At 38.1% G+C, this 64,816-nt stretch overlaps 1 protein-coding gene across 1 annotated transcript; it reads right to left on the bottom strand.

Annotated features, from left to right (window-relative positions):
- Nucleotides 1-15,803: 15,803 nt before the first annotated feature.
- Nucleotides 15,804-55,689, bottom strand: CLCA2 (chloride channel accessory 2). The gene is given in 15 exon segments (XM_033114308.1): nt 15,804-16,234; nt 16,236-16,641; nt 22,013-22,246; nt 25,346-25,516; nt 28,441-28,711; nt 31,011-31,235; nt 32,519-32,625; nt 33,595-33,772; nt 34,834-35,064; nt 38,759-38,986; nt 40,931-41,090; nt 42,162-42,270; nt 44,906-45,056; nt 54,017-54,154; nt 55,056-55,689. Coding segments are annotated over 15 exon segments (2,829 nt in total). The 5' UTR covers nt 55,242-55,689; the 3' UTR covers nt 15,804-16,200.
- Nucleotides 55,690-64,816: the final 9,127 nt, after the last annotated feature.

The raw sequence follows: 64,816 nt of genomic DNA, 5'->3' as shown, positions 1-64,816 counted from the left end.
TTTATATCTCATTGTGCAAAACAAACTCCTTCAATTTTCCTCATTAGACCTCTATTTCTCTTTTCCATAGCTCTTACTGCTCAATAAAATTCAAATTAACAACATTACATTATTTTACTGAAATTAAATATCTCTCAGAACGTGAATTATGAACTGCCAGCTACTGAATAGATTCTTTTAAATAGGTTCTTTTCATCTGCCAAACCTCCAATGAAAACTCAAAGTGGTCCACCACTTTCCTATATTCAAGTTACTTAGCATATCTCTTCATCCCGTGGTGGAAAGCATCAGTTTCCTCTTGTTTCTTCCTTTTCTTTGACATTGGCTCATAAAAATTAAATTAATACTTGCTGCTAATAATTAGTTCTTATTGCATAAGTATATAATGTTTAAACAATCAAAAGTGAAGCATTGAAATAGAGTAGAAGTACTCCATTATAAAGTGGTTGTCCGGATAATCCAAATAATTTATCTAAAAATAATTTATTCAGTGCTTATTGAATAAATGTATACATTTATTACATACCATAAAAATTTTAGATTCTTAAATACCTCAAACCCCCAGCAGTATCTGTTTTTCCTGGGTTCCCTAGAAAACGGAGCCCCAGGCAAGCTTATGAGCTAATGACTTGAGAGTTTAACCTCAGGGCAGGGAGAATAAGGGACAAGGGAAATGAATCAGGGAAGCCTGGAAAGCAGTGAAAAATGCAGTGTTACTAAGGTGGCTACTTTGGTCCAACGAAGAGACTCAGCACGTCACCCTGCTGGTACACCTGCCCTGCCATCTTGGATGTCTTCTAACAGGCTATACAAAGAAACCACGCCTCAGCACAATCCACTGGAGGGAGGAAGGGAAAGTGTTTGACTCTTTCTCCTTTCCTACAGGTGACCAACAACCCTGAACTTCCTGGCTGTGTCATCCAGCCCCTTCAACAGCTCTTAGAAAGAGAGATCCGATGCCCCGTGGTATAGGAGGAGCCAAGGATTTCAAGTGGTGCCTGGTTAACCTTTGGCAGTAGAGCCACTCAGGCCTACAAGGAGTGGGTGGTGACCAAGGGTCCAATAGATTAGATGGAGCCAAGAAATGTAGGGAGGTTCAATAAGATGAGTCCAAGACAACTCACTGCTTGAACTGCTCAGATCCACTCATGTCCTTTCATCATATCTAGCTCCAATACTATAACGTAGAGTTTGCTTTTTTTTTGGTAAGCACTGTCTCACTTTTTTTCCTGAGAGAAAGTACAGATCCAATTATTCATAGAATCTCCTTCAACATAAGTAGTGGCCAGTTGCAATCTTCTGGATTATCTAAAACAAAAGGGTTATTGAAATAAATTGCAGTGCCTGCTGCTGCAACTGGTCTCAAGGCTTTTATAGATATTTATTATCTCTTTCCTTAATCACCAATTTCCCTCCCTTTAGCTGGCATTTTTGCTAATCTGTGTTGTTTTTTTGCCTGTTGCTGTAACCCAACCCTTCAATCCTGAGGGCGCTGAACCCTTGTAGGGTTGTGGCTGCTGCAGTTGCCTATGGCAGGGGTCACCTGCCATGGCGGATCCAGTTTAGGTGCCTCCGCAGCTTTGCTTGGCCTTCCCTGCTGGCTGGGTCTTGGCTGCTTGCTCAATGGAGAATCCTTGCTGCTGCCACTGTTGCCTCATCTCTTAACACCACTGACTCCTCTCTGCTTCCCGGAGAGAGGTCCTAGTTTGGCATGGGCAGGCTGTGGTGGCAGCGCCACTCTCTCTGGTACCCACGTCCAGCCTAAACAGATTCCCAGAGGCTTTGGTTCGCATAAAGCATTGCATGATGGTACCTGGGTTCTGGCTTTGTCAGAGACAGCCCAGATGGACCAGGTGACACAAACTTGAAGTGCAGGAGTTAATACCCTGAGAAACAAACATTTACTGAAGCCTTAGAATATTTCCAACATCCCAGAAGTCTCTTTTGTGTTCCCTTCTAGTCAACCCAAGTGGTAATTACTGTTCTGACCTGCATTGCCACATAAATTAATTTCACCTGTTTTTGTACTTACTATAAACAGAAATATATGGTATGACCTCTTGTGTCTGGCTATTTTCACATAACATTTTCCACATGAAATTCAGCCATGTTGTTTCATGTAGCAGCAATGTGTTCTTTTTCCATTGTATTTCATTGTAAAAATAAACCACAATTTACTTACCAACTGCTACTGATGAACATTTGTGTTATTGCCTGTTTGGGGGCTATTGTAAATAAAACTGCCATGAATATAAGCATTGATTTCAGTTGGGTATAAACCCAGGTTGAATTGCTAGGTCACAGTATATATTTTATATATATAGATATAGATATAGATATAGATATATAATTTTTATAATTTCAGCCACTCTGGTGGGAGTGTAATCATATTATACTGTGGTTTTAATTTGCATTTTCCCTGATGATTAATGTTGTTAAATATCTTTTCATATACTTATTGGTCATTTGGATAGCCTCTGTTGTGACGTGTCTGTTCAAGTCTTTTTGCCCAGTTTTTAGTCAGTGTGGGGAAAGAGCCCCAAAAAGCAGTTTCCAGGCTCTCGGCCTCACATAGAAGGGTGCTGGCTCAGGTAGTAAATGGCCATCGACTGTGATCAAATGGCCAGCAGCTGTGGCTAGTTGGCCGTCAGCTGTAACCAGTGAGCCATTAGCCATGAATATAACTGCCGTGGCTAGGCTAGGAGAAGAGGCTAGCAAAGAAAAGAAGAGAAAGAGGGGAGCTAGCAAGAAGAATTGTGTTGCTCCTGTTTCCTGTGTCTCCAACCCAGCCGCCAGCGAGAGTATAGTGGTGTGACTCCCCTACCTATGGCTCCGTGGGTGTTCCTTTTTGGCCTAGCCATGTCCTGCGTTCTTGTGTGGGGGGCGGGACCGGAGACCCCGCCGGACGCCCCGCACGACACTTGGCGAAGTCGGCAGGATCTCCTGCACTACACATGGCGCAGCGAGCAGGGTATGGTGCCGGCCAAAGCTCTCCGAAGGGCAGTGGAGCAGTTTGTGCGTGAGTCTGAGGAAGACCAGGAGGAGCAGCTGCTGGAGAGCTGGATCCCCGTGGAGGGGTGGGAAGACGTGGACGGTTCCCCAACCAGCAGAGGCCGGAGAAAGCGAAGGTTGTTGCGGCCCCGTGGGCTGGGAAGTGCTTGCTGAGACAGCCCGGATGCAGGACTTGTGGTCCCAGGGGGAAACACTTGCTGAGTCCTCCGTGGGAGCTGAGGGTGAGGTCAAGGTTGTCCCTCACCCCCAGGACAGCCCTGGTGAATGACTATGGACTATGGGGAATTGCCTTCCATCCCTAATTTAATGGACAGCTTGACTGTTTGGGAACATAAATGGACAGCTTGACTGTTTGGGAACATACCACCATGTAGTGGAACTGGGGGATGTTTGCTTTTGTGTCTTGACCAGCCACCATTGAGAATCCAGTATGGTACCCTGAGAGGCCCTCGTGTGCCCAGAGAGAGTGGCAGTGCCCTGAGAGGCCCTGGCTGTGTCCAGGAAGCCGGGCTGTGCCCAGAGAGAGTGGCGGTGCCCTGAGAGGCCCTGGCTGTGTCCAGGAAGCCGGGCTGTGCCCAGAGAGAGAGTGGCGGTGCCCTGAGAGGCCCTCGTGTGCCCGGGTAGACTAGTGGTACCCTAAGAAGTCCAGGAAGTCTGGCTGTGCCCAGGAGTACTGGTGGTGCCCTGAGAAACCCTGGCTGTGCCCGGGGAGACTAGTGGTACCCTAAGAAGTCCAGGAAGTCTGGCTGTGCCCAGGAGTACTGGTGGTGCCCTGAGAAACCCTGGCTGTGTCCGGGGAGACTAGTGGTACCCTAAGAAGTCCAGGAAGTCTGGCTGTGCCCAGGAGTACTGGTGGTGCCCTGAGAAACCCTGGCTGTGCCCGGGGAGACTAGTGGTACCCTAAGAAGTCCAGGAAGTCTGGCTGTGCCCAGGAGTACTGGTGGTGCCCTGAGAAACCCTGGCTGTGCCCGGGGAGACTAGTGGTACCCTAAGAAGTCCAGGAAGTCTGGCTGTGCCCAGGAGTACTGGTGGTGCCCTGAGAAACCCTGGCTGTGCCCGGGGAGACTAGTGGTACCCTAAGAAGTCCAGGAAGTCTGGCTGTGCCCAGGAGTACTGGTGGTGCCCTGAGAAACCCTGACTGTGACCAGAGAGCTTGGCTGTGTCCAGGAAATAGCATTCACCTCCAGGTTCCTCGCACAGGGCCCCTCGCGGAAGACGCTTGTCGCGTAGATTGTGAGGCGAGAGCCTGTAGGGGTGGAGTGTGGGGAAAGAGCCCCAAAAAGCAGTTTCCAGGCTCTCGGCCTCACATAGAAGGGTGCTGGCTCAGGTAGTAAATGGCCATCGACTGTGATCAAATGGCCAGCAGCTGTGGCTAGTTGGCCGTCAGCTGTAACCAGTGAGCCATTAGCCATGAATATAACTGCCGTGGCTAGGCTAGGAGAAGAGGCTAGCAAAGAAAAGAAGAGAAAGAGGGGAGCTAGCAAGAAGAATTGTGTTGCTCCTGTTTCCTGTGTCTCCAACCCAGCCGCCAGCGAGAGTATAGTGGTGTGACTCCCCTACCTATGGCTCCGTGGGTGTTCCTTTTTGGCCTCACCATGTCCTGCGTTCTTGTGTGGGGGGCGGGACCGGAGACCCCGCCGGACGCCCCGCACGACACTTGGCGAAGTCGGCAGGATCTCCTGCACTACAGTCAGGTTGTCTTTTTCTTACTGATTTATAGGAGTTCTTTGTATGTTCTGGGTATTGAGTCATTTATTGGGTATACATATTGCAAATACTTTTTTCAACTTGGTGGCTTTCCAACTTTGTTTTCCTCTATGGATAGCAGTAGGCCCACTTCATTTATTGAAAATATCATACTTTCCCCCACTGAATTGCAGTTATGCTTTTGTTGTGAATGAAGTGACTGCAAACATTCAGGTCTGTTTCTGTTCTCTCTACTCTGTTCTATTGGTCTATGTGACAATCCTTACCTCAGTATCATATTGTCTGATTATTGCTACTTTGTTAAGTCTTGATATCTGGCAAACACTCCAGATTTGCTTTTCTTCAGGATAATTTTGGCTCTTTTAGATCCTCATTTCAATATAAAATTTAGGATCAGTAAATTCCACCAAAAAAAAAAATCTGCTGGGTTGGATAGGATTTCACTGAATCAGTTTGGGGAGAATTGACATCTTTATAATACTGAGTCTTTCAATCTATGGGCAAGGCATATCTTTTCATTTTAAGTTTTATTTAATTGATCTCAACCGTGTTCTATAGTTTTCAGAGTAGAGGTCTTGTACATCTTTCATTAGATTTGGTTTTGGGTGTTTTTTTTTTTTTTTTGGTGCTTTTGTAAGTGGTATTTTAAAAAATTTTTATTTTTTAATTGTTTATTGCTGGTATATAGAAATATAATAGATTTTTATGTATTGACCTTATATTTAGTGAGTGTGCTAAATTCACTTATTTCTAGTACATACTTTGTAGATTCTTTTGGATTTTATGTTATAATTATGTCCTTTGTGAGTAATAACGTGCTTACTTCTTCCTTTCCAATCTTATGACTTTTATTTTGTTTCCTTTCTTTGTCACACTAGCTCTTACCTCCTGAAAATGTTGAATACATGTGGAGAAACTGATATCTTTTTTTGTTTTCAAGACCAGTTGGAAAAACATTTTGTATTTCACTATTAAATATGTTATTATCTAGAGATATTTTGTAGATACCTTTATCAGATTAAGAAAGTATTTTTCTATTCCTAGTTTGCGAAGAGGTTCCTTCTTTTTAAATCATGAATAGTGTTGAATTTTATCAAATGCTTCTCGTGCATCCATTGAGATTATCACGTGGTTTTTCTTCTTTATTCTGGTATGTGGTGACTTACTTTACTAAATCAAGCTTTCACTCCTAGAATAAATTCTACCTCATCATGATGTAATATCTTTTTCAATTTGATAATATTTTGTTTAGAATTTTTGTACCTATGTTCATGAGAGAGATTAGTCTTACTTTTCTTTTCTTGTAATGTCTTTGCCAGGTATTATAACCAGATTATCTGGCCTCATAAAATGAGTTGGGAAGTGTTTCCTCTTTTTGTATTTTCTGGAACAGTTTGTTTAAAACTGATATTTTTTTCTTCCTTTAATTCTGACTATTGCTTTAACTTCATCATATAAGTTTTAATATGCCATATTTTAATTGTCATTTAGTTCCACATATTTTCTGACTCGATTTTGAGTTCTTTTTTTAACATATGGACTATGCAGAGTGTGATGCTTAATTTCCAAAAATTTGGGGATTCTCTAGTTAATCTATTATTGATTTCTAGTTTAATTCCACTATAGTCAGAAAACATACTCTAAGATTTAAATATTTTGGAATTCATTGAGATTTACTTTTTGCCTCAGCTTATGGTTTGTTTTGGTAAAATGTTCCATGTGCTTATGAGAAAAATGTATATTCTGTATTTGTTGGGTACAAGTTCGTTAATTATGTGATTCAAATCTCTATTCTTCCCATTTCTTGTCTGCTTATTCTTTCATTTACTGAGAGAGGTGTGTTAAAATCGCTACTTAAGATTGTGAATTTGTCTATTGCTTTTTCTTTTTTTAGTTCTATCGAATTTTGCTTTATATATTTTGAAGCTATATTTTTGGTACCTGCAAATTTAAGATTGTTATATAATTATCATTACTAAATGTCTTTTCTATCTCTAACAAGACCACTTGTATCAAATCTACTTTTTAGGATATTAACTTTGGTATACTGGTATTTTGAAGATTGAAAAATTAAAACAAAACAAATACAGCACAACTAACAATGCCTGGTGCATAGAATCCATTCGGTAAACAAAATATCTTTACATTTTTCCTTCCCTCCCACTTACCCAAAACTTAACCTTGGAGGGAGAGATAGTAGAGGAGCCAACAAGATGGAGAAAGCTGGGGCTTTACATTAAATGGCATCAAGTAAGAATGACCAAGGTGGATGTCAAGGACATTGATGTTTAAAAGTCAATTTTAAGCCGTTTGCCACACAGCATCTCAATAAGACTCCTGCTTCTACCCCCAGTTCACTACCTCCTTTGGTAATAGTAATATGGCCATGAGGAAACAAGGATTCACATATTATTGATGATAGAAAAATTGGTACAAATGTTTTGGAGGGAAATATTCATCCAAGTTTAAGCGTGTATATCTTTTGACATAGTCAATTCCACTCCTAGGAATATACCGTACAGATACACTCACACAGGTGCACCAGATTACATATACAAGGGGCAAACTCACACAGGTATATATAATTATATATACAAGGGTAATACAATTTGCCCCTCAAAGTCTCCTTTATAATAGCAAGAAACTGAACTACCCAAATGTCTACTAATAAAGAAATAAATAAGTGAGATTATTCATTTAGTATCTATTTTGTCACATCTTACTTCAACATCTGTATTTTTTATAATAGCATTATTACTTTTGTAACTGAAGTAAATTTATACATAAAAGTAAATATATTGGACTAAAGACCATCATTTTGAAATCCTAACATATCAACATAAGAGTGGTAGTCCTGCCTTCTCTTTTAATTTCTAATCTTTTTTGTCTTTACTTTTCCATTTCAATCTCTTCTTCTTTTTTTTTTTTTTATTAAATTAGTTTCAGTTGTACAAAACAATTCAATAGTTAGACATTTCACCCCTCACAAAGTGATACTCCCCCCTCCTCTCAATTTTTCCCTCTCTTCTTTTCCTTTTATCTGCTTCAGGCTCTTGCTTCTCCTTTCCTATATTGGTATGAAGTAAGGTTGTGCTCATTTTAAGAAATGTTTCATTTGGATGTTTGTTCATTTACATTGCATCTGTTCTACATGGCCAGGGAGGTGGAAAACAATTGCCCACTGTCCTGGATAGCTTCCTCCTTCTTGTGCCGTTGAAGCCATTTGTCCTCAGAAAACAGCTTTTTGATAAGACTCAACAGCCTGTAGCTGAGAGGAGTGGGGAATGAAATTGGCCACCATCTGGGCCACTCCGCACCCATTCCTAGGATCCTGTTGCTGATAAAAGACAGGCATCCTAAGTGCAGGAGGGTTTATGGAGGGAATCATTCCTTTTGACCTTTAGGGACAAACTGTAATTATCTCCATGGATATGAGCATCTGTTTCTGTGTCCTTCAGTGCTTCTTACTCCACCTTCATGTTCTCTATAATCTGTATCCCTTTCATATCTTCTTCTTTTTTTCTCTTTGTGCCTTATCTGTGCTTTTTCTACTTCCTATGATACATGCACAATAAATCACATTCACATTTCTTCAGAGACCACGACTCATCAGACTTCCCCTCTACTTCTATTCCCTGTTTCCCTGTATTTTACACTCACAGATTGTAACACAGATCTTAATACATAATGCAGCACCCACCCAACTTTATATCCATTCCCCTTCTTTATTTTTTCGTCAGTTGGGATTTCTACCAGCCTTATGAATCCAGTTCTCTAATATGGATCATCTTCATTTCATTTAAAATATTTTTTTTCTTCTTTCTTGTCTTCATTTAAATCAGACACACTTTTGTGCCCCCCTTTTCCCTTCACTAAGGCCACTTTTTCTTATATTCATGTATCCGATATGAATGACCCCTTTTTCTTCCTCCCTGTAAAGCAAGGTTTCTCAGTCTTGGTACTATTGACATTTTGGGCTGAGTAATTCTTTGTTAGGGCTGTCCTGTGTATTGTAGGATGTTTATCAGCATCGTTAGCCTCTACCCACTAGATAACCACCCCTAGCTGTGATAACCAAAAATATCTGCAGACATTGCCAAATGTCCCCTTAGGAGGTAAAGTCACTCCTGGCTGAGAATCATTGCTATAATACTTGTTAACGGGTAAGGATACAATAAATTTGTTCATATTAAGTTTCTCCTGGGATGAAATTTATATACAATAAAATGCACCAATCAAGTGCACACAGATAAATTAATTTTGACAGATGTATCACCCATGTAACCACCGTCCCAATCAATCCATAGAACATTTTCATTGTTCCTTTGTGCCCTTCCAGTCAATGTTCACATTTTTGCCTTGAGATAACCATTGTTATGATTTTTGTATCCAGAGATTACTAGTGTTCTTGAACTTCTTATAAATGGAGTCATACAGTATGTGCTCTTTTGAGTCTGACTTCTTTAACTTAACATAATGCTTTTGAGATTCACGTATGTTGTTGCAACTGTTGAACAATCAGTTGTTTGTTCCTTTTTGTTACTGAGTGGTATTCCATTGTGAATTCATCTAAACAGCAACATTTATTTTATCCATTCTGTAAATAAAAACATGGTTGTTTCCAGTTTAGGACTATTATGAATAAAGTAGCCATAAGAATTCCTAAGCAAGGCTTTTGGTGGACATATCTTTTCATCTCTGTTAAGTGGAATGCTGGGTCAAGGGTTAGACATATGCATAACTTTTAAGAAATTGCCAAGCAGTATTCCAAAGTGGTTGCACGCTCACCAGTGTAGCACAGTTCCAGATGTTCCAGATTCTTGCTCCCATTTCTTACTGTCAGGCTTCATAATTTAGCTGTTCTTGTGGGAATGAAGCAACATTTCACAATAGTTATCATTTTCTGTTTGTTGACAACTGATGGTGTTGCTAGCCTTCATCTATGTTTATTGACCATTTGTATCAAGTGTCTGTTCGAGTCTATTGCCCATTTTTATTGGGTTCTTTGTCTTTTTATTACTGATTTATAATGTTTTTATATATTCTAGATATGACTTCTTTGTCAGATATATGTGTTGTGAATATTTTCTTCCACTCTGTAGCTTGCCTTTTTTTGTTATTAATGGTGCCCTTTGATGAGCACAAATATTTAGTTTTAATGCAATCCAACTTAGTTTTTTCTTTGATATTCCTTTATGTTTCTTTCATGTTTCCTCTGTTCTAAGAAATGTTTCTACACTGTAGCTGTGAAGATATTATCTTATATTTTTTAGAAATTTATATCTTAATGTACACAGGAGGTGACAAAAATGTATTATATACACATTTTAAGAAAGGAAGAAACTATTAAAATTGGAATACTCAATCTATACCGATAACAAAAGATGAATACAAGTCATGTTTGACTTCTGCAATTGCAAGAGGTGCTCAAAGTGGTTACCATCAGTGTCCAGACACTTTTGATTACGGCGAACTACTGCTTGTGCAACATTGACCAAAGTGTCCACTTGTATACATTTTTTGGCACCTCTGGTATTTGTATGTATGATCCATCATGACATCATATTTTATTAAGGTAGGAGTAAAATTGTTTTTCCAAATATGTCTAGTTGTTCCAATATTATTTATTGAAAAGAATCCCTTTGCCCATTGAGTTGCCTTCCCCCATTGACTTGCACATGTCTTTGTAGAAAATCGTTTGACTATACGTGTGTAGATCTATTTCTGGATTCTATATTCTGGCCTAGCACATGATCCATTTTGGTCAATGTTACATAAGTACTTAAAAAGAATGTATATTCTGCAGTAGTTGATTGTAGTATTTTATAATGTCAAGGTCAAGTTGGTTAATACTGTTAAAATAGTCTCCATTCTTACTGAGTTTTTCTGTCCAGATGTTCTACAGTTATTGACAACGGGAGATTTAAATCTCTTAAGTTTGATTGTTGATTTGTCAATTTCTGGCATTTTTAAAGATTTCTGTTATTTTGAAACTCTATTAATAGGTACATGCACATTTAGGATTGTTGTATCCTCTTATTTTTTTATCATTAAGGAATGACCCTCTTTTTCTCTCCTTTCTCAAGGTCTATTTTGTCTTATCATAATGTACTAACATCAGCATCCTTATGCTTAGTGTTTGCATGATATACCATTTCCCTTTTTACACTTTTAACTTCTATGTGTTTATATGTAAAATGTATCTGTTGTAAATTCCATATAGTTGAGTGTTGCTTTTGTTTTTAATTAAAGTTTATTGGGGTGACAATTGTTAGTAAAGTTACACAGATTTCAGGTGTACAATTCTGTATTACATCATCTATAAATCCCATTGTGTGTTCACCACCCAGAGTCAGTTCTCCTTCCATCACCATATATTTGATCCCCTTTACCCTCATCTACCTCCCCTGTCCCCCCTTACCCTCTGGTAACCACTAAACTATTGTCTGTGTCTATGAGTTTTTGTTTCTCATGTGTTTGTCCTGTTCTTTTGTTGTTTTTGGTTTATATACCACATATCAGTGAAATCATATGGTTCTCTGCTTTTTCTGTCTGACTTATTTCGCTTAACATTATAATCTCAAGATCCATCCATGTTGTCACAAATGGTCCTATTTCATCTTTTCTTACCACTAAATACTATTCCATTGTGTATATATACCACAACTTCTTTATGCATTCATCTATCGAAGGACATTTTGGTTGTTTCCATGTCTTGGCCACCGTAAATAAAGCTGCAATGGAAGGCAGTGTGGAGGTTCCTCAAAAAATTACGAATAGAATTACCATATGACCCAGCAATCCCTCTCCTGGGTATCTACCCAAAAAATCTGAAAACATTTATCCATAAAGACATGAATGTTGCTTTTTTACCAAGTCTGAATATCTCCACTTTTTAGTTGAAGTGTTTAGTCCATTTATGTTGAACATAATTACCGACTTAGCTGGCTTTAATCTACCGTCTTGCTATTTGATTTGTTCTTCCCCTCTATTCTTTGTTTCTTTACTGCTCTTTACCTGTCTCTTTTGTGTTGATTAGGTAGTTTTGGGGTAGATAAATGTTTATCACATTTATTAGCTTCTCAGATACGCTTCTTTATTATTGAGTGCCAAAAGGATCGCAATATAGACCTTTAATTTCTCCTAGTCTACCTTGAATTAATATTATAGCACTTTATATATAATGTAAGTAACTTTCAACAGTATAATTCCATTTGTCACATTTCTCTCCATTCTGTTCTTATTGCCATATCTTCTTTATGTTATTAATACCACAATACATTGTTTTTATTTTTGCTTTAAACAGTTAATTGTCATTTAAGAGAACTGAGTAAAGAAAACCAACAATTTATTATATTTACCTACCTGTTTACCATTTCCAATGATCTTCCTTCCATACTGTAGATCTGTATTTCCACCAGACATCATTTCTTTCAGCTTAAAGAAATTCCTTTGGTATTTCTTGCTAATGAAAATTATTTCAGATTTTATTTATCTGCCTTCATTTTAAAAGATACTTTTGCTCAATATAGAATTCTGTGTCGACATAATTTTCTTTTAGTACTCTAAGATGTGATTTTTGTTGTCTTCTGGTCTCAATTGTTTTTGATGAGTAGTCAGTCATCATTCCTGTAATATACCTAGGTGTTATTTTCTTTATATGGATCCTATTTTAGGTTAACGGAGTATTTTAGACCTGTAGGTTGCTCATTTAAATCAATTTTCATCAGTAACTTTTGAATATTTTTATGCCCAATTCTTCATTCTTCTACTTCTGGGATTCACTTACATGTACACTAGACAGCTTGATAATGTCCCACGGGTCATTCTGGCTTTTCCATTTTTTAAAATGAAATGCTTCAGTTTGGATGCTTTCTATTTCCCTGTCTTCAAGTTAGCTGATCTTTTCTTCTTTAGAACCAGTCTGTTGTGACTCCATTACAAATTTTTTTTCATATATTGTATTTTTCAATTTTAATAGTTTCATTTGCTTCTTTTTAAAGAATTTTCACATCTTTCCTTAATTTCCTCTTCTATTAATCACTTATACTTATTTTTTTCTATAATATCTTTATCATATTTATAATAGTATTATAAACTCATTGCTAATTTCAAATCTGGATAATTTTTGGATCTTCTATTGAGAAATTTTTATTCTTATTAATTATAGGACACATTTCCTGCTTGTTGGTATGTCTATTAATTTTTTATTATAAAATGGATGATATGTTATAGAGGCTGTATTATGTTATCTTCCTCTGAGTTACATTATAGCAGTAGTTAAATTACTGGTGAATCATCTTGATTCTGTGGAACTGTGGTTTTAGGCTTTGTTAGAGCAGATCTATTTCAGTTTTGCCCTTGGTTTTAGCATATAACTCAGTCTGGGGACATGGTCCTTACCCCTAATGTGGCCCTCCTGGAGTTTTAATGGAAACATAAGGTGCTTACAAGTTCTCTAGCTTGGATGGGTTGAAACCTTAAACTTTTTCTCCCCAGAACTGGGCAGTTGCTGAAATCTCAATTCAGCAATTTTAGCCTCCAATCTCTTGTTTTCCATTAGATTCCTTTGTGACTTAGGACTTACCCAAGGATTGAGAGGATACAGATCGAGAAGATATAGTTTCCCTCTTGGCGGTTGCTTCCTTTCTGGGATTTTCTCCCTCAATTTCCAAGTGTTTTGGCACACCAGAACTCTTGTCAATGCAGTAAGACTGCTGTGTTCTGTTTTGAGCTCTAACCAGATGCTCTAAGCAAACTGGGAATGCCTTTGGGGGAAAACTGATTAAATTTGGATCTCCCCTTTTTTCAAAGGTCATATCTCCTCCAGTTTCTCGTACCTGCTTTTGTTGGTGTTCAGTGCCTTCAAAGAGTGTGTTTTATATTTTTTTCCAAGAATTATAACTGTTATCAGCAAAAGGATTAGTTTGATTTATGAGCAAGTCTGCCATTAGTGCAATTGGATTTGTCACATTAAGTTTTAAATGAATGATATATTCAGGGATCAACTCTTCTAAGAAAAATTACATTATAGCAGAAGGCAGTCAAAAGCAAATAAAATAATTTTTTGCTAGACTTACTGGTACTAACATGCAGGTGGAAATGTACTTTTGGAGCTGTCAACAGTGCATGTATAAACAGCAGTCTGCTCAGTGTATAGACTATATCAACTTACCCCCTAAAAATCTCCTATCTTCCTCCCATTGAAATTAACCTTCTTTTTCTCTAAACCAATATCTTCCCACATTTACCATATAATTCTTCTGCTGTCTGATGCTTCACTTCCTCACTACTAAGTATTGTTTACCCAATGCATTCGATGAGATCACCCTTTCTACCCTGCTTTGATATATTTCAATTTGTCACGTAGCATTCTCTATCTTAGTTTGCCTCATCCAGTTCACTGATTCTTAGACATAAGTCCATTTTTTCAATCCTGCACCTACAAGATGGCGGGGGCGGGGGGGTGTTGCAGGAAACCCAGTTCCTTAAAGCTAGTTCTATTCTCCCGCTAATTGATCTTGAAAGAGTTAAATATTTCTAGAAATATTTCTAGGCATAATCCCTGGCGTCTTCCTGCACCTTCTTAGGCAGGAGTGAAGGAGCAGTATGAGTACCTGGCTGTACTCCTATGTAATAGCTCTGTCATTAACCAACACAGTGCTTTGGATTACTCAGGACTCCATTTTCCTATTTGTACAATGAGGAGAACATTTGAGAACTTAAAACCTACAAAACCCCATTTCACTAATTTACCAGCCTATTGAAACTACAGAGAAGAAAACCCCAGGTTAGCAGGTGTAATGGCTTTAGAGGGAGGAGAGACTGCTTGGCAAGTGGGTACTTGAAACCCCCATCTGTGAAAATTTAGGCACTATGGGACTTGGAAGGTAATAAGCCAGACCTGAGATGTAGTATGAACTGCAAGGAGGCAGCCTTGGTAGAGAGATTTGCTGGTTGTTTTTCTCCCCAGTATTTCTCTGAGTCTCTTCCTCAAGGCTTCACCCTGTCTCTCTTTTTCTTATTGTCCCAATTCCTCACAACTGCCTCCTCACCTCCCCAAAACTTAATCTAATTTTCACTCTTAATCGGTTCTGGTTGTAAAGTGGATCTATTCCACATTATTGTTTGTATTTACCCAATAAAGTTTTAAGTTCATCAGTATACAAAGCTAATGATTCTATTGCTCAATAACCTTTTTTTTTAAGAGAAAAAAATTAGATGAAAGATGATTTTTATTTCCTTGTGACCTATGTTTCCCCACCCCTGTAGGTAAATAATCCTTGATTGAGAAAGGAGTCCTAGAGTTTTATTTAAACAAAAACAGAATCAATTAATCATTTCCCAAAGTCACTCTCTACCCCATGACCTCTTCTTTGGTTGAAATTGAATGAAACTATATAGCCTATATATGTATGATTAATAAAATAAGTTTAGAACTATGTCTTTCATTCTTACCGCCTTATGAGAGCTATAACCATTTCACTGAATAACACCCAAGACAATAACTTGGAAAACTGCTTTGATGAAAGTAGAAACTTATAAATAATAAATTCAATAGACCTCTGTTACAAAACTTGCGTCAGGGGACAAGGATAATACTTGAGTTTTAAGGTTAACTTTTACAGTGAACAAAGATCTCTTTGAGCAATAGCAGTGGGCTTTGATCTGTAGTATCTTTAACAAAACAGCTAGAGGTAAAGAATTTTAAATAGGGGCTTCATATATAAAATGCAGCTTGATCTTTAGTCATAAACAAGCATTCTGAACATATAAGGAGAATGAAAACTTAATCAAAATAACTGAACAATTGCTTCAGATGGACAGTTATACTGTCATGTTTTCCCGAAAATAAGACCTAGATGAACAATCAGTTCTAATGTGTCTTTTGGAGCAAAAATTAATATAAGATCCGGTCTTATTTTACTATAATACAAGACCGGGTGTTATAACATAACATAACATAACATAACATAACATAACATAACATAACATACATAACATAACACCAGGTCTTATATAACATAATATAATATAAGACCGGGTCTTATATTAATTTTTGCTCCACAAGTCGCATTAGAGCTTAATGTCCGGCTAGGTCTTGTTTTGGGGGAAACACGGTATATCATTGAGACATAACCTCCTTTTCTCTCCTTGGGACTATTTTTGCCCTGCATTAAACAAACTTTTCTTGACTCTTTGATTCAACTTTGACCTTGCCTTTTTTGCCTTTAAAGACATTACTCTGGAGAATAATTTTTATTATTTTGTTCATAGCCTGAGCTTAAGGGTTTCCTACTTTCCCCCCAAAATGAGTGTTACAAAAGAATTTTTGTCTTTTTACCATGTAAAAATCTGATTTGCAAAAATTCAAAGCATTTTTAACAGTTTTGATGTTAATTTGTGTTTATTGGTATGTTTTTGTAAAGTGCACAGGGTATGGGTATTGTATCTAAGGAGGAAGGTGCTCTCTGCTTTTATTCATAGTAATTTTGTTCCATTCTGTTTTCTGTCTTCTCTTTTTCCTGTTTAAAATACAATGTGTTACAACTATAATGAGGCAAATCATTCCTATCAAACCCATTGCTGTTAAAACTCCTTTCAATATAACATAATCTCTGGCAAACACAGGCGCAGAATTATGGGGAATCAACAGCGATGCCTGGGCAATGTTTGATACTGCAGATTTTAAGGAGTTCTTATCCATGGCTCGTATTGCCACATAAATTCTGTGGCTTTCCTGTGTCTCTGCATCAGGTTGATGTTCACGTCCGTTTATGAAAAGCTTTGGTGAGAATGTAAATGTCTCCTTGGTGCCAGCTTGTTGAGGATTTAGCTGTGATGTATTCACTAAAATGGCACTGTTAAAGTCCTTTTGAATATTCTGTAGATTTTTACTTATTCTGATTTCATAGCTGTTAGCTGAAATAAAAAATATATATATAAATGGGAAGGTTAAGTCACTTTGAGTAAGTTTTCTAATTTATTATAATAAGAATAGCAACAAAAAATATCTAGGAATAAACCTAACGAGAAATATGCACATGAACAAAACTTTAATAACACTGTGTAAGAACTCATATTAAAACCTAAGCAAAAAGAAAGACTTTATGTTTTTTTGAAGAATAAAATTCAGCATAGTAAAGCTGTTTCCCCCTTATTTTGTTAATTTTATCTGATTCTATTAAAAGTGCCTCTAGTTTCTATTTTAACAAGCTTATTGTAAAGTTTAAATGGTAAATAAATAATTAATATTGCCCATATAAAATCTACAAAATAGCATTGTAGACAGACTCACTCTATCAGATATAAAAACACTGTAATGCTTTAATAACTAAAAAACAGTAGTACTAGTACATGAATAGACATGTCAAAAAATAGGCGAAAATTCATTTAGGAATTTAGTATGTAATAGGGATTGAATTCAAACTAATAGAGGAAAATACAAATTTCTTGATAATGGTGTTTTGACATTTAGGTTAAAAGGATAAACTCCGAAGTGGTCGAAAAGTTTAATGTAAAAAATAAAAATATTAAGTATTTAGTAGGAGACAATAAATGAATTCCAGTATAATCTCAAAATGGGAAAGGTTCTTCTAATTAAGACTCAAAATTCAGAAGCCATAACAAAAAATTGATAAATTTATAAAACTTCTACATGGGAACAAAACCTCCTCAGCAAAATATAAACATAAATGTTAAGTGGCAAAAATATTTGTAACTTATATCAAAGCAAAGTTTAGTTCTGGTAATAACTGAGTGGCTTCTATTGAACTAACTTTCCAGCAGACAACATGTATAAACGCTGAAGAAAGAAAGGAAGGAAGGAAGGAGGGAGGGAGGGAGGGAGGGAGGGAGGGAGGGAGGGAGGGAAGGAAGGAAGGAAGGAAGGAAGGACAAACAAAAAACCCAAAAAACTATTGAAGCACTGGACTCAAATAAAAAATAGACAGAAACCAGAGGAGATACAACCCTTACAAGAAGGGAACCAGACTGGGAATGATTTATATTTATATAGCTTTTCTTCTGAGGGCACTTACCACTCCAGTACACATAGCTGGCACTGATACAAAAACCTACTATCTTATTGATCTGAAAAGTCAGAGAACTTCTGATTTCTGTGGGTTTCCCACAGTGGTTGAAAGTGGAAGGAGCCGGTGAGAGACAGGCCCAAAATATGTGTATTAACTTCTCTCAAATCATTTGAAGACCTCTGAGTTATGCATGTTTGGGTGAAACATTGGGTTCAAGGGAAAAACAACAGCTACATGGCTAAAAACTGAACAGTTTTATGCTAATGCCCTCCACAGGGGAGAGATAGATTTTGGAGTATGAATCTTGCCAAGAGGAGGTTGATAAATACCTTAAGATGTCCATTGAAACACTAGAAAATCCACATCTTAGGAAAAAGATTGTGTCCCAGAATTAAGGGATATTCCCTAGAATTAAGAGCAAAACTGAAATAGACAAACTCTAGCCAAAAGTAAAATCCAGCCTCCTCAAATTCAAGGTGATCTAAGGTATCTATTAGAAAAATTTTAAAACTCTTCGGGGACCTATAATAGATTCTATAATAGATTCTATAATTTGCTACCATATGTCCAATATATAATAGAAACAATCACTAGCCATGTAAAGAAACAGAAAATGTGATGTATGGTCATGAAAAATATCAGCAAATATAACAGTCACAAGTGACTGAGATTTTTAATTAAAAGACAAGGACTTTAAAACAACCATGATGGATGTGTTATAGGTTCTACAGGAAAAGTTGGATATAGTGAATGAAGAGATGCAACATTTGAGGAGAGGTGTGGAAACTTTTAAAAGAAGAAATGGAAATCCTAGAATTGAAAAAAATAAAAAACTATGATGAAAAATTCATTTGAGAGGATTAAGAGCAGATTGGACACAACAGAAGCTGACTCTGGGTGGTGAACACACAGTGTGATTTATGGATGATGTGATACAGAATTGCACACCTGAAATCTATGTAATTTTACTAACAATTGTCACCCCAATAAATTAAAAAAAAAAAGTAAACTTTAAAACAGTTTTGTGAAAATCATCTAAACTGAGGGCACTCAGAAAAAAAAAATAAAAAATAAAAATAATCTCAATGATTTTTGAGATCCACTGACATATCCATTTAATGTGTGTATAATATAATATGATATATGATATAATGTAATATTCAGGAAGGAAAGAAATTTCAAGGATAATATTTGGAACTATGGCTGTGTAAGAACACGATGGAGATGTCCGAGGAAGCAGTGCAAAAGTGAGGGTGTTAGGCAGGTAGGGAAGATCGCCCAAGCAGGGAAGAAGGTCTAAGAGTGGTGCTTTTTGTGGTCTGGCCCCCTCCAAAGGCTCTGCCCACGCCCCTGTCCTCTCTTCTGCCCCCACCCACACTGGCCTCCACCTCCTTTGAATACCTGTGGCTCCCAAAGCCTGAATCATAAAAATGATACTGTGTTCTATGTAAAATGGCTTTTTGACCATTTTGTGCCTTTTTTCTCTCAGTACAGGATTGTGTGTTCTTGGAGTGCAATGACCATCTTAAATTACATTTGTGTAATGTTTAGTACTGTGCTGGGCATATAGTTGACTAGTAAATAATATATTTTCACTTTAGTTTCTGGAGAAAACACAAAGGAAATTAACTTTATAGCAGACATACAGATCAAGCTTGGTACTCAGATTTAGCAATTATTTTACCCCAGACTTTTAATGAAAACCCAAGGAAGTCACCCATTTCCATAATGCCTAGTCTATGTACATGTGACTCTTGAAGGATGCAGGGGTTGGGGGCACTGACTCGGCACAGGAGAAAATCCACGTATCACTGTTGATTCCCCCCAAACTTAACTATAGTTGGCCCTTCACAGTCCCGGTTTCAACCAACCACAGATGGAAAACCGTATTTGCAATCAGCAGTTGGGAATCTGAAGTTAGGACACCTCGAATAGGAATGTGAAAATACTGGTTTTGATCTATGGTTGGTTGAATCTGGGATGCAAAATGCGGATATGAAGGGCCAACTATGTTTATTGAAAAAAACATCTGTGTATAAGTGGACCACACAGTTCAAACCTGTCTCGCTCAAGGGTTAACTTTATGTTCCCAAACATAACGGTGATCTGGTAATGTTTTCTTTATCCCATGCAATTGCTCATCTTTTCTAGGATATTGTATATGGTGAATAGTTAGTACCTGGATGTATACTGATCTGTGTATGCATATGTGCAATGTTCATATATTGCTAACAAGGACTTTAAGAATACATAGTCACATTTTTAATAATTGTAAGTGTAGAGACATACCCCCATTGTTTTTAACTCTGGCCATTGAGATGAAGATAACACCTTCCTAGACAACAATTTGTGGGGGGAAAAGAGTCCATGAAAGCACACGTTTATGAGTTAAACAGGTACCTTCTTGTTAGTTGGTCTACTCATAGCTAGCTGTCCAATGTTACCATTGCTGAGTCATCAAATCAGTTATGGGTGAGTAATCTCAGCAAATTAAAACACATCCACCATCCCCCCCATATATCTTTTGTGGTCTGAGGTTTTAACATTATAACAAGCTTGATCTGCGTCAATCATCCTGCTCATCAGTGAGGTCTCTCTGTTAGAGGGAAGGTCTCTCTATTCCTTTCTAATGTCCTTTATGATATCAGTTCTGTGCTAAACCTGTTTGGTTACATTTATTCTTTTCAAGCCATTAATAACCACTAATTCCACACATTTGCTTTGTTTCTACTCTAGTTGTTGGCGTAGTTGAAACTATTGGGACTCTTGAAAAAAATGCTTTCTGGTAGTAATGGGAGTCTGAGCTTCTGTTTGTCTCTTTAATACACTGCTATGCTTCTGAGGCAGTGAGGAAAAAGGGAAAGTACTAGATTTCAGGCACAACCCTTACCTTCAAATAGAGATGGGAGTGTGTGTGGCTCCTTACTCTAAACAGGAAGCTAGAAAAGTCTCTGGAGATGCAAACCAGTAGCTCAGGAAACTTACTAGGGACACTTTCTCTTCCCTTTCTGATTTCATATATGTCATCTTATTTCTTCTATACAATATCTTATGAAGTACATAGTTTTTGTCCTGTTTTTCATGTAGGAAAACTGAGGCCAGTGGAATTTAAGCAATCTGCCAAAGATCAAACAGCTGAACTTAAAGCTAGAGTGGGAACGATTATTTTCCTGATGTTTAAGTCACAGCTGTTTCCATTATACAAGTGACATATCCATCCCAGTTTTAATTGTTTCACGTCTACAACCTTTAAATTAGGAGAATTCTTAATTTGGAATGTAAAGTATTTCACTTCTCTGGCAAGAAGAGAGATTTTGATAAAGGAATTGGAGGACAAAGCTTCAAAATTGTTTCTTGGCAGCACAGAATTATTTGTAACGGAGATCCCTTCCAACAATGTAGAGAACAAAGAGAGAATTGTGAGCCAAATAAAGATGCCCCACGTTGGAAAGAAGCAAGACTGGTAAAGGCCCAAGGTGGTCTCTATATTGATGGATATTGAAAAAAAATCAACTCTCGATAGAGAAGGTTGTTTCCTATAGGATTCTCAATCAGAGGCATCAGGAAATAAAACGTTTAATGTGTAATCAATGATAACCATGTTTTGGTGATGGCAAAGATGTTGGAAAGGTTATTGTTTGAGAAGAGTTATTCTATTGAATAGCTATGGGGATCAAGATAGAAGGTACGGGGAAGCCTGAAGCTGGAAGGTTAAGGAGGAACTTCATCAATGTTCACCCAAGCAAGGGTAAGAAAGCCCCGAATAAGGAAACTGGTCCCAGCCTCCCTGACAAAAATGATGGCCAGAAATGGGAGAGGAAAATGAGCCAAGTTTTACATGACTTATGAAAATTATTTCCTTAAACTTGAATTATAAATATGAATAAATAAATATTCACTATCCAATCTTCAGAAAACGAATCCCCTCCCATATTTGGAAGTCCATGCTCTGTAATGCAGAGTTCATTTCTATTGGTAAGATCCCCATTCCATGTGGTATTTCTGTTTCCAATCAAGATTTCTGTTTGACTAGTGCTGGTCAGGTTACCAGGGCCTCTTCAACCCTGGGGGAGCTGAGACGCTCTCATTCATAGACTCCATGATATAAAGTCTTATCAGCAGCTCAAAGCTTTTCATGACAACCCTGTGAAGCTTTGTTAGCTCTACATTGCAAAGCTATTTTTCTTCAGTGAACCCCTGGGATAGTTATTAGAAATGCTGCCTTGTAGAAAAATAGGTAATGAAACCAAGAAACCTACCCCGGCCCTGGTCAAAGTCTTCTCCAGGTGCTGTCCAAGATAAAGTCACCTCCTCTTCCACTTTTACAGCTTCCAGGTCAATAATTTTGGATGGTGGAAACACATCAGGATGGGGGCCAGCTGGAACTCCCAGCACGGAAAAGGAACCCCCTGAGCTGATTCGGCTAAAGCCCCACTTTTGCTCCTCCTCATTCCTGCCCATTGGCTTTCTGGGGGCATTCATTTGAATGTTACCTGGGACACCAAAGAAAAGAATCGCCAAAACAACAAATTACAATTTCCTGAATAGCTTGTTTTTTAACAAATTATTGAGAGATATAGTAAAACCATTTTTTCTTTACTACATCTTAAGAATAACAGTTTATTGATTCAACAGTTCATTCATTCATCCATCCATCCATTCATTCAATAAGTATTTTGGAGGCATATGCTGCTCCAGTAATCACGGACAAAGCAGTACGCCTTATAGAATTGACAGTCGCATTAATAAACTTACATCTACAAGTTGTGATAAACAGAAGGAAAAAAGGCAGGAAGCTATGAAAGAAAATAACATAGGTACATAATTTAGGGTGTTACCATGGAAGTTACATTTAACAGTTTCCTAAACTTTGAGTAGGAATCAGTTAGGTAAAGAGTAGAGGTGAGAATATCCCAGGCAGAGGGAAGAGGTTGTGTAAAAACACTGAGGTGCAGAAGAGCTTTGCAAGTTAGTAAAACTTAATTAGAGCAAGGAGAGTAGTTTGAGCTAAGACAGGAGAGAAGTTCATGCAGGACCTCGTGGGCCCTTGTAGTGGTATCAGAGCGTAATCTTCCGTTCTGTCAGAAGGAGGGCAGTGATGGGATCACATTTGCTCTCTAACAGGCCACTCTGGCTGCTCTCGGTGGAGAATGGATTCAGACCTCAAGACGAGGCCACTGATACAACCGTTGCAACTCTCCAGATGAGAAAAGATGGGAGCTTGGCCTGGGTGATAGCAGTTGGAAAGGAGGCAAGTATTAGGCAGTTTGAGATGTATTTTGGAGATAAAATCAGCAAATGCTGGTGGTAGATTTGAATATGGACTAGCACAGGAGAGAAAATTGATGAACAACAACAACAACAACAAAATAGCTCCCAGCTTTTTAAAATAAGCAACTTGGGAGGAGAAGCAGGCTAAAGTGGAAGATACTAAAAACGTAAGTTACGAAGTTTGTGATTCGTGTAAAACATCTACTTGAAGATGTCAAGGAGATAGGTATTGATTTAATCTCAAAAGTGGGTTTTACCTGGATTTAATAATTTCAAAGTTATACATTTGAAAGTTATAGTCATACAGATATATTATTAAGGTCATGGATTAATGAGATTAACCAATGAGAATTTCAACTATAATGATAAATTACATTTATTGATTGCCTGGCTCACTATGTGCCAGGCACTTTTCTAAATATCTTAAGTGTATTAGGTATTTAATTTTCCCAGTAGTGCTTTGAGGAAGGTACAATTATTACCCCTATTTTTACAGATGAGGAAACTGAAGTACACAAGAAACTAAGAAACTTGCCCAAAGTCACACAGCTAGTAAATGGAGGAACTAGGTTTCCCACCCAGGCAGTGTGGCTCCAAACGGTCGCGTGAGAAGGTTAGGAATGAGCTCTGAGAATTGGCAACAACAGAAAAAAAGGAGCTGGAAAAAGAGACTGACAAAAAAAGTTTCAGAGCATCAGAGGTGATCAGGAGAGCGTGATATGGAAACCAGGAAATTACAGAGAAGAAATCAATCTGCTGTGTCAGATACTGCTAAGGTAAAATGAGGACTGAAATGTGTCCTTTGGATTTTACCTCGGGGAGGTCACTGGTGACTATGGCCAGGGCTATTCCTGTGGAGTGATTCGGATGGAAGTCAGATTGCAGTGAACAGAGTAGTAAATCGGAAGTGAGAAAATACAGTCAGCAGGTTTGGATACATTTCAAGGAACCAGATGACAGGGACTAGAAAAGTGGACAGTAGATGAAGGGGGGCCAACAAAAAATATTTTAATATGGGAAGTAATAAATCATGCTTGAATGCTGCCCAGAAGGATCAGTAAGCACAGGAACATATAAGGCAGAGCCCTCAAGACCCTTGGATGAGCAGGCTGGATGGTATCCAGAGCAAATCCAATGGAGACACTGGCCTTTGAGGAGGAGAGAAAAAGAGTAAATAATGCTGTGCCTGGAGATTTGATGTTTTGGAAATAGAGCCGCTCCCATTTTTCAATGAAATGTGTGCTCAAGGCCATCACGTGAGCTGATAAAGGAAATGTTATGTATAGTAGGCATACCTAGGGAAATCTGACTTTTCCTTTCTGTGCTATTAAGGACCTGTATGAAGTACACAGATTACTTTTCTAACCTCAGTGCATACTAGATGCTGATATTTTCATCCTTCAAATTCACAGGTTTTGAAAAGATGCTTAGACCAGTCAGTAGCCTGCAAACTCCTCGAGTGGAATTGAACCTTATTCTGCCTGGTATCCCAAGTTCCTAGGACTAAGCCTGACACCTAGTAGGCTTTCAAAAATGTTTGATGTATAAATGAAAGAGGGATTATCTATTTAGGCATGAAGTATTATATCTAGATACAAAATCACTAGTTGTAGTTACTAAAATACATGAAAAGTATGAAGATTCGGCAGTTTTGCAAATAAGAATGCTTAGAAATGTTTTTAAAAGCCATAAGATGATTTAAAAGACTGTAGCATTATTTCTGCTTGTCTGTTATACTTGAACCACTGCTTCCAATCTGGAACTATAATAATGGTGTTTAAAAGATGTGTCTTCTATTTATCTGGCACTTTTATCTTGAAAGAAGACAGAACATCTTCAGGAAGCACTCAGTTCTCTGTAATATCCAACCTCATATTTTTTTAGGAACTCATTTCCTGTGTGGATTGTTTGGGCTATTTGCTTCCTTCTTTTAACTGCTAACCACTATTTCCCCCTTTCTCTTGCCTAAATCTCTGTAGAGGAAATGCAGGAGCTAGAACTGGAAAAATTCAATAAAGCTCTTTATCTGTTAGTAATTCTGATAGAATAGTCACAAGAAAGAGGTCAAAATGATTACTGAAATGAAGGTAGGAGAAATCTGTAGGAATTACCTATAGTCTTTCTGTTATCTGCAACCATGAAGTTTTAAGGACTGAAGAGATAGTCAACAAATTATGCATTGACTTAAGTAGAAAGAAGTTTGAAGTTCCATCTCTTTCACTTCTCTCTTCCCCTCTCTCTCAAACACACACACACACACTCATCAGTGATATATATACATTGAATGATGTTATTCAGATAACAGTGCTAATGACTCTTACCATTTGCTATGTAACCTGGTATGTACATAGCATGACTCCCTGGAATATAGTGGGCTAAGGCGCTTACGCTGGGAGAATGATTGACATGCACTTTCAAGCTATATCTACCATTTACAGCAAAGGAGAAAAAATACCTCGAGTAAATTCCATCATTTTTTATAACGTCAGCACCTGTATATATATATAAAAAAACTTAATGTCAATACTTGTCATCACAGTTGACTACTAATATTTAATTAAATCATTAAAAAACACGATTCACTCCCCTTTTAGCATTTTAGCATATGCTGTCATGGTCATCACAATTTTTGATATTATCAGGTGATTAAAAATCCAGTGGCTCCATAATTTCTCCCTATGGCTCCTTAACCTATGAAAAATTATTTTGTAATGGTGAATGAGTTGTACCTACTTCAGTGCTAAGAAAGCATTTAACAATCACCTTTAGAGCTCTCCTTTCTATCACTGAAAATAATAGTAGTTTCTCATAGAAACCAAGAACATTCTTAAGCTTGTTTATAGTCATAGATCCTTTTAAGATAAAAGCTATTCTGTCCCTAGGAAATAAATATATGTGCATATATACATATTTTCACATAATTTCCAGGGGTGTATGAGTAGCCAGAAGCCCTGATTCAAAACCCAAAAAACTCCTGATTGGAAAAAAAAAAAATCTTTGGTAGTTGATAAGATAGTGTGAAGTGTGAAATCATTTAATTTCCTCCAAGGGTACATGGAACCGTTATTCTAGCTTAGAAGGGGCTCAGTGACTTGGAGGTGGACGGCCTTTGGTTCCATCTACTGTGCCTTGCTTCAGAAGGCATTGTTAAAGCTTGGCCACTGTTCGACTTCTTTCTTTTTGTATTGAACCTTAGAGAGCAGTTCAGTTCCAAACCAAGTCCATGCCTGAATGGCAGGAAGGCCTAGATTCCTAGGCCTCAGGGAGGTACAGCTTAGCCCAAGTGCAGATCACATGCACTGTTGAAGTGCAGATGGCCACATGGGGCAGGCAGCTTGTCCTGTTCTGGAATCAACTCCGTTCACATACTGCTCGTCCAGCCCTGTTCTCTAGCATCTTTTCGTCACTAAAGTAAATGCTCTGGAGTCCCCACTGCAGAGGCAGGGCTGCTCCTTAACATGAGAAAAGGGACTAGATTTAATTAAAATAAAAAGTGCTAAGGAACTTATGATCAGAGTAGATTTAGAAATTGTTTTCATGTACTGGAAAGAAATCAAGTCTTGGTTTTTAGTAGCTTAATGATTCATAAGATCTATCTCTGTTGAGATATGGTAAAGAAAAATCTCCTTATGCCACAATTACCACCGCCACCTCTTTTAATCACTGAATCGGAAAGATATGACAAAGAACCCTGGCTTGAGTGTCAGGGGACTTGGTTTTAAGGTCTGGATCTGCCACTTAGCTGTAAAACGATCTCTCTGAGCCTAAGTTTTCTCATCTATAAAATGGGGATAACATCTCACAGGTTTGTTGTGATGATTAGCAAACGTGTAGGAGAAAGTGTATTTTAAATTACAAAGCATTTCACATGTATAAATTTTATTGTTGTTCCTTAGTTTTATTTAGCAGGTAAGTATTTCTTCAAATATAAAAATAAGTGTTAGACAATACATGCGTGCTAAGTATTGGGGGGAAAATCTAAATTTACACTTTGATGCCTAAACAATCTTTTCATTATTTGTTTTTCATTAGGGTATAAATTTAGACATCAAATAAATAAAATCAATCCAGGGAATAAATATAAAAGCCTGTTGAGCCTATTCAAGTGATCTTTCCTAAGATAGTTGTATCTGCTCTCCTGTAGGCCTGCCCACAGGCTGGGGCAAAGGAGGAACATTCTGCAAAGTGCATTTCTGGACTATGTACAAAAAAATGAAAGGTGTGGCCATGGAGAAGCAATCAGAATATGAGAAGTTCATTTGGACCCATCCCAATAGACAAAACAAGGGGCCTTCTTTGGTATCCTGCTGAGGTGGACTGGAACTAAAATCTTTTAAATAAACCTTTGTTTCATAAATATCATACAAGATTGCCATGGCAAGATAGTCATAGGTTGCCAAACCTAAGACTCTCGAAAAAATTTGTCTTTGAAACAACAGAGGGAAGGAATATGATTTTATTAGTAGATCAAACACATGGGGCTGCTAATGCCGGGGTTGAGGTCCATTGTCATTCTGAGAATTTAGTGTAGGAAAAAAAACACAGCAGGAAAGATAAAACAACTAAGGAATTTGTTTTTAAAAGTTAAAAAGGTTGGTCAGAAAGAGCCCAGGTGCTGTTCTTTGCCAAGCTTGATTCTGTGCTATCTGTGACGTATGATTAGGAAGTTCTGAGCTCTCTATGTGCAAAATGAGTACTTTGAAGTAGGGTTTTGTTCTGTTTTGCTTTATTTTCCCAGTGGTAGGAAACTCTCTATCCCAATTCCACTACTCTTGATGATTTGATCTTCTTGTGACCAAATCACATATGTGAAAGGCACTGGCTATGCCCATGCCCTCTGATCAACACAGCTACTTGGCAAAAGAATAGTCTACGGTCTACTCATAGGTCACAAGTTCAATTTCCAATTTTCACAGGCGGGTTCAAGGAGAAAAAATGCATTTACTGTCATTGCATCCCCATTTTTGGTTTTTCATTTGCTACTTTAATTGTTCGATCTAATTATTTTAGTGACTAGTAAAGCTGGTAAATCTTAGTGGAATATGGGCATGTCACAAGGACTTGTTCCAGTGTGACCTTACTGAGTGAGTGTGGCCAGTGTCACTGGACAAGTGTCACTGGCTTGAAACCAAGACCCAGGTGTCAAACAACTTCCTCTCACCATTTTGCTCACAAACAGCCCCTCGGAGGAGTCTCATGGAGACTCTTTCCCCAAGTTCATATTTTCTTACCTTGTGCAGATGCAACCCATAACTACTTAGCATGTCTGTGATTCCATGAGCATTTGAGAATCTCATAAGATTGGATGAGGAAAAAAACTTGTTTTGAAAGAATTTAAAAGATAAGCTTAATATCGATACTGCCGCATCACAACAGCTCTTGAGAACATGAAAAATGACATCACATTCTCCGTTACCTGCTCCATCATCAAAAAGTTTCAGCGTAACAGGATCTTCTGTCTCTGGCTCAATCGTAGCAGTTACAGTGGCATTGAGAATGGGAGAGAACCCCTTTCTCACATTTGCAAAGATCATCATGGGATGGGGAAAATGGGTGCTGCCTCCTTGCACAAAAGCTTCCACAGTAGCAGGAGGCACGTCTGAGCGGGAGGCACACGAGATCACTGTCACTTTCAGGGCTTGCAGAGAATGGTGGGTATTGTTCAGTGTGTAAGTCCAGAGCCCGGGCTGCAAAACAGAGGCTTTTTGTTCTGTCAAGTGTGAAGAAAAAGGTCAACGCTTCATTTTAAAGCTAAATCTAAGCTCGTAGGGTTTTTTTGTTCCTGTTCTGTTGATGTTGCATTTTCTAGAATACTACAAAAGAATGTCAGGAATAGCAATAATTGGTTAAGTGATTAGTAAATTCATAGCACAGCCTACTTATATTGTTAGGTGCCTCTCTAGGGAATTATACCTGGAATTTCTCTGTGGGGAAAGGCATATCTTGAGTCTCATTTTAGACGATAATGCAAACAGTGTTTCAGAGCTTCAAAGTACTTTGCAAATATTAATCTGAGCCCCTTCACCGAAAAGGAGGTACAACATTTGTATTCCTTTCATATAACGAAGAAATTTATAGCAAATTCAGTGGACAATTATGATTTATGTGGATAAACTGGACTAAAAGGCAACAGTATTTTTCCTTCCCTCCACCCCACCCCCACCAATGCCCAGAAATACCAAGCAACAAAGCACACATACACTATTAGGGGCCAAGAAAGGGAACACTATTTTTTTAATAGGTCAGGATTCCACCATGTCTATGTTGAGTAATTTATAGAGATATTGTGAAGTGCCATTCACTTTTGCCTGTCTAGGCTGCCTGGGGGAAATCTGCAAAAGAATATCTGAAAGAAAACAAGCTTAAACGACAATGTAGTAGAAATTTGTTCTTTTGATTAAACTGTACATATATACTCCTTTTTCCCTTATTCTTGCTGCTGTTCCTTCTAAAATCCTGGAAGTAGCAGGAGGAACACAATCGAGTAAGAGGAAGAAGGGAGAAAACAAAGGGTTAAGGTGGGACTTAGTATGGAAAGTTAAGATACCACCACACCTTACCCAGCCTTCTGAGCTGGGGTTCATATGCTTTACCATTTTCCAGTGAAGTCACAGTTCAGGCATCAAGATTATTTTAATTAATTAATTAATTATTGTAATCATAACCTTAGTAATAGATACATGGCAGGAACCCACATCAGAAACTTGTCTTGGGCATATAATAAATGTTTTCATACAGGGCATCTAATTCAGGCTAAGGGGTTGGGCAAAGGCAGCAAGAAATAGATAAAGTGTTCCTGGCTCTTGTGCACATGTGTGAAAAGAACACAATGACTTTGGAGAAAAGTTAAGTAGGTTAAGCATGGGGTGTTTGGGAGAAGGGTTAAACATAAGCGTGGGCAGAAGCCAGAACATGAAGGGCTTGGTATAGAAGAGTAACCACATGAGTTGTATCCTGAGACCACCAAAGAATTTTGAATGGGAGACAGGTTTGCTCCATTTGTGCTTCAGAAGGATCGCCTGACAGGCGAGCAGTGGATGGGAAGGACGCTGGCGCAGAGTCCGGGAGGCTGAGCAGAGGGTGTCAGCAATGCTCTGGGGAGGGAGGACCACGGGTGCTGAGGAGGGACTGCGCCCCTTCAGTGCAAGAGCCTATCCGCTCGATTCCCCGCCCCGCTCAGAACCCTTAGCGGTTCCCTTACCTCTGGTGTGCAGGCTGCGATTCCCTTTTCTGCCATTCACAGCCCTTGGTGACTGGCTTCCTGTTTGTCTGTCCCGCCTCATCACCCCTCCACTTTCCTTCCCCTACATCTCCACTTTACATGCTGCTCGCTAGTTCATCTGTATTGAACTACTCGTAGTTCAATGAAGAACCATGTTCTTTCTCTCTGAGCCTTTCTTTCTATTGCTGTTCACTCTGCCCAGAATGTCATTCACACCTACGTGCCCTTTATCCTCCATATTTCCATTTTAATGTTTTCATTTCCAGGAAGCGTTCTCTTTCCCACCTCCCAACTCCCCCGTCTGCGCATCCTTCCTTTATGCTCTGAGGACCCTGTTCTTATACTTATCGTGGCATTTTATTATAAGGCCCCTAGAAGAAGACCCAGCACATAGTAAGTGCTCAAAAACATACGTGTTGCATATATTCATATTATAAATTCTAACTAGATTTTTTTCTAAGCGTATAGATAAGTGTGTCTTTATGGATTTTGTAAAGAAGGAAGTAAGCAGAAAGAAATTATGTTTACTCCATAAATACTAATTTCCATGTGAGAAGCCTTTCGTATTCATTATTTAAAGTTTTGAACATACCTTAGTTGTTCCCCTTAAATTTTTAACATTCACAAAAAGCCCTCATAAATTGAAAGTAAATTAATATATCAGAATAGGATTTCCTTTACACAATGTATTTAATTATGGGACTCAACTGAAAGTCACCTACGTGACTAAATGTTGTCATTATGAACAAACTCACGACACCTACCTTAGCCGTTCCTGGAATCCAGAGGCGAGCCGTCCGCAAAGCTTTATTGATGATGAAATTATTTGTGTTGTATTTTCTTCCATTAGGATCAAATAGTACAATCTCAGGGGGACCGCTGGTCTGCCATGTGACTAGAAAGGCAGTGTCATTGCCCACGCTGTTATCCACAGTCACCGTGTTTTTCAGTTGATGGTGAGGTTTAACATTCTCACCCGTGCTTTCAAGCTGTTCAAGAGAATATATGTGTGAAATTTTCTAGAGTATACGTAATCATTATATCTGTTTCTTTACTCTTTTGGAGCAAAAATTAATATAAGACCTTGTCTTATTTTACTATAATATAGGACCGGGTATAATATAATATAATATAATATAATATAATATAATATAATATAATATATGATACCAGGTCTTATATTAGTTTTTGCTCCAAAAGATGCATTAGAGCTGATGGTCCGGCTAGGTCTTATTTTCGGGGAAACACGGTACTATATCACATTCTGTGCTGGCCTCTGAGCTGTTGTAGGGGATTAGATATAATTTCTGACCACAGTCTAGTGGGGCTAAAGAATAAAAACAAGTTTGAGAACATAAGGCTAATTTGAGCCATATGAATAATAGTTTGTTAATTTTTTCTTTTACTTTTTAAAACATTTGTTCTTATTTCATATTATTAAAGAGGAAATCACAGGGTGGAAAGATTATTCAGAAAAGCCCATTGTAGTCTAATCTGTAATATATGTTGTCATTTATAATTCACCTTTTTTCATATCTAATGATGGAATTGTGGTTGTTGCCTTTACTGCGTACATATAATGTACATGATACATATTTTCTAAGAATAACAAGTGCTCATTGTTCACATGAAGCCATTAACTTGGCAGGTTCTCTTACCATCTGTGAGGAAACAGCAGATGAAATTTGGTTATGTTCAAAATATTTTTACAGTACTTAGAAAGAAATAAAAATTTGGCCCCTTTAAAAAATGGCCCCTTTAAAAAATGGCTTGATAAGCTTTCTCTAAAGCTTTTGTAAGCAAATTTAAGTAAATTGTGGTAGAGATATTTAGGAGTTTTTAGAATCCAATTAAATAGTTGATACTTTTTATATGAGAAAGGAGATTCAGAGAAAGTTTTGAAGAAACAAAAGTAAAATGGATTCTGATTGATGGAAAGTTATTATGGGACTAAAACTAAATACACAGTTTCTTATTTTTCTTCTGGGCCCTACCCCCAGTGCACTGCCACTCCACCCCATTTTGAGCCACGAGGAAGGAGCAACCTCTGCTTATAGACCTTGAAAAGCTGAAGTAGCAATTACAGAAAATGACTTCTATGGCTGAGAAGTACAAACATCAGGTGAAAATAAAGCCTGGCTCTGATGATGTCCAGAAGCTCAATATATATTCAAATAAGATGAATGAGGCAGTGAACACAACTTACGAATTTTTCTTGCTTCCTTTCCCCTCCTGACCCCAACTGTAAGTATAACACTGAGAAAATTCTGACCTGAATATGCTGTCGAAAAATATCTCCAGTTCCAGAGGAAATTCTACTGAAAGCATCAATCATGCTGTTGGAGTTTGATTTATCTGGAACAAAGAACTTTAAGCCCCCTGAAATACATGAGTGGGATGTTAGCTATTAAAATTTATAAAATAAAACAAAAAATAAAATTTAGGCCTTTCCAACAACCTTTCTTTGCATAAGAGGGTTAGTTTGGGGGGAGTAGGAGCTGTGCTTGACTTGCTTTGCCTGACACCCTATGCAACCATGTGGTGAGCAGCATGAAGGGGGTGGTTTTGTCTGTTCTATTCACAGCTGTAATGTCAGAGCCTAGAACTCTACTCTTTCCATGGTAGGAACTCAATAGATACCGGGGGTGCCAAAAACATGTATGCACATGACTGTATTCATCTGTGTTATCGGGGTATATTGAGTATTAACAATTTTAATACAGTTTTTTCCTTTCCTAAAATGTGCGTACATTTGTTTTGGCACCCTCTGTATTTATTGGCTAGTTTTGTAATGAAGTTAATTCCTAGATAATCTAGGTTAATTGCTATCTCCATTGCTATATATTTACATTTACGTTCTGAAAATGCAATTTTCAAAAAATACTAAAACCTGACTTTCAGTTTCAAATCAGCATACCCATTTTTATTGACTATAAAGAATATAAGATAAAATTATCGTACCTCATTTAGAACAAAAATATATGTATTTTACAATATTGTAAGTGCTCTTATCATAGAAGTTAGTGCATTTAATATTAAACGTATTTTTTAGCTCCATGATTATACATGCTCAGGCTGGTTTAACAAACAAATTATAAAAATAATATTTTCATTGGATGTATATAATTGGCACCTTCTAAATAAAATGTAAAAAAGTCAGCAAAATTTAGGTAAATTTTAGCAATGATTTTTGTGAGTTTTTTTCTTAGGAAAATGGCTTCTTTTTTTTTTTTTTTTTTCAATTCAGCCATGTATTCTGCTGACATAATCTGGCTTTCACGGTTATGCTTTGAATATTCAACTAGAAAGGAAACGCTCTAAAATATATGTTTTAAAAAATGTGTTTACCTGTAAGATGTGATAATTCCTCCAGGTTTGGGGCTGCAGATGAACCCAGAGCAATGGTATGAATGGTTGAACCACTGCTAAGCACAGGGAGTAAGCAGTTGCTGATATGCCCATCATTTCCACTGGTCACTAATATCATCACAGAGCCATAGGCTTTTCCATTCAGTTTTTCAACCACCTGAACACAGTCATTTGGAAGGACGTGTAAGTCAAATCGTCTTATTGAGCAGAAAAATCCACTCTCATTCCAAATCCCCCGCCAGTGGGGCATATGCCTCTTTGAGGTCCTCTGCAGCTCCCTGAGATCCAGGCCATCCCCATGGGGTCCACACCTCATCCCATCACAGTACCTGTCATCTTATACCATTGCCGGTTTGCTTGTGGACAGGGATGCTTTCTGTTCCAATCACCATGATATGCCCCTAGTTTAGAATAGTGTCCATCATGGAGGATATGAAAGAAGATTATTGTGTGGGATCTGGCCTCTGGGATCCAGTGAGTGACTAATAAGGGGCCCTAGAAAAGTGGTTCTCAACTGTGACTACACGTTAGAATCAGATGAGGAGCTTTAAAAATTTTAGTGGCTAGGCCATATCCCAGATCAACGAAATCAGACTCTTTGGGGTTGAGACTAAGGCATCCAGGTTTTTTAATCACCTGAAAATTCCCACGTATCCCAGGTTGAGAAACACTTGCCTATGGGCAGCAACAATTGCAATTGATGTGTTTTGCTTGCTACCAGATGTTTGAGTCATGGCTGCATCCCAGATGTTAAGTCCAAACTTATGCTAATTTAAAAGAATTCTGTCATTCCTGAAACATACCTCTAGCCTTAATTGAGTCTCCTATACTTGAGGTCTAGTCTGATTATAGGCAGGAGCCAGACATGCTGATTTTGACTGGAAAATCCAAGGGTAAAAATGGCCATGTGTGGGATAGTCTCAGCATTGCAGAGACAGTGTCAGAAAGTGTCCAGATGATGCTGAAGTCCCCCAATCTGGGCCATTGTTTTCATGCATTTATGCATTCCTTCAACAAGCAGTTATTAAGCAACGATTACATGTCAGGTACTTTTTAGGCACATAGTTCCTGACCTTAAAGATAACCCATCATTCCTCTCCTCCAGTTGAAGCTGCTATGACCCCCCTGTAACAGATGGCTCCCAATCCGAAGCAACTAGATACAAAATGAGGGAAAGGAAAGTGATGGTGATTTGAGGCTTTGGGTGCTCTACTGTACCTCAAATCCTTTCTTCAGCCCTGAGCAGACGCTGGTTTCTGCTTCAGCTGACACAGTGGCAGGCAAATATGAAACCAGCAACTTTCGGTCATCATCATTGTTAACTTGATGTAGCTGGGCTCTGATTGCTCCTTTGCTGTTAAAACTGGCAATTCCCACAAAGGTATGAATTTCAACAATCTGCATCAAGTAAAATTCCACTGCTTGTTGCAGTCGAAGGAGTCTGCCAGCCTATGTCCCGAAAAGGAAAAAAGAAAGGTAACAACATTTGATTGGTAGACAAAAGTAAGCTAACAAGCAAATATTTCTGCTAATTCTTAAGAGATGTTGAATTACAATTTTTGTTAGTTGTAGAGAGTGTCACCGTGCTAGAAGATTGTTCAATGAACTGCAGGCTCAAAAAATGAATACTTTTCTGGGAGGAGGGAGTGGTTTGGAATTCTGTCCCCAACAAGTTCTTCGGAATTACCACTCTCTAAGAACACATACTCATATCCCCGCTAGTTCTTTCCTACTCAGAATTCAAATGTCCATAGAACCAATTGAGACTAGATTTGTAGCTGCTTTCTTCAGTCTGGGCAAGAGGAAACATTGCAAAGAGAACTTCTGGTAAAGAGTAGCAGTTATTATATAATGGTCATCTTAGGCTGGGTTCTTTATCTGTGAAGGGATACTAATATATTTCTTATTAAAATGGAATTGTTGTGAGGATCAACTGAGATATGTGTATGACAGTACAGGTATATCTTGAAGTACTAACCATGTATAAAGTAATATTAGTGACCCGGTTTGATGCTGCTGCTGAACTCACTACAACCACTTGTTTTGAAGGCTGTGGAGCAGCAAGCTGAGCTTCAGTGACTGCCTGTTCAGTGATAACTTTGGTCTCTATCTACAACCCAGGCATCTCCCTTAACATCTGGACCTGCATGTCACACTGCTTAAGAAATTCACGTATTTAATGTCCCACAGGTATCCCAACCTCTACACACTTTGAATCCATTGCCTTCCTTTCCAACTATTATTTTTGTCTTACAATGTTGAGAGGTAAATTAGTAGAGTGAATCAAACAAGGACTTTGAATCTTGCCTTCAACTTTTGCTAATTATGTGACTAGAGAGAAATTACTTATATTTTTTTAGCTTCAGTTTTCTATCTGCAAAATGGTTACATAGTAAACACGTAGTAAATGTCGTGTTTCCCTGAAAATAAGACCTAGATGGACAATCAGCACTAATGCGTCTTTTGGAGCAAAAATTAATATAAGACCTGGTCTTATTTTATTATAATATGAGCCTGGGTATAATATAATTAACATAATATAATATAATATAATATAATATAATATAATATAATATAATATAATATACACTGGGTCTTATATTAATTTTTGCTCCAAAAGATGCATTAGAGCTGATTGTCTGGCTGGGTCTGATTTCCGGGGAAACACGGTAGTAGCTGTTACTAACACCACAGTCATCAAGTCTCCATTCTCAATCATGGCCTCTACTCCCAATTAGTTAAGCCAGAAACTTGCAACTCTCATTATTCCTGTGTTACCAGCCCCCATATCCTCGAACAGGTCCTTTCAACTCAAAGTCTTCAGTTTCTCTTAAATTCATACCATCTCTCCATCTTTGCCATTTCCTTACAGCCACCCAATACTAGTTATAACCATACCCGTTGATGCACTTTCCCTGAATGAATCTTTCTAATTTTGCCTCTCAGTCACTGCACATACTCTTCCCTACCCTGGAAAGTCCTTCCTTCACACCCCTTACCTCATCTAACCTTCTCATCCTTCAAGATTCAACTCCAAGTTCATCTTCAGTCACTTCTACAGCACTAGATGCTGCCTCACATCTCTGTGGAGCGTTGTCACACTGTATTGTATTTATTCACACATGTGTCACATGTGTGTCATGTCTCCCTCATTAGATTATGAGCATTTCAAACAGAGACCCTAGTCTGTCATTTCTGTATCCCCCGAGCCAGCACAGTATTGTCACCTGATAAGTAAATGAATGGCCGTGATGATTCAGGGACAATATTATCAAGAAAAAGGAGGGAAGTTGGCTTTGCCATGAGTTTGTTATGTTAGGCTTATTTTTCTTCTGCTTCTCTCAGGTCTTCACTCAAGTACAGCTATGTTTCCTTTCATTCAATTGTTCTTACGCAACAGAGGCAGCTAGCTGATAGAAATTACCCTGAGACCATATCTGAGAAGATCATTCCCTAATCAACTGCAGGTAGGCAAGATTACAAAATTACCTGGAAGCTGAGTGTATCAGTGGTGTTACTAATACTTCAGAGATAAGCCAAGAAAGGCAAATTTTCCAGGACTACTGATCCAGAGAATGCAAGAGGCTAAACTCTCCCTCAGGACAAATACTATAATAAAATAATAGCCACCACTTAGAAACCAAAAGTGTCATATTCATTCTCTCATTTCCCCCCCAACAACCCTATGAAGTAGATAGTGGTGTCCTGGTAAATGTTTAAAAACTGCATTTCTGGTGTGTGTGTGTGTGTGTGTGTGTGTGTGTGTGTGTGTGTGTGAGAGAGAGAGAGAGAGAGAGAGAGAGAGAGAGAGAGAGAGACCTTGATTTGTTGCAGCTGGCAATTTCTGTGGAGCAAATACTCTCACTGAGGCTGATTTCAAGCTGTCAGTGTAGTCACTAAAAGCAGAGCGGGGAAGAGATACAGACCCATATAGATTCAATGGACAGAAAATAACCTCAAGAGTGTAGATCAGGGATCAGCAGACATTTTCTGTAAAGGGTCAGAGAGTAAATATCTTAGGCTTGGTGAGCCATATGTTCTCTGTTGCAACTACCCAACTCTGCTATTCCCACTAAAGTGGCCATAGATAATATGTGAACAAGTGAGTGTTGCTGTCTGTTAATACAACTTTATTGCAATTGTATTAAATTTGAATTTCATATAACTTTCACATCATAAAATATTATTGTTTTCTTTATTTTTTCCTTAACCATTTAAAAAGTAAACCCATTTTTAGCTTGTGTGCTATGCAAAAACAGGTAGGGGTCCAAACTTGGCCCATGGGCTGTAATTTATTGACTCCAGGCATAGATCATAAAAAGTAGTAGAAAAATAAAGAGGAAGTAATGTGTTTTGAGAATTGTTTATGTTTTCTTCAATATATTTTATTTAATTTTAAGTCTCTATAGTTCAAAAATGGCTGTTTAACAACTGGTTTGCAAATTTCCTAAAACTTGAACAATTGACTCTCCTGAGCCCTACGAGCTGGTTCTGTCACAGCACTGAAAGTAGGTATCATGGCCTATACTTTACAGAAGAGAAGAAAGCTGAGCTTCAGAGAGGTGATTTTACTCTTGATTATACAGACAGTAAGTGAAGGAACAAGGATTTAAAGCATATCTTCCTGACTCCATGGACTAAGCCTTTAACCATCATCTGAGCGTTCTGGAGCTTTTGAGAGTGGGTTTCTGGAAGGCTGCTCGATTGCCAGATGACTGAGATATGATTTTCTGTCTACAACGACATGGAAAATATACACATCATGGACATGCATGGACTTGCTATAAATTCATAGTTTCTTGCCCCCACCAGAGAGCTTTACCAGTGAGTGGAATGTGGCCAGACAGGAGCCTTTTGTTGCATGTCAGAATTTTGGAAACAGGTCTTGGATGGAAAATATTGCAATTAGTAACATAAAAGAAGGTTAGGAATTTTCTGTGGGTTTCATTTTTCTGCATTATTTTAATTTCTGGAGTACATTCTGTATTTTTTCATCTTGTCCCCCAGAAAAGACCATGACTATTCAAACCTCTGGCCTCCCCCTCTTTTGCCCTCACCCTCTGAAAATAAAAAGAATTAAAAACTGATAGGAAAAAAAAAAAAAGGATGAGTGTTTTACAACGATTTTGATTCAAAATGCTACCTCTGCCATCTTGCTGGACACATCCAGGACTAAACAGACCACTTTTTCGCCAGCCTGTAAAAGGGAGAACATGGGAGGGGGCGGGAGCTCAGTCCCATTCATGGCAACGCTGTGATGAAAGTCAGCAGACTCTGAGATTACATCCCATGTGCTTCTGAGGCTGCACATTTGGTTCTGTAGGTTTGGAGCTTCTTGGTTGTGGGTACTTGCATTACAGAATTCAACCACCTGGAAAAAGAACAAAGCCTATCAGATAATAAAGGCTCTCCTGTCGTTCTAGACATATTTCTCATTCACAAGCAGCTCAAGGTAAAAGGAGAGGCGAGCTGAGACTTGGGAAATTAGAAGAACCATAGCAATGTTCTTCTTTACTTCAAGAAAATAGTAAAGGGTCCCAAATTTAACTTAATATTTGGCACCCTTCGCTTGAAACCTTTGGCACCTTTGTGATACTGCGATCAAGTGCTATCAAAGTCTATTTGCACATGGATAACAGAGAGCAGACGATGTATATATATCTTAGTTTACAAACAAAACAAAACAATCTCCCACCTTCCTTAGCGTGATACTGTGTTAAAGAAAACACCCCGGGAGATGTTATCTTGATGTCTTTTTGTTGAAATCATATTTAATGACCACTACACCTTTATTTATCAGTCAACATATAATGATCTAGTTCAAATATTGATGTCTGTAAGAACATGATAAGGAAAACACCAACTAAAATTTACTTCTTGATCTTTCTCCCCATTTGGAAATATAGATATAATTCATTTAATACCAACCCTATGTCAACACCCCTTATAAAGGTATGGTTTGCATTGCAAAGTAGAGCCACCATCTATTCCCAGTGCCTGTGTTCCTACAAAGAATAGACGCTTCCTGCTAATAGAGCCATGGGCGCTTAGAGCTAGAAGATTCCCTCAGTCCCATTTCTAATTTCATAGAAGAGGAAGCTGAAACTTCAAAATGTTAATAATTGCTTAGTAGGATGGGGAGACAGGGGTGAAACCTATTTTTGTTGTTGTTATTTGTTTTTAACTCCTTTCTCTATGTTGCATGACTATCGTTGAAGGATTGTAAAGCTTATCTGACTGGATATTAATGTGTAGGTCTCTCAGAGGATCAAAAAGACAGTAACTTGTCAAAAACAAAAACAATGTGGATGAAATACATGGAATTAGGTTGACGACTTAAGACATTAAGCTATAAATTCAAAACATAATGGACTGGACAGGAAATATAAAAAATCACGAAGTTCAAAAAGGACTCGTAGCCTTGACTAAAACCAGACTGAAGAAAAATGTTATATAAAAAAAGAACGTGTTGATCCAAGGGGCATTGGTCAGCCATGGAAACAGAAAACTTCACAGAGGCACGTGCCCTCAGTGCTCCATTCTCCTTGGAGAAGAGATGACCCATAAACTTGACCTTCAGGGTTTTATGAAGATGGAGAGATATAGGCTGATGCCACTAAACCTCTGTGTTACCTAACTCCCTCTTTTCTGATTCCATGCTCTCAGAACAGGGATCTGGTGAGAATTCGTCTGTTCCATGCTGCTTCCATGCTAGCTTGAAGAGGCAAGTGTTAGATCCTCATAACAGAGTACTCTTTTAAAATAGTAATTCTTAAAATGGTGTTATGGATTTATACACTAGTCTCTTGTTAATTAGTGTGGAATGTTGACAAGGTTGAGTTTCTGAACATGCAAATCTAAGTAGGTTAGTTGACTTCCCTTGGTAGCACCCGATTTTTCAAGTTCTAGACTATGCAAAACAAGGGACAGAGAATTAGAAAGTAAAATTAAGAATGAGTTACTACCTCAAAAAACAGAAACATAATCATGTGTTAAATCACTCTCATTAACCCAGGACTTTCCTGTGAAAGCATACAGGAACACCACCTTATCAGCACTTTATTTTGAGGTCTATAGGGCTCCCCTTGTTAAATGGCCTTCCCCGGAAAGCAAATAATCACTTTTCTAAAGGGCTCTATTTTTGGTGATCACCTTTGGGGCTTTTAATCTGTAAAATAAAAACTAGTTGAACTCCAAGTTCCCCCAAGCTCTAAAACACAGTGAATTTTATCTTTTTGTTTAAAGACTTAAAACATATGCGTCTTGGGAAGAGATGGAATCTTGTAGGAGTTGATCATTCCAAGGCCATACTTACAGATGACAAACTTTGCATGAACATTATTGATGCAGTTGCATTTTGGGTGCTATTGTATATAAACATGCATCCTTCTTGGAAAAGCTTACTAATAATACAGTTTTCTTGGGGGCAAGGGCCTTTTTCACACACAAACATGCCTGTGATTTCTGATGAACACCTAAAAATAGAAAGAAAAATTGGGTCCATTTTAGAAATACTTGTGTTTTTTTCTGTACTAGCTCGTATAATAATTAAGTGCAAAGACTGTAGCTTGCTTTTTTAAATGAAACATTTAAAAAACTCTGTTGAGAAAGTTCATCAATTTAGAAATGTACTCCATTTTATTTTAAAGAATTGATGAGAGGTTCTGTATTGCCAAGTGCTTTACCAACTAAACTGGGTCAAAGCAAAAGTTACCAGGAAATCAACATGAACTTTTGGATGTCCAAGGAAAAGCATGAGTGACAGTGACCTGAGCCAGGCCTCCTTTGAGCTTGTTGTCATTGGACATTAGAGGAAGAAGAGAATGAACATGTAATGATGGTATTAGGTTGGTGTAAAAGTAATTGCGGGTTTTGCGATTATTTTTAACCTTTTAAACCGCAATTACTTTTGCACCAACCTAATATTTAAAATGATTCTTTCCTAAATAAGTAATCTCAAATGCTTTCAATGGGAGTGAAAAACAGTGCAAACGTTAGGTGAGGAATCAGTTAATATCTACCAAAATTGCAGCTGAGAGTACCATCTGACCCAGTAATTTTTGGAAGCTATTCAATAGATATACAGCTCTGCCTGCATACATAAGAAATGACACAGAGATAGTGTTATGACCTGTTAGTATTATTGGTAGTAAAAGATTGGGAACAACCCACTTGTTCAACAATAAGAGAGTGATTGAAAAATATGTTACATCCACACAATGAAATTATGAAATAAAACAGAGTGAGGAAAAATATGTATTCATATTTCTTTGAATTTTTCTAAAGAAATACTGAAAAAATAAACAAGAAACTAATAAAAATGGATATCTAGAGGGAATGAGAGGCTGCAGGGTGAAGACAGTGATAGGAGTGAGATATTTATTAATATAACTTTTTATATTGTCTTGATATTTGAAACACATAAATATTTTAGAAATGCAATTACATTTAAAAACTGGAAATTTTAATGAAGTTTAGCTGCCATTATAAACAACTTTAGAGTAGAAAATAAACAATGAATTTTAAACATGAGAAAAATTACTAACCTTGTTGCTTTAATTTGATTTTGCCCATTTATGTAGACAGGTTTCTCATTGTTATATTCATCAAACACACCCCAACGGAGATGGGCCCATTCATGGACAAACACTCTGCCTGTGGAAGACAGAGCATTTGTTTTGAATTTCTTTTTCTGTCTCTCTCTTTTTTTTTTTTTTCAAATTTCTAAAATGTCAGGGATGGACCTTGCTAATCAGTCAAGATGTAAGGTTACTTGACTATACATACTCATTCCAGCGGTTGAAGTACAATTCTCTCTTCCCCACCCTGTTCCCATCACCTTTTACTTTACACCCTAGCATTATAAAAGAAGCAGTGTGAAAATTTATTTAGTACTGTAAATGCAAACCAGTGATTTACTTGTTGCACATTTATTTGAAACTAGTGAGGAGTCCCACATCCTGTCATTTCCCCAATGAAGCTGCCTCACAGGCTTCTATTTAGACCTACAATTTCAGGATTTTGGGAAAAGGAAAGAAGCATATTTAAGTGCAATGGACTGAATGGTTATGTCCCCCCAAAATTCATATGTTGAAACCCTACTCTCCAATGTGATGGCATTGGGGGGCGGGGCTCTGGGAGGTGATTAGGTCAGGAGGGTGGTGGAGTCCTCATAATGTGGTTAGTGACCTTATAAAAGAGACCTCAAGAGTTCTTTTCCTCTTTCTGCCAGGTGAGAACATAGTGACAAGATGGCTGTTTGTGGACCAAGAAGTGGGTCCTCACCAGACACTGAATCTGCTGGTGCCTTGATCTTGGACTTCCAGCCTCCAGAACTGTGAGAAATAAATTTCTACTGTTTATAAGCCATCCAGTCCTTAGGCTGTTATAGCAGCCCAAATGGACTAAGGCACAAAATCAAATAACACTTTTCTGTTCTTCAGTCTGTGTTATCCAAGCATCTTGCTCTTTTCTTGTAGTTAATTCTATTATCCAGAGCAATGATTGAAACCTGGGGGCCAGGGAGGGAGGAAGAAGCAAAATGATCATAGAACTTCCTCTCCTGCTTGATGGTTCTTTCTTTTTTATTTTATCCCTGGTTCTTCATGTTTATGTTTATCTCTAACTCTTAGCTCATGGAAACCCTCATCCTCATCATCAAAGTTTTATAATTTTTCCTCTACCTCTCTAATTCTTGCATTTCTTTCAACGTTCAGATCAAAACTGATTTCTCCCTCCTTGAAGCTTTCCAGATTAACTGCCCTTCCAAGGTGCACTTTTCTTTTGTCTGAATTTTTAAGTTCTGGGAACCCAGGAAGTGTTTGCTGAGTTGACGCAGGATGCAGCATATTGTGCAATTTGGGGACGTTTGGACAAAGAAGGGAGGGGAACAGTCTAAGTTGAAAGTGTTAAGGAAAAGTTTGTGCCTACTCACGGAATTTAGAAATGCTGATGAAGTTATATGTTTATGCAGAGATTATCAGCACCTCATAGTTACCAGAAAAAATACTCTTATAAAGTTTTAAGTGTTTTATAAAGTGTGTTTTATAGAGTGTGTTGCTGCACTCCCTATTAGCTATATAGAGCAGAACAGAATCTATTTAGATGTAAATGGGGGTAAAAATGAAATCATCATTTGAAAGGCACTACTGTATGTTAAAATCAAAAACAAAAAATTAAGAATGGGATGGTTAGTCCTTGAGGTGCTGATCTTTTCTCACTGCAGCTTCTCCCTGAGATCTCAGCCAGTCTCCAAAACGATGACCTTGACTCCCAAACTCCAACCATCCACATCCCACTGCAGGCTGGGCTTTTCCACCCAGATAGTCCAGTGCTCCTCACAATCGCCTGGCCTCAACAAGACTTGTGCATTTCCCCTTTAATCTAGGCAGAAATTCTATTTGTGTACTTAATGCCACTCACACATCCCCCTTGTTTTTCACTCGGTAGCAGTTCAGACCTCTAGTTCTTGTTTTCCCTTCTGGAATATCTCTCGTTACTTAGAGTTGTTAGGATCAAACAAGATAACGTTTGAAAAGCAAACAGCACAGCACCTGGCACATAGAAAATTCTCATTGTTCTTATCACTATCTTTCCTGTCCTTCTCATCTCACTGCCTCCACAGTCAAATCTCATGGCCTCATACCTGGACTTCTCTTAGCTGTTCTCTTGATGCCCAGTTTCTCTGTCATTGATCTGAGGAAGCCAGATTATACACACAGACCGATTCATCATCCTAAAATACTGTTTCGCTGGTGGCAGCCCTGTGCTCATAAGCCTTCAGTACTGACTCACTCATTTGAGCTTTTGAAGCTCCCCATCCCTTACCCCCATGTTCGTTTCAGCATTTTCTCTCACTATGTCACTACCCACAGTCACTCTGCCCCACTGAAAGAGTCGACAGCTCCCATCTCTCAAATATGCCCTGGACTCTTCTGCCACAGATTTATTCATACTCTTTCCACTATTCGCACCCTTCCTTCCTTTTATCAAAATGATATTCAACCTTGAAGTTTCTCTGCTTCATGAGGCCATTTCTGACCATCCTTAGCTCAAAATATTCTCTCTTTTCACTGCATTCTTCTAGTACTCCTTCTCTGGGCCACTAGTCTTGTGCTTAACTTTTTCTGGCTCATTTTGTTCCTCATTTTTTAACGGGCATGTGGCCTCTCTCCCCATCCATATGGTAAGTCTTTGGAAGGTTTCAGGTTCTCTGAGTCCCTTTGGTACTAAGCACAGAATATGGTAAACAGTACGGTCCAATGTTTAGTTCTTGATTGGTCACACTTACCTCTTGATCCATAGCCAGCTATTAAGTCATCATTTAGTAGAAAGTCAGGTGTGAAAGAAATGTATTTTCCCTCTTTTCCACACCCTCTGTATTGTAGGGTATATGGATCACCTCCATGTGCCCCATACCAGTTAGTCACTATGACATTTGCCTAAATTAAAAGAAATACATTGTAATACTCTATATCTCAACTGTGATGTTGGTGATATAAACATATACATATTAAAATACTTTGAGCTGTACACTTAAGCTCTGTGCATTTTGTTGTATGAATTATATCCCAATTTAAAAGCAGATTTTACACAATGCCTCAGATGGAGTTTAAAATGCATTCACAATTAAATATTAACAGAATTATTTGGCACTTTAAAAAACATGTATATTTTAAAAGCTTAGCAAATTTCCACAGAGCTTCATTACTTCTATTTGACTCCCCCCCCATTTTCCAGATTAAAATTTTCTCAAATTACACTAAGCTATGCCATCTTCAAAAGGGGGTCCGACATGGTGGCACAGAAAGATGCTGAACTCACCTCCTTCCATGGACATACTTAATCTATAGCTACAAATGGATCATTTCCCTCTGAAATGATCTGAGAGTGGGATAAACTGCTCCTCCATGAGAAAAGATAAAAGGACCACATTGAGATGGGTAGGAGAGGCAGAGATAGCTCTCACCAAAAAAACCGCATGCCAAATGTGGCAACACACAATAGGGAGGGATGTCATCAATTTGGCTTTTCTCCTTTGGGAGAAGAGCCCCACATCAAGCACCCCAACCCTTGGGCTCTGCCTCCAACATGTCTGACCTAGAAAACCAATGGGGCTGATGTCCAAGGGGCCCCAAGGGCTATAGGTAACTGAGATTCTCCTTTTAAAGGGCTCACATGAGGTTTCAGTTGCCCCAGGACTCAACTGAAAAGCTTAAATTTAAAAAGTACCTAGACTCTCTGTGAAGGACATTTTTTTACTACTCTTAAAACATCTGCTAAAGGGGCAGAGTATAGTTCAAACTCTCTACAGAGATGGAGGCATTGTCAGATTCCATTTCTGCACTTTTCGCCTGCCCTGCTAGCACTGGCGAGAGCAAGCTCTGATGCTGCACTCTCCTGCTGCATTGCTAGGACATGGAGGGGTGACAAGTTGCTGCAGGGTCCCCCTGCCTTCCTGAAACTGGAGAGCAGGGTTGAAGCACTCAACCACTCCCTAGTTGTGGCAGGCAAGGAGAAAGTCATCAACATTCTCCTGCTCCCTTGCTAAACTCCCAGAGCACAGGTGGTTACAACACTCGCTGACTCCCTGGCTGGGGCCTGCAAGCACTAACGATCACAGTATTCTCCTGCTCCCTCCCTAAAGGCAGTTAATGTGTACACACAGACAAGACATTCTCCTGTTTCATTACTGAAGTCCCCAGGCATGGCAGTCAAGGGTTTCTTGCTGCCTTGCTGAAGACAGCAAGCGTGCCCCAATGCCTGTACTCTCTAGCTGCCTCTAAAGCCGGCAGGCATGTGCAACACACACAGATGATGCCCCTTGATCACCTGGCCTTGATGGCCAAGGGAGCTGATGCTCTCGGGCTCCATTGGACTGTAACAATTGGAAAGACAGTTATTGGCAGGCTACCACCTTCAGTGCACGGCACAAACAGCAGGCTGAAACCTTCATGTGGAAAAGACCTATTTGCTCATCTGGGAGTTTGAGCGTGATGGACAGACTTCAGGTTTCCCCCACCTATAGAGGCTAAGGAGGTGCTCCCAGGGAATGCAGTAATCCTTATGCACCCACTTGGACTCACTACAGCTCAATGATACCTCTGAGAAAGGAGCTTACACACTTGTCTGGAACCTCAATTTTTGCAACTGTCACCTAGGAAATGCCTCCAAATCTCCTAATATGGAGACCAGCAGGGCTTATGATTGTGTTCCCATGAGATTGTATGTATTTGCATACTTTAAAGTTGCTGCCTGAAGTTCTGGCTTCCAATCAGCCTGAAATTAGGTGCTAAATGAGATTTCTACCCTTGAGACACTGACAGGTCTTGGCACTCCTTTAACAATGGGTACCTATTAAGTGTAAATCAGGATGTTTAGACAATCACAACAGTTCAAGGGACAACCAAGAGTTAGGGCAAGGTTGAATGATAAGCTTCATCACCTACACAGGGCCACTCATTCAAAACTGAGCAAAACAGCTGTCTCACTTAATACATAGAAACAAAAACAGAGTCAACCATAATGAGGGAAAAAAGAAATATGTTCTAAATGACAGGACAAGACAAAACCTCAGAAAAAAGACTTTAATAATACTGTAATCTACCAGATAAAAAATTCAAAGTAATGGTCATAAAGATGTTTCCTGCACTCTAGAGAAGAATGGATGAACAAAGTGAGAACGCCAACAAAGAAATAGAAAATAGAAGAAAGTACCAAATATAAGCCACAGTACTAAAGAATACAATAATTAAACTGAAAAATACACTAGAGGGATTTAACAACAAATTGGATGAAGCAGAAGAACGAGTTAGTGAACTGGAAGATACACCATTGGTATTCACACAAACAGCAGCACAAAGGGAAAAGATTTTTTAAAAAGTGAATATGGCTTAAAGGACCTATGGAAAAACATCAAGAGGAATAACATTCACATTATAGGGGTCCCAGAAGGAGAAGAGAGAGAGAAAAGGGAAACAAAAATTACTTGAAGAAATAATGGTTGAAAACTTCCCTAATCCAATGGAGCAAATAGACAGGTCCAGGAATCCAGAGAGTTGCAAATAAGCTGAACCCAAAGAGATCCACACCAAGAAACATTATAATTAAAATGTCAGAAGTTAAAGATAAAGAAACACTCTTAAAAGCAGCGAGAGAAAAACAACTTGTTACATACTAGGGAAACCCCATAAGGCTATCAGAAGATATTTCAGCAGAAACTTTTCAGGACAGAAGGGAGTGGAATGACATATTCAACGTGCTGAGAGGAATAAACTCCCAACCAAGAATATTCTATCCAGCAAGGTTATCGTTCAGAATTCAAGGAGAGATACAGTTCTCTAGAAAAGCAAAAGCCAAAGAAGTTTGTCACCACTAGCTCAGCCTTACAAGAAATGTTAAAGGGACTTCTTTAAGCTGAAAAGAAATGGCACTAATAACAAGAAAACATATGAAAGTAAAAATCTCACTATATCTCACATACAGTTAAAGCAATGGATTAATCACTTATAAAGCTATTATAAAATTAAAAGAAAAAAGTAGTAAAAATAACTAAAACTACAATAATTAGTTAATTGACACGTAAAATGTGACATCAAAAACATAAAATATGGCAAAGTGAGTAAAATGTAGAGTTTTAGAATGTGTTCAAACTTAACTTGCTATCAATTTAAAATAGACCATTTTATAGATATAGGCTGTTCTATGTGAGCCTGATGGTAACCACAAAACAAAAACCTATAGTAGATACACAAAAGATAATGAGAAAAGAATGAAAGCATGATACCAAATAAAGTCATCAAACCACAGGGAAGAAAGCTAGAGAAGAAAAAGAGAACACTGAGAAACAAAACAACCAGTAAAAATTAACAAAATAGCAGTAAGTACATATCTATCAATAATTATTTAAATGTAAATGAACTAAATTTCCAATCAAAAGACAGAGTGGATGAATGTATAAATAAACAAGACTTTTCTATATGCTGCCTACAAGAGACTCACTTCAGATGTAAGGAGACACACAGACTGAAATTGAAAGGATGGCAAAGATGTTTCATGCAAATGGAAACCAAAAGAAAGCTAGGGTAGGTATACTAATGTTAGACAAAAAGACTTTACAGCAAATACTAACATACCTAAAGACAGAAATTGACACCATACATTAATAGCAGAAACTTTAACATCCCATTTACATCAATGGATAGTGCAACTAGACAGAAAGTCAATAGGAAACATGAGTCTTAAAGGGCACATTAGATCAGATAGACTTAATAGACATACACAGAACATTCCATCCAAAAGAAGCATCATACACATTCTCAAGTCCACATGGAGCATTCTTCAGGATTGATCATGTTAGGCCATAAAATAAGTCTCAATAAATTCAAGAATATTGAAATCATATCAAGCATCTTTTCAGAATGCAATGATAGAAATCTAGGAATTAATTAAAGAAGAAAACTGGAAAAATGACAACTATGTGGAGATTAAACAACATGCTACTGAAGAACCACTGGGTTATTGAAGAACTCAAAGGATAAATGAAAAAATACCTGAAGACAAATGAAAACAGAACTACAACATACCTTAATCTATGGGACACAGCAAAAGTGTTTCTAAAAGGCAAGTTCACGGCAATACAAGCCTACCTCAAGATACAATAAAAACCTCATATAAACATTCTAACCTTACATCTAAAAGAACAACAAAAAGAAGAAGAACAAACAAAGCCCAAAGTTAGCAGAAGGAAAAAAAAAACATTAAAAATCAGATGGAAATAAATAAAAACTAACAAAACAATAGAAAATATCAATGAAACTAGTAAGTGTAGATTCTTTGAAAAGATAAACAAAATAAACCTTTGGCTAGACCCAGAGGCAGGGGGACTCAAGTAAATAAAATCAGAAATATAAGAGAAGTTACAAATGATACTACAGAAATACAAAGGATCATAAGAAACTACTATGAACAATTATATTCCAACAAATCAGACAACCCAGAAGAAATGGATAAATTCCTAGAAACATAAAATCAATCACTTCTCGGCCTTTTGGCTAAGATCAAGTCTAGAAATATACAATCTTCCAAGACTGAACCATGAAGAAATAGAAAATCTGAATAGAACAATTACTAATAAGGAGAGTGAATCAGTAACTAAAACCCTCCTAACAAAGAAAAAATCCAGGACCATACAGTTTAACTGGTCAATCGAACCAAAATTCAAAGAAAATTTAGTACCTATCCTTTTTAAACTCTTCCAAAAAAACTGAAAAGGAGGGAATGCTTTCAAACTCATTTTACGAGGCTAGCATTACACTGATAACAAAACCAGACAAGGACACCACACACACAAAAATGATATTACAGGCCTATATCCCTGATGAACACAGATGCAAAAGTCCTCAACAAAATATTGGCAAACCAAATTTAACAATATATTAAAAGTGATGTGATAAAATATCATATCACACCATGATCAAGTGGGATTTATTCCAACTATCCAAAGATGGTCCATAATCCACAAATCAATCAATGTAATACACCACAATAACAAAATGAAAGATAAAAATCATATGATCATCTCAATAAATGCAAAAAAACAGCATTTGAGAAATTCAACTTCCATTTATGATAAAAACTCTCAATAAAGTGGGTATAGAGGAAGCATCCCTTAACATAATAAAGGCCACGTACAAATTCACACAGCTAATATCATACTCAATGGTGAAAGTTTAAAAGCTTTTTCTCTAAGATCAAGAACTCATACAGCTCCATAAAAAAAAAAAAACAAACAATTTAATATAAAAAATGTGCAGAAGATCTGAATAAACATTTTTCCAAAGGCATACAGATGGCTAATAGGCACATGAAACGATGCTCCACATCACTAATAATCAGAGAAACGCAAATCAAAACCACAATGAGATGTCATCTCACACTTGTCAGAATGGTTATTATCAAAAACTTAAGAAATAAAAAGTGTTTGTGAGGAGGCAGAGAAATGGCAACCTTTGTGCACTGTTGGTGGGACTGTAAATTGGTGCAATCACTATGGAAAACAATATGAAGCTTCCTTGTAAAATTAGAAATAAAGTGAGCATATGATCCAGCAAATCCAATTCTGGGTATTTATCCAAAGAAAATGAAAACACTAATTTGAAAAGATATATGCATCCTATGTTCATTGAAGCATTATTTACAATAGCCAAAATATGGAAATAACCTACATGTCCATCAGTTCATGAATGGATAAAGAGGCACACGTGGAATAACAATGAATGTAATTTTGCCATTGCAACAACATGGATGTACCTGGAGGGTATTATGCTAAGTGAAATAAGTCAGACAGAGAAAGACAACTACTGCATGGTTTCACTTATATGTGGATTCTAAAAAAAGAAGAAAAAGGATACAGAGAACAGATGAGTGATTGCCAGAGGGGAGGAGGGTTGGGGCGGTGGGCAAAATGGGTGAAGAAGATCAAAGGTACAAACTTCCAGATTATCTATGTATGTCATAAGGATAAAATGTATAGCATGAGGAATATAATCAATAATAGTGTATTAACTTTGTATGGTGACAGATGGTAATTTCACAATGTATACTGATGCTGAATCACTATGTTGTACTGACAAAAGATTGTATTTCAATTATACTTCAATAAAAAAATTTATATACTAAATTTAATCAGAATGGAAATTTTTTTCAGAAGTCAACAATGTAAAATTCTGACATTATAAAACAGTATAAAATATAATAAAACATTTAAAGACATTTTAAGAGCAATTACACATCATTCAGAACTGTGTTGTAAAATGTTACAGCCTTTTGTGAACAACTTTCTGAGGGTTATTTCATCAATGCAAGACAATAAGATGTGTTCGTTTTAAGCCTTGTCCTTTTATTCCCATAACCAATAGATTAGCAAAACAATCATTCTGTGGAAGTTATATTTCACCTTGCACCCTGACCATTTCAATTAGTATTACTAAAACAATATTTTTAAGTTCAAAACTAAAGTTAATATTTATTCAAATAACCATCTATAGAACACAATTTTATATACAACATTGTTTCTTTTGTTTTTAGAAAGAAAGATATGTTGTGTTGGGACTTGCCCTTAGAAGTATTAAGATTTTTTTAAAGCTGATTCTGAAAAAATAGACCTAATATGATTATACACACACACACACACACACACACACACACACATACATACATATATATGTAATTATCACTATTTGTACTATATAGGTAATGATGTGTGTGTGTGTGTGTGTGTGTGTGTGTGTGTGTGCGCACCCCATTGAGGACTAGAGGAAGGTAATATTTTTATTTCATTTCCCACAATTCTACATTCTTTGATTTTTTTTTTTTTTTTGCAATGAGCATGAGCACGAATTACTTTTAGAATAACTAACATTTATTTTTAGAAAGATAGGAATTCAAGCCAAGGGATTTGCAAGGTAACACCGACGAAAAGAGCTACAGATGTCATGCCCTTGCATAGTCTTCATTTGAACAAAACCTCATTCCTATTTCTGCAAATTTATCCTGAAGCAAAAGGGAAGTGCTCTGCATGGGATGGAATACTCGGGCTGTTCGGGGTTACATCCTACCTTATAGGCCATAGTAATGCAGTTTTTACCTACTTGTCCTAACCCTCTGTCCCCTCGTCTGCTTCCTACTGACTGTAGATTCATGGGACAGGAATACCGAACTTGTTTTTGAGTGCTCTGCAGTGCCTAACGTGGCTGGACGTAATGCTCATTCACCAAGTGCTTGCTTAATCGACATCCTGAGATGGAAGAAATTGGTATCCAACAGCTGTATGGACAGCCTTCAGTAACCTTTCTTTCCTTTCTGTTCAGTCAGTCTCATTTTTGCTTTAGTTCTTTATTTCTTCATTAGGACGAGGAGCATTATGTGGTTTTGGGGTTGGTTATCTCCAATACTTCTGTCTTCCACAGATGGCCAAATTAGTTCATGAACTCTATATAGAAAGCTAGAAATAACATAGCTGAGTGCAGAGAGCATGGGTTTATGAATCCAATAGACATGGATTCAAATTGTGGCTCTGTAATTTACTAGCTGTTGGACTTGGGACAAAATCCTTACTTTATTTGAGCTTCAATTTCTCAATTTGTGATAATAGCAACTAATTTTAGGGTGTGAAGGAATTAAACAATATATGGAGAATGCCTGGCACTTAGTTGAAGCTTAAAAAACAGTAGCTCTCTTCCAAGTTTATCCCAGTTCCTCCATCTCTCCTATCTCCATGCCCAAGCACCGTCAAATGCTTTCATCTGGTCATAAATCAAATGCTTTTAAAAGCCTCTGCAACCTCTTCAGGACACTGGGGTCCCTATCTAGATTACCATACCATCTGATTACCGAGAGAGTAACTTCAAAGGAGAGCTAAGAATTAAAACAGGCTGAGGAAATTTTACACCAATGACAAGAAAAAGAGAAACTGTACCACATGTTGTAGTCCTTCTGTTTGAGCTGTAGTTACAGATTTAGAACCCACTCCGTTACTGAAGCCCTGAGCGAACGAACCTTCTCAATGCCTCTGCTTCTGCCCCTACTGGTAGCTGCTAAGGCTCTTGTTCACAGTAACTTCAAAAAGTCATTTGCCAGTTATTTAACATTTATTTATAGCATGGACACTAGTATGTGCTAGACATTATCATGGATGTTTAACTATTAGGCTGGTGCAAAAATAATGGCGGTTTTCGCAATTATTTTTAACCTTTTGCACCGCCATTACTTTTGCACCAACCCAATATGATCTACAGCTTATGAGAATCCTTTGAAGGTTAAGTTACTGTTTTGGTTGGATAAGAAAAGTTAGCCTCTCCATCCCTCCCCACTCTCTGCCTTCCTTCTTATCAACATACTCCTCAAAAACAGTGTCCTGGGCTTGGGGTAATGTGAAATTCTGCTAATTTACACTCTGGCAGGAGAAGACAGTCGTATTTTTATATGTGTGGGTGGCTTAAGTTTCTGTCTGGATGTACAAGTTTACTGCCCCTGACAGGGTGGGAAATGAAGATAGTCTTATGTGGAATTGTTTCCGTTATAGCTCATAGTCAATAGATAAAAACAGTTTTTGGTCCTTAACCAAAAATTTCAGGAAAGACCCTGTAAGTTACAAAGTAGACAGTTCTTCTGAGAGGCTACCTGGGCAATGTCATTCTGCTAATTTTACGGTATAATTTATACTCATTTATTATATTTCCATATGTTTTGTGGATAACAATCTACCCAATAATATTATTTGTGTATTAATATCAATGACTTGTTTTTGTTTAAGTTCTCATTTTTAGAGTTTGAACACGATGTATGTTGGTGGCTCTTTTTCCTTGATTTAAGCTCATTTAATGAAATTCTGAATTCTTACCTTTTCATATGATTCTTGTTTCACTTTGCTGTAATTATTAGCTTTCCATGTGGCAGGAATTAAAATCTTTATATTTCTGAAAAACAGTCTTCTCTTAGTAGCATTAAATAGGTAAAAAGAAGCTTCAGTGATCATTTCCTATAACCAAATAAAAGAAAAGCTTATTTTATCACTTATAAATCCTTTATGTTTGAGTTTTCTGGTTATAGTTAAATAAAGTAGTAATAAAAAATAATGAAAATATTTTGAAGGAACCCATTTCTTTTAGAGACAGCATTAGACTTTGAGAAGACTTAGGAGCAAAATGAATAGACCTCACATGGTTTTCTCGAAGAGATTTTAGGACACTAATTACGTGTCTGGGCTTGCCTACATAATTTTCCCAATTCTGTGAAAAGCTTTTAAGCTTTTACTAAACAAATCCTTTTCATGTCACATCTGTGGGCATATTCAAGACCACACCTTATGATGATACTAATTTCACTAAAACACTAGCAAAAGGTGGCTTTTCAGTAATGGAGCTATAATCCTCCCTTATGATAAAGTGAAAATAGTCAATTACTTTACAGAACATTCAGGTGAAAAGAAAGAATTTTGCTTTTTGGCATTCCATCCAAACTCTCACTCTTTCTAGCTGAGATTTCTCACCCTCAGGATGGGATGAAGAACATGATTTTAGTAAGCACAGTCGTGCTTATTCATCAAACATCTGGTCTTTGTTGCCACAACGCATTATTTTTAAAGCTGCTACCCCCAAAACAGTAATGTAGGAAAACAAAGAATAAAAAACCACTAAAATTAGCAGTAACTAACAACAACAAATCAAAAAGGACTAGATCAACAGTCTGTGAACTGAGACTACACAGAATTAGGTAAACAAACTGGCTTGGGCATAGTTATAATTTTAGGTGCAATCTTTAAGAAACACTGCTGTCTTTACTGCTCAAATTACAAACCGGGCAGTGTTGTTAGCTCCTTCAAGAAGGCTATAGGTCTGTTCTAATGGGACAATGGCTTTGACTTTATACTTGCCACTCACCTTAATATTTGGGATGAGGTTCTGAACTTCGGATATCTGAGGATTGATTGCAACGAGTAATCCATCATACCCGTTGTTTTGAAGCTGCACTCCGGCTCCCAGGAATAGGAGTGCTGGACTTAGAGCCACCAGGAGAGCCACGAACTTCAGGCTGCAAACAGGACTTGCATTGTCCCTGAGGGTCATGTTGTAGAGAATCCTCCAGTTTACTCACACAGGTCCTGCTGGGTACATTGTGCCAGGTTGTCAGTGGGGAAGTAGAGTTTCTTCCTGAACTTGGAAGGTCCTAGAACTTGTGATGAAGGAGGTGCCTTTTTTGCAAAATCTGGGTGGATCTATCTGAGACCTGTCTCTACAAGTCCTCTAGGCAATGCCACACTTGACTGTTCTGTGGCTGAGCTTTTTCCTGAAACATGGTTGGGAAGGAATCTTCTACCTCTTACTCATTTTATGATTCTCAGAAGGAAGAGGAAAATAAGACAAAAGGAGCTTGAAAGAGGGAGGCCTGGCTGGCTGGACTGGAAATCAGAGAATCTGGATTGTTCAACTCACTTTCAGTAATCAGTAAAAACACAGAAATCTGTAGTGATTTTTCTCTCCTTATCCTTGGCAGCCTTCCGCATCAGTCAGCAAAACAACTTCCCTACTGCGCTCAAGCCATTTTTTGTTTGTTATAAGATTCTCTTGTCTGCTTATTTTGAAGATATGGAAATCCATCCTTTAGCCCTGTCCCTAGGGCCCTTGGGTCGCATAGTCTGGGCAAGCTCTCAGCTGATGGCTGGGGGGAAGGTATCAGATATCCCCCAGGGAGGGCCAAGTGCCAGGAACTTGGGATCCTGTGCAGGCCCCAGAGGCCTTTCCCTCTGCCCTTGCTGCCTTTTTCTCTGGGCCAGGAAAAAGAAGGAATTTCTCTTTTAGCAACTCTCTCGTGAGGGCAAGGCTCTGCTTCATTCAACCTTCCATTTCTCCAGTATCTATTACAGGATCTGGTTTATAGCAGGCCTCACAAATACTTCATGAGTGATTCATTAATAATACCTGATAATTTCATAATGTTTTAGAGTTTACAAGTGAACCCATGTAACTGTTAATTCCCTGATGCAGGTATAATTGTTACTTCTGTTTTTCAGTGAGACACTGAGTCTTAGAAAGATTATGAAAATTAGCCAATGGGGGCAGGAACTAACATTTATTGTGTGATGTGTTTTATCATACCTATTTTATGGGTGACAAAACTAAGGCTTAGAAAATCTAAGTAACGTGTTCAAGGTTGTGGGTATTGTCATATTGTTAGAATGAGACCAAGGGACTCCAAATTCCATTGTTTGTTACTATATCATGTTCTGTCATGTTCTCAAGAAACTAGAAATGAAGTGTTAGGAGCTGCAACATTAAGGGGTATTAAAGGGAATTTTTCTCTTGCTGTCCCTCTGTTTGGAACCTCTTCTTTCATGGCTTCTCACCTGCTTTTCCTTCAAATTCCAGTTGTGGCCTGTAAGCCTGAGCTAAGCTCCTTAAATATGTCAAATCCCCTCTTTCATGCTTTCACAGTATCAGATCTCTCTCCTATGAAGCATGAGCATGGTGACAATGTCACATTCATATTGTGTGAGTGGTTGTCTGCTTCCTGCTGTAGGGCATGTGAGACAGGGGACCCTAACTGTTTTGCTCATTACCTCCTCAGCACCTAGCTCAGTTAATTCAATAAATATTTGTTGAATGAATAAATGACTGAATGAATGGAGTCAGAAAAAGTAAATAAAAGCCAGATTGTGAAGGAGCCGTGAATTATAGAGTGACAATACACTCCCCTCCATCCCCACTTTGAAAGTTTCCCTTCTACAACGTATCAAGTTTCCCTTCTAGAACGTATCTCATCTGTTCTAGAGCAGTTACCCTCTTGCTCCCTCTTGACAGAAGCATGTAAGTATTGGTGCTACTCATGGGTGTGGAGAAGAACGGAAGGTCACTGGTCATCATGTGGCCAAATTGGCTCACTCTGCAGCTCAGAGGTCAACTTAGCTGTTTTGTGAATTTTTCCCACTCACTCCCAGTGTGTCCACAGAGAAATGCAGAGGTGTGGCAATTCTTCAGTCTTTACCTGTAACTGTGACTCACTGACTGGAACAATGCACTTTATTTTCAACTTTCCTTGGCAGGTTATTTTCTTATGCCAATCTCTTGGGATTTTAAGAAAAACATTATTTCCTTCAGCAAAGAAACATGCTTAAAATTAAACTCATAAGCCACATTTTGTCGAGAATCAGGGAGGAGTTTCTTCTTGACACCATGCACACTTGTGTAAATTGTTCACTGGCTGAGGGTCCACTGAGGGGTGATGTCCCACTCTCTCTCCCCTTTTCTTATTGACCATTACAAATGGCTCCTTAGAATGTGGGAGGGGAAATTGCTGGCTACAGAGTGCATGCAGCTTTATAAAGAAAAACCAGAAGTGAACAATCCTGTTTAACCATACCTGGGTTAAAAACTGAACAAGCTACTCAGGCTTTGCTCACCCTGGGCTGAGAGTCTAGGCGTGACATCCATTCCTGTCTATCTGCTTTTGCTTCTTTGGTTCTGGAACTCAATCCCCAAGTCTGGCCACTTGACTGGACTCGACTGGCATCATCTGTCCCTTACAAGATTCCCAATCACTGACCCATTCTCTGATCATGTCTTGGGAGCCACATTCACTTCTGAAAGCCTGTTCCCACCACCTTTGTTCTGACCTACCCTCAGGAACCTTTGTGCTCTCAGCAACCACATCTGGGGCCAGGCCAACTGCAGAGCTCCTCTTACTGCCTTGTCCTCTGGCCAGGCTGACCCTGCAGGAGACAAAACTGAAAGCTGGAGAAAATGAACTTGACTAAATGACTTAGTTGCTTCTGAACAGTATCCACTTCTGATAGAGTGTGACTTTGAGAACAAAAACAACAATTTTTCCTTTCATTCAAAAAATATTGCCTGCTCGTGTCTATAAATTTTATGATATCTAAGAAATGAAATATACCTGAAGTGAAGAGAAATGAAAATACGATGTTCAAGCACTGATTTCAGTGTTGTCTAAACTATAGGAATCTGCTTTGCTTTTAAGAAAATAAGATTATTCAGTTTCAGTAATTGAAAAATCTGAGCACATCTTTGGTCACTGTCTGACTGTGCAGTTCAGCTCCGCCCCATAAGGCCTCTCTTTCTGTTTCCTTTCATGGAGTCTACTGGTGAAGACCCACAAAGTGAGTAAAACATGTGACTGGTGTCAGAGAAGTCAGGAGATTTGACATCTTGAGGAGTCCAAGAAAGCTGTGGATTAGTACCTCTCAGGCTTTTGTTTCAACTCTTGCAGCAATCTCACTCAGAAGAGGAAAGGAGGGGCCGAATGTGTAGCTGGGCTGTAAGACTTATGGGCCACTGCAGTTTTGAAATGTTTATGAACTAAATCAAAGTAGAAGTGAGACAGATTAGAAAGACTAAGAATTTAAATAAAACACGGAATTTGCCAAGGACTCAGATGGCAACATTTCATACCTCCCTTCCCCATTTCTTCAAACTTATACAGTAGTCCCCCCTTATCCAGAGTTTTGCTTTGTGCAGTTTCAGTTACCTGCAGTCAACCTCAGTCTGAAAATATTAAATGTAAAATTGTAGAAATAAATAATGCATACATTTTACATTGCATGCCATTCTGAGTAGCGTGATGAAATCTCGCACTGTCCCGCTCCATCCTGCCGTGGCTGTGAATCATCCCTTTGTCCAGATCCATCCACGCTGTATTCACTACCCGCCCATTAGTCACTTAGAAACCATCTTGGTTATCAGATTGACTGTCACAGTATTACAATGCTTGTGTTCAAGTAACCTTTATTTTACTTAATAATGGCCCCCGAATGGCAAGAGTAGTGATGCTGGTAATTTGGATATGCCAAAGAGAAGCTTCCTTTAAGTGGAAAGGTGAATATGGTGCAATAGATATTCAGATAGAAGGAGAGAGAGAGACCACATTCCTATAACTTTTATTATAGTACAGTGTTACAATTGTTCTATTGGATTATTAGTCATTATTAATCTCTTACTAACTTATAAATTAAACTTTATCATAAGTATGTATGTATAGGAAAAAATTGTGTATTTAGTTTGGGTACCATCCATGGTTTCAGGTACCCATTGGGGGATCTTGGAATGTATCCCCTGCAAGTAAAGGGGAGGGGACTACTGTACTCATTTTCAAAGCAAAAGAGTGAAGTGGATGGTCCAGATAGGGTCTGGAAAGTCATTTGTGTTTGTTATGCCACCAAAATGCCAAAACATGGAGCTCTTACACTTCATTTCTAGTTTCTTGAATCCTCCCCATGCAGTCTTTCACCTCTGGGCTTTTGCTATTAAGCCTCCTCCACACTCACTGAGGCAATAATTCTGCAGATCATTCTGTGCATGAAAAAACATCTCTCCAAAATTTGCCAAAATGAATGGAAAACAAGACCTACTTTTAATGACAACCCAATGAAGAAAATAGGAGAAAGGATATAAAATATTACTCATTTACAAAATGGGCATAAAATTGCCTTCCATAAAATATTATTATATCTCTTACGTACCAGATAGTATATAGCGTCACGTGGATGTAAAATATTATCATTATTACTATCATTATTTTCCAGAGAAGAAAAGAAACAGAAAGCAGAAATGTAGGGGAAATGTTTTAAAGAGATGAAAAATAACCACGAAGACTGGAGAACAATAAACGGAAGTAGAAGCACCAAATTTTGACTCTGCTTTTCCCTAGTCTCCCCTTCTGTTTTCTTCCTGCTCTGGTTCTGCTAGGTTCCCCTGCTGCCGCCACCCCACCCCAAGGGGCAACAGGTCTTTTGGTTTTCCTTCCTCTCCTCTGCTACTTCTAATGCTCCATTTAACCCCGCTAGTCCTGTGAAAAACAGAAAGCAACCGCAGCTGGTTGAAAGATCCGGCTATTGGGGCATTAGGACTCCCCCTTCTGTTCTTGGGATGCAGGTACCTGGGGCTCTGAATCTTCAGACAGAACTCCAGACAAAATCGACCTGCAGGACCTCCCTTCCAGACTGTACCATAAAGCTATTTAGAGGAGTGCTTCTCAAATTGGAACGTGCCTAAGAATCACCTGTTCAAATGCAGATTCAGAGTCTAAGTCAAGGTGAGGCAAATATTTTGCACACTTACCAAGCTCCCAGGTGCTGCTGGGGCTGCTGGTCCTTGAGCCACCCTGGTGTAGTCTCTATCAGAAGTGCTCCCAGGGAATATCCAGGGATTTGCTTGGTGATTACAGCCCTTACACCAGGAAGAGCCACTCTTTGTAGTCTTTAAATGTATTTTTACCTTCTTAGGAGAAAAAGCCTGTGTTATCTTCAGAACTCAGGAAAAAAAAAAGCATACATTTTTGTGGTGACACTATTATTTAAATATTCTTTGTAAAGAAACAAGTACAAAGTACAGCATTAAAACACACACACACACACACACACACACACACACAAATTCTTGAAAGTCACACTTACTATCGTTAAAGCCCCTACCCCAAATTCAATCTGTTTTCATATCGATCATATGTGAGCCGTAATAAGATTGCTTTAATGATCTCCAGTATGTAGCCTCAAGCAAGTAATTCCCAAGAAGGTACAGTATTCAAACCGGGGACTATTTCCTTAACTTTTATTTCTCTTTTTTAAAAACTCATTTATTCATTTATTCAAAAATAAAATCATTTCAAATATACCTAAAGAAAGCTCTTAACGTAACGCGGTGTGTCTACTTGACACCAGACACTGTTCTAAGTGCTGGCTATTATAGTGAATGAAATGGGCCAAGTCCCCGTCGTGATGGAGTGTATATCCTAGAGAAGGGAGAGAGACAACAAACAAGTAGAATGAGCTATCTAGTGAAAGTGTTATGGAGCATAAGAAATCAGAAAACGGGGAGGAAGCAATGAGAGAGTGGAAGCAGGGGTTGGCTATTTTGTATCGGGATTGGGGAAGGCCTCACAGATAAGATTATCAGGAGCCAGGGAAGGAACTATGCAAATATGTGAGAAATAGTGCAGGCAGAGGAAAGGCCAAGTGGGAAGGCCCTGAAGCCAGAGGGTACCTGGAGTGGAGTGAGCATAGGAGAGAGCCTAAGAGCGGCAGTGGAGCTGGCCCTGAGGCTGGAGGGAGCTGTGGCGCGCAGGCCCGGCGTGGCTCCCAGTGGAGTGCCGTGATCTGACTGTCAGACTTCCTTTTTGGTGAGGAGGCCAGGGGTGGTAGAAGGCCCAGCAAGGAGCTTATTGCGGAATGCAGGCAAGACAGTGGAGATGGACAGAGCTCAAGGAAGAGTCTGGTTGTCTTTGTTTAGCCTTTCTTCAACTTTCTAGAAGTTTCTTTTCTCCTCTCCACTAAATAATTCTGTTGTGGAGGTGAACTAAAAGCTCTTCAGCTCGTAAGCTTAGTAAGCGAGGAATACTTCTTTGCCTGCCCAGAAGTGCTAGCATAATGCCGACTGACAACAGAGAGATAAAATGAGAAACAATGATATGAAATAATCTGATATCTGTAGTTATTTGTAGTCAAATGACAAAAAATATAGTCCAAGTGTATAACATAAGGCTATGATTTTTAATGCCTCGTCCGTAAATGCTCCATGAATGGTAGCTATAGTTACTATTATCGATATAATTATCAGTTACTGTCAGGTGGGGTCCCCTTGCTCCTCAGAGACCTACATACAATTGGATTTTATCCATATCAACTCCATGGCTGATGGCAGACCAAGACCCCCAACCCCAGATTTCTGCAATTACCTGGACACCAGACTCCTTAAAACTCCTGTTTCCTAGATTCACACATGCTGTTTCTGTGCTTCACATTGTTTCAAATGAAGTGTTTTGAGTTTTCCAAAGAAACATTTATATATTGTGTTTGTCAGCAATTTAGACTTTATTGGAGAGTTCATAGGGGAAGCTAAATAGTTATTTGCCACAGGAAAAAATAAAACAAAACTTTGACATCACTGAGGGTATCAGCATGCTTTAAATAATTTTCTACAGCTATGGATCTCCTTGGCCCCCCAGGTTGCATTAGCCTCTTTCTATCTTAAGGGATCTTCATCTCTCTGCCTTTCTCTCTTTTCCTTACTTTCAAGAGAAAAACTAATCAGCTAATCACCACCACCAAAATCCCTGCCTGTCCTCATACAGAGCCAGTGACCCGCTCCTCTCAATCCTGGGCACCACTCAAAAGCCAGGCAGGGTGGGAGGATTAGAGGGACCCCTCTTCAACCTCAAACGTTTATAAAGCGAGCTCCCCCAGAAGTATTCTGGCCCATAAGAGTTTTGAAGGACTATTGTGGCTTAGGCACTTATCTTCCGGGATGGCTTCGAAAGCCGCTCCAGCTCATCTCTATTTCTTTTCCTTTAAATTCAAAGTCAAGCTATTTACTTTTCTACCATTTTTTTTCTTGTGATATGTCATTTCTATTCCCTAAAGATACTATTTTCCCTTTAATTAGCTGGACACAGCTAAGGTTTCAGAGTATTCCCCATATCCCACCATTCCTAGCACTTTCCCTTGATCCCAGTTTACTTGAATAACCTTCTATTGTGATTATTTCAAGAGTTTTGCCTGTGGCTTACTTGAAAATTCCATGAAGACCCTGCTTAACCTGACACCATCTTTAATCTCCTTTCTTTATTCTTATTACTCACCAATTCTTTTTGTCTCCTGTATGAGTACTTTCTCCTCTGCTTTTTTATATTTTCCTCTAAAAAGGTTAGGGAGCAACTGTTAAAAAATATTATTGGAATGTATCTTTTACTACTTAGCCGTTTTTATTTTTTCTCTATTAGAAAGTAATGGGATGTTTTTTGAATAGGGATTTTTTTAAGGTCACATAGCTAGGAAAAACAAAAACAAAACTCAATCCTTTAATATAATGTTAGAATTGGTTAATGATACAATCATTTTAAAGATTAAAAAATGTACAATGGATGATACATTTAGCCAAGATCAAATGTTCATGTTCTAAAAATATTAAGAGTATTTTAAAAAAACAAAAATTACGAGCAACTGACAAACTTTAAAAGAAACTTTTCAGAGAGCATTTTGTGTTTTTCAGCCAAGAATAAAAGAATGAATTTTTTTCTAGTGTCATAATTTATCCTAAATGCCATTATATCATATACATGTTATATCTCCATGTGGATGAGTTATCATATTATATATATTGCTATATATTATAGCAATGAGTTGTAGATTACTTCCTAAGCAGGGGATAAAGCCAAAAAATTAAAATGCCAGAGTCTAAGAAATTGTTAAAATTTTCTGCCACTTCTGTTTTGAATTGTATACATTTTTATTGGCATTCACCTATAATCCTGTACTACAACAATCTTATAGAAGCAGTGTTTAAATGGGTAAGTTATTAGGCTTTGAAGTTATACTGCCTGGATAGAAATTCCAGCTTTGCCTTTTACTGGTTGCATGTCCTCAGGTAAGTTATTAAATATCTCCATGCCCAGTTTCTCCATCTTTAAAATTGGTTTAAAGTTTAAATAGTACATGTAGTGATTAAAACAGTGCCTAGGTCAGAGTAAGAGTTTAATAAACATTAATCCACATTAATTATGGCCTTTCTCTGGTCTGTTGGCACCTGCTTGGGCACTGTTGGTTTCCTACTCAATCATCAGCCTCTTTCTCTTTCTTGCTGGCAGAATCCATTTTCCATGACAGAGGTCAAAAATGTCTGAGGCTCATTTTTCGAAGCCTCCCTCATATGGGGGCACGGCTATATGACCCTGACTCCAGCCAATAATCTAAGGAGTAGTCTGCTGCTTGCAAAAGGCAGGTGGAGAAGAAGGAAGTGGTGCTGTTTGGATCATTTATAGAAAAGATTTTCCTCCGTGAAAAAAAGGGAACTGTCTAGAAATATCCCACCCTTCTTTCCTATAATGGTGCCGGAAGCTGAGGGAGCCTCTGTGGCAGAGTTAGATGGAAGGTGAGGAGGGCAGCCAAAGAGTGAAGGTAGTAAGTGTATGAAGCTTTTGTCCCGGATGACACTGTGACAGTTGAGCCAACCAGGGAAGGCTAACTCCAGACTTCACACTGCATGAAGTAATGAAAGCTCGGATTCTTCAAGACATCATTAGTCAGGTATCCTGTTACTTCCCGCCAAAACTGTTACACAACTGATAAAGCACTGGAGAAAATAGCATTGACATTTATAAAAAAATGCCAATCAATGTTTGAAAACATGTACATGAAGTTGTTTAATATGTAAATGATATGATACTTTCATGAATAAATTAATCTTATTTTCATATTCTGGGCAAAATTTTGACCGAGTGATTTTCTCTTTCATACAAAGGGACCATGCTTAGCTTCAGTAAACTAAGGAGTAAAATGCCCATGCAAAGTAGGCAAGCCTAACATAAAATAATAAAAAAAACTAAACAATAAAGCCAATCTGTTAGTTTTTTTAAGAAAAACTTAAAAAAACTAACAGATAGGCTTTATTGTTTAGTTTTTTTAAGTTTTTCTTAAAATGTGTACTAGACTGTAAAATAACTATGTCAATTTTATATTTGTATCCCTGCATTATTAATTTTCTGTCTCCAAAGGACCACATTCTACTTGTGAATATTTTTCTTCATATTTGACACCAGGGACTCCATCATTTTCTGAGTGCTCTTTAAATGGTTAACAAACTCTCAAATTAATTTCTAGTTATATTAGTAGATTTTTAAGCAATACAAGAATAAAATA

This window comes from Rhinolophus ferrumequinum, chromosome 9, assembly GCF_004115265.2.
Source record: "Rhinolophus ferrumequinum isolate MPI-CBG mRhiFer1 chromosome 9, mRhiFer1_v1.p, whole genome shotgun sequence".
Taxonomy (NCBI): domain Eukaryota; kingdom Metazoa; phylum Chordata; class Mammalia; order Chiroptera; family Rhinolophidae; genus Rhinolophus; species Rhinolophus ferrumequinum.
Note: the sequence above shows the minus strand (reverse complement) of the source record. Positions and strands in the feature narration are given on the sequence as shown.